This window comes from Strongylocentrotus purpuratus, unplaced genomic scaffold, assembly GCF_000002235.5.
Source record: "Strongylocentrotus purpuratus isolate Spur 01 unplaced genomic scaffold, Spur_5.0 spur5_scaffold_14, whole genome shotgun sequence".
In the NCBI taxonomy this organism is placed as follows: domain Eukaryota; kingdom Metazoa; phylum Echinodermata; class Echinoidea; order Camarodonta; family Strongylocentrotidae; genus Strongylocentrotus; species Strongylocentrotus purpuratus.
Window position 1 is genome coordinate 17,570,060 of NW_022145599.1, and position 63,435 is coordinate 17,633,494.

At 37.9% G+C, this 63,435-nt stretch overlaps 1 protein-coding gene across 2 annotated transcripts; it reads left to right on the forward strand.

Annotated features, from left to right (window-relative positions):
- Nucleotides 1-19,146: 19,146 nt before the first annotated feature.
- LOC576509 (netrin-1) lies at nt 19,147-52,177 on the forward strand. Of its 2 annotated transcripts, XM_030984342.1 has the most exons (6): nt 19,147-19,331; nt 33,129-33,278; nt 34,907-34,915; nt 40,327-40,395; nt 45,539-45,613; nt 48,814-52,177. In XM_030984342.1, the coding sequence occupies exons 1-6, from the start codon at nt 19,184-19,186 to the stop codon at nt 49,134-49,136; spliced, it is 774 nt and encodes a 257-aa protein (XP_030840202.1). In that variant the 5' UTR covers nt 19,147-19,183; the 3' UTR covers nt 49,137-52,177. The 2 variants fall into 2 exon arrangements, with proteins under 2 accessions (XP_030840202.1, XP_030840203.1); XM_030984343.1 differs by lacking the exon at nt 34,907-34,915.
- Nucleotides 52,178-63,435: the final 11,258 nt, after the last annotated feature.

Below are 63,435 nucleotides of genomic sequence, written 5' to 3' on the forward strand. Positions count from 1 at the left end.
GGTGTCCTCTATTGTACAAATACAAAGGGGAATCCATAAGGGCTATTAGTTTCAGAATGTATCAATAGAATGAGGGAGGCAAACAAGACATCCGCAAATTTTGTCTGACTAGTTTCATCAAACAATAGCCTGTCACATTATTTGGTGTTTACACACAAAACCAGTCATCCACCCTCTACCCAGCTGCAAATGATTTTCTCTGACAGTCCTTGGTGTAACATTAAACGTTCGTTCACCTTTAATCGAGAAATATCTCTAATGCCATTACGTCCTCTGTTCATTATATCAATAACAATTGCTTTCACTTAACTACTCATCATCTCAATATGTCCTTCTAATATATCGTTTCAATATGTAGACAACGTGATTGTGTCACCCATAAGTATAAATACATTCTGCAAATGCCTCTTTCCCTTTCATACTGTTTCCTCAACTGTTTACAAGATGACTCTTGTACAGGAACTTACACGATTTCTTCTTTAAAAGTAAGAGTTACGCGTCTTGCATAAATCAAACAATTATCTACAGACAGCAACAGTCTAAATTGAAATATAAACCCAAAAAGGTATTTACTCTTTCAATCGTGAATGGTGAAGAATCTAACAATCCTAAAATACAAATGTAAATCTTGGGAATTCATGAATGTCTATCCTTGACCAAATTATTGGTACACCAGACATACACATTGGTATTAAATCAAATGAAGTCCATAAATAGAAGAAATGCAACCGCGACAAGTCTATTTTTGTAGTAGCACTGTTAGCCTGGTTAGTATATGGGAGGCACTCGAATGACTTTCATTTCTGAAGTCTCGTTCGTATTCATGCACTATTTCCAAAGCGTCAAGTCTCGCTCCCTTTCCTAATCAAATTTTCGAAGAACATGCATACTTTCTCCCAGCATGTATCGTGATTTAGCGAATGAAGCGAATCGACTGAGAATTTGTTTGGCTTTTTAAAACCACTGCTCGCCGTGCGATAAACATGGAGGTGCGAACATTCACATTGGGGAGGCAAGCTCTGAAAAGTCGCACTTATGCCTTGCAAAGATAGCCCAATTTCATTTTAAATCCAGTCTTGTCAACGAATTTTGAGCGATGCTGAACCTCACATGTTAACGCTGACCTTACATAGAAAATGACCAAACAAAATTACCCACTGTTCCACATATTCCACCAATGTAGGAGTGATTGTCAGATTAGAAACCGTGCAGATTATTTTTGTAAAGTTTAAAATTGGTATGGGAAAGTATTTAAAAGTAACGTATATTATTAGGATATTGCAGTTTTAAACAGAACTCTACATGTATTATGAACCGCACATCCGTACGCTTACAAATGTAGCGATGTGTTTTGATAAATAGTACCACTTCAGTGGTATGCCCCCACTAATAAGGCTGTCCTCAGCAAACATAAATTGATATTAACCATACATCCGTTATTAAAGCGACACCCCCATTTTTCCCTTCAACCACTTAAAGACACTTCCCAGTCCCAAATTCGACTGCCCCTTGTATAAAGACCGCCAATTTAAAAGTCAACACTTGGTCGATAATCTTGTTTTTATACAGACTGTAGAGTTAAAAAAGTGACTATTAAGGACGTTCGATTGCCCCCTTGTTTATGTTGCTACAATCCAGCAATTAAAGAAAAACACCAAATCTTGACCTGTCCTGTTTTGGGGGACATTAGTGTCCGCAGAAGTGACCAAACAGGACATTAGACTAAGCCTTTCTACAGTTCGCCATCTGACATTCGACAGACTTGGTCAATAATCTTTTCCTTTGGACAGTAGTGTCCAAATACTGACCAAACAGGATATCTGACTGCCCCTTATTTCAATCGGTCACTCAATAGTCCACTCATGGTCAATCCTGTCTTAGGACAGCATTATGTGTCCGCAAAGGAATCAAATACAGGACGTCAAAGGCACCGTACATAACACGTCCATGGCCGACGGAACCCTCGCGGTCTGGGCGGCCAGCCACGCCGGGTCATCGCCGGGTCGAACAAAGTCTCCTGTCTTAACAAACCTAATTTCTGGCGGACATCCGAGGTTATAACCGTACAATAGTTGCAAATTTCCACCCATAATAGCCCCCATCAGCAGGGGCAGGGCCATCGCTGGCTTTAGCAATGTCTTCTTTAAAATTGGAACGCCGCGGGTTGGCTACGTCTTTCTGCGAATCCGAACCTCACACGAGTTTAGTTTGGGCGCCATCTTGAATAATTGGTAATAACCTTCACAGTGGGTGGACTATGTGTGTCTGTTTAACCCGTGACATTGAAGTAACCACTTAGGCTAAGATAATTTCGTCCCAGGTCCTAGATCATATTTTCTGAGCAAACATTTTGTATTCAAAGAATATACATGTATTTTTTGACCGATCTCGTATATTATAGTCGCTTTATAGATAAAGTATGAGGGTTTTTTTGACACTCTCAAATCAAATATTCTTTTGTTTCGTTGTTCATTTTATTTTGGAAAGAAAAAACTTTTTGTAAAATCGTACGTGCATTGTACTCTCCGTTCAGTACTGGAAAGCATGGATCTTTTTCGATTGTTCATGTATTTATTAATCGTCACGTGTGAAACAGATTGCTGTATTTTCGACATTAATTCTTGGAAATTCTTATGCCTGTTGTATCTCTCTCTCTATCTCTCTCTCTCTTCTCAGAACTCTTATGTTCGCGATCAAAGTTGACCTAGTAATTATCAGAATCCCAAAGACACTCTCCCAAATATTGCTTGATTAAAAAAGGGGAAAACTGTTCCACATTTCCGCACAAAATTCAGAACCTCTACCTATTTTCCTAGAAATGAATATCATTATCGTCTGACCATTGTTTCGTCATCACAACCCAGACGCGTTCGATATTTAAATCAGAGAGGCGGCGAGAGGACGTTAATGAACTGTGTATAGGTCGGACTCTAAGCCCGATGGCGCCCCGATGTTATGATTCGGACACTCGGTTGAACGAACAGACAATCATCTTCGAGACATCTTCTGTACGGAGCACCCACAAATGTACTTTGAGGCATAAAATCGCATGTTTTCGGTCTGTTAATTCAATGCGAAAAATGGCGTTTACTCATTTTCTTAATTTCATAACCGCTGCGTCCTACCGATGTCGCATCTGGACGGCAGAGTGTTTGCAATAATTGAATTAATTTTCATATTCTCATTAAACAGAACGAAAACTAAAACTAAGCGATGTTTAGATCTTGTACGTATCTTTTTTTCACCAAAGCAGTTTCTATCATTGGGTATGGCAGGGTAAAAGGGGAATAATCATCCTTACTTCAAGGTGACATGACCAAAGAGCGAAGGGAGTTAACTCATTATACTTTCAGACTGAGATAACGCCGTTATGTTGGCTGTCTGGCTCTTAACAGAAGAAATTTTCATCGATTTCTCACACTTATTCCAGTTGATTGAGCTGATAACCATGATAAGAAGGTCATTTATCCCGAATACTGTCTTCCGAAGATATGGACGTAGATGAAAGCAATAATTTGGCTCCCAAAATGTAGGTTTTGTAAGGAGGAGTAGGATGAGTAAGGGTAGTATCATTTATTATTTCATATCACTGCTAAATGATAGCAAGACATCGAAATTACGTTGCGCAAGTTGAATAGCATATCTTCGCATGTTATCGTATGAAACGCCCATATCATGAAATGTGTGTCGCTCCATGATGAAATGTTCTTAACCGTAATATCAAACGATCATGACTCGAAAATTGGTTGTTAGCCCAATGTCGCCGTTTTTCGTTTCAGTAACGAATCAGATAAATTGAGTATGATTACACTGCTTATCTTTCGATAGACTGTGTGGCCTGCTTCAGAAATGACTTGTACGTGAACCCGCAAGAGCTAGAAAAGGTCTGAAACATATTTTCTCTGAATTATATACAGCTGAATGTTTCATATTCTTTAACCTGTATGTTTCTCTTTAGTCATGAATCAATAATACATTGCTTTAGCAGCAATTTATGGTTTCTTTGAAATGTCTTCCTCCCCCCCCCCCCCCCCCGAGAATGTCATTCAGAAGCTCATCTTTTTGTATAAACGTGTACATTTAATTTCAACATTTTGAATTGAGGGTCGCGGTTAAAAGATTTTTCGTAGGAGAAATGAAAGTGGTAAAGACGCAGACAGAACGAGGAGAATATGTAGACATGATTGGAGTCAAGTTTGGAGGGTGTTTTGCTTCTAAATTGGGCACCCTCTAACCCAGTCACGAGTTCCAAATTACTGATCTCTGATACTTCCCCGAAAAACTTGCCCATTCTCTCTCTCTCTCTCTCTCTCTCTCTCTCTCTATCTCACACTCTCTATCTCTTCCTCTATCCCCTCTTTCTTTTCTCTATTCTCTCTTCCATCCTCTCTTTTGACACCCATGTCGCCCATTTTCGATTGCTCCTGGCGTCTCTCGTACCCCTCAGTTCAATATTTTCACAGTCGCTTTGGTCAGTGCTCGCAGGCATAATCTTCACCCTTGCAACCAAAATATTTCCATCCTCAATTTCACTCTCCTGTCCCGAGGTTTGAGTTTTTAACAGAATGTAATAGTTTTAGAAGGGTTCATTAACCAGAGTTTCTGAACTGTCATTTTGTGGCGAGAGCTCTCACAAATACTTAGTATTTTTAATATCTTCTATTACTACTAGCAGCTAGGCTCAATATTATTATTGGCATGTCTTCATGCAGGCCTACACGACAACTGTTACAAATGCCTCATGGTTTCCATACACATTCTGAGCTTATGTCTATTCTATATTACCTGATCTACTAGTAGGTGATTGCGGATCAAATATTAATAGTTATGTCCCGTTATCGATTTGCAGTAATTGTCATCACTATCCTCTGTTTAATTATCACAACTTATTGGTACTATTTCACAAGGTGACAAGAAATCAATGAAATGAAACATTAAAATAATAGTTTAGGACGAAATATTATTTCAAAGAATGCGCGACCGTATATTTGAAATATAGAATAAATTAATAAATAGCATTTTTCGTAGTACACCATGATATAGTCTTTTGTCATGAGTTACTAAACTACGCCTCTAAAAAGTATTCAAAATGTGTCTTCCAGTCCACTGAAGCCTATTAAATTGACTGAATAGTTTCGTCAAAAGTAAACCCATTTTTACTTAAGAAATTCAAGTGCAGTCTTGAAAAGCTTGTAAAACAACGACGCCATCTTTACTTTGTCTTGGCATTCGGCACGCACCTTCTCTACGGGTTCACCATATCATGTTCCGTAAAATCATATCACATACCTAAATATTAACGCAAGACCTCCATGGGTTTATTAATCAAGATCTAGGCCTTAGTCTTTCCGTAGGAGGGGTTCCACATCCTCACCAAGTGGGAGTTGAAAACAGGTGCCAGCAATTACCACTGCAAATGACTGCTGAAAGATGTGGAACGTTATATCCAACGTTCCTTTAGTAGGTTCATGGTTGGATGCCGTTAAACCACTACAAGAAAGCTCTATGGGTGGGACTGTAACCGTGAACCATTTATGTCTGTGTCGGTTTTGTTTATAGAATGATGCATACAACAACCAAAAGACGCAATAATTGTTAACCTTACCCTTCATTATAAACGTACACATCCATACACCAGGGCTGCTGTATGTTTTATGGAATATTGCCTAGCCTCATTGCTAGTAGCATTTTGTTACGCCTTTCATGTTTCCGAAAATATGCATTTCATGATGATGTTCCTGAATGGTTTCTGATGATATGAGAGAATATTCAGAAGGGTAACGCATATCATATGCTTGCGACATTTATATATGGAATGGCCTTATCACCATTATCCTTGAACTTTTTGCCAGTTTGTGTTCTGAAAACCAACTTTACTGTAGGTCCTCAATCATAATGTTCATCACCAAACATGATGCTTGAACCATCGACCTTTGTGGTAGGGTCTATGCTTGGACCAGTGAGATGCTTGGACCATGGACCTACTAAGAAGGTCCATGCTTGGGCCAAGCAGGGAGATGTGACTATAAAGTCACATTTCCCTGGATCAAGGAATATGTACCATAATAACGAATTCAGCTAGCTCCTACTACAGACTGAACGCATTCGACTGAAGACGAACTGCAATGCTGTTGGGACCCATCTCACATGCTAATGGCATTGATCCAGAGGCGCTGGCTCGCTGCAGGCTGACAAAATAATCCTCGTTTCACACCCGCGTAAAAGAACTGAAATGGATCTGAAATCGGGACTGTTAAAATCATCATCCATTTGGCCATGGCGTTCAAAGCACGGCAGACGACCAGATCTCGTTACCGCCAAAACTATTCCGTGTTTTGACAGGTACCATTTGCATTTGACCCTAGCCCAGAAAGTCCAATCAACTTGAAAACTGCAGTTGAAATATCCTTGCATGTCTTGCTGACGTTAATTCGGGCCATGTACGTAAGCGAACCCTAGCTGCATTTTATATTTTCAGATTTTGGGGATCAGGTATAAACCGTATATGATATGCTTGTAACTTGAGCAAAGGTTTCGCAGCTGAATTATCTAGTTTACCAGGAGGGTGTTTCACAAAGATCCTAAGTTGAACTTATCTCTAAGTTGGACTTAAACATTATGGAAAGCCATTAGCATCTTTGAAGGTATTTTGTAAAAGTTATTTTGAAAGGCATAAAATGTTGATTCAAATCATTCATATTTTCTATTATCAAGGAGACTTCATGTTCTGAATGTGGAATTCATAAAAAGTCTAAAATACTTGAATTTCTGCTTTTGAGTATATTTCATTTTAAGGCTCCAATGGCTGTCCATACATTTTAAGTCTAACTTAGTGTTAAGTTCTACTTAGGATCTTTGTGAAACACCCCCTGGAGTTATTACAGCAATGGTTCTAAAGATCTGACTGAAGGCGTTTGGACCGAGATGGTTGATGTCAAAATAAAAACCTTCAGTTCAAAATAATTTTGATCAACGTGAAATATTTCATTCATACGTGACTTTCACCCATTGTAGTCTTGAAGTTCATTGACAAATAGATTGGTTAATCTGAACGGGTTAAGGTGCAAACAGTTGTTCCCCTGTTGGATTATAGAGGTGACATGATCTTGTATCCCTACGATTTTTCTTTCTACGTTGCAAGATGCTATTCAAAGCGATCTTTCGTTTGGTCTAGCTAGTAGAGAATTAGAGGAAACTTTCCTGTAGTCCAACGAATATATTTTCATGGTAGCAGGACTTCTGTCAACATTTCGTTACCACTCATGGATAGGATGCATATCGAAATACATGTTTAACGTTATTTCGACATAGCAAACTGCTTCGTAAACTTGAAGGGAATCTTCTTTAGCAAGCCCACGGCATGGCCTTCCGAATTTCCTCTCCCCTAGAATGCCGTGACGAAACATTTCCTTTCCCTCTGCTTCTATTTCTGGTTTCCAAGAGAAATCACATCCTCTCCTTCGCTTGTTGCATGGGACGGGACGTGATTTCCATCATCTTAACCCAACGTGCCAAGGGGCACCAAGTATCGATGTCTCGAAAAACGTTCCCCTTGCGACCCCTTAAAGATACCATAGAGAAAATATTTGCTCGTTCTCTGTTTTTACTTCAAATGCGAAAAGAGTGAAAAAGATGATGTGTTGTTTGCGTTCACCTTGTATCGCTAGTGACCTGAATATCACCCGTTCCATCGAATTCTTTTTCCAGAACTCCTAGAAAAGAAGGGTCAGAAAAGTGGGTCTATCGTAGAGTCTTCACATACTTGTCTCTGTTCGCGATATTAACCATGGTAACTAAGTGATTAAATCTGCATGTATTAATAGGAAATTAGTGTTTATGTGTTTGTGTATTATCACGTTAAAATTATATCTTTGTATGAACTAGAAATAACAGAACAGAAAAACGAACCGATAAATCCAAATGAAATGCGGTCTTACGAAATACACTGTAGCTGTTCAGCTGTTCAAATCTGTGAGACTGGGTTTCAAGAACAGAACCACAAGGGGACAACGTGCCAATAATTTAGGCAGGATACTGTTTTATGTCCACCCACTACCTGACAAATTACGACATCTAAACTGACAAGGCCGTCTGTCATCGATTTACATCGTTAGTCGTATACATCATGTTAATGATCAACACAAGCGTCTTCTGTAAAGGCGAAAGGTGTTGTACAAAATGTCCAAACATACAAAGGTATGTTATTCCTCAAACTTTTATCGGTATCACTGCCCTGGTCTACCCGGTGTACCCGCCGTGAGATGAGGTTCCTTCTGTTTGTTTTCCGTTCTCCGGTATCACCATCCCATCAGTGGCATAGCGGTGTCATTCCAGAAGGGGGGTCCTTGTTGTTTAAGGAAATGTGAATATGACCACCGATTGGGGCGGGGTTTAGAGAGAGTTGTAGGATCTGTATTTCATCATTTTCATGTTCTTTCCCCCCTCCACCCTTTCTTTTTCTCACCCCATATTTCGGTATTCATTTGCGGGAGGGGTTACACGCCCATACGCCCCAGTGTCCCCTGGCTACGCCGCTGCATAGTAGGCATCTGCCAAGGTTTACGAGCAAATTAGTCAGAGGGATGCCTCGTATATCACGGGGTTTTATCGCAATATGCGATACACCTGAAACCCGACCGGACGGGAAACTCCTGATAAAAATGTAGACCGCCCACCTGTGCTACATGGGTGTGAAGAAAATACGAAGTTGAAAACATTTATGATAAACACATAAAAAGGTTCAACAGGGTTGAAAGGGGAACAACCGGACTTCTTTTTGTCATTGCCATTTTTAAGCAATTTACTTTCAAGGTCCGAATGTGTTGTAGAGGTGTTAAAGGAACGCGCTGCATAGCTGGGAGGGAGAAAATGATGTCTTAGGGGGAAAGTAACACCTCCCCCACCTTCCTGAACACCAACTATCAGTGTCTATTATAACCAAATTGGTGGCATTCTGAAGAAGCAACGACCAATCAAATCATTGGTTAGTAAATGTCCTGTATGAACCAGTCATTGACTGATTTAGTCCATTCCTTTAGCATGTTTAGATCTATCTAGAGAGTACTACTTCCTTCACAGTAATACTTTCCAAAAGCAGTGTTCCCTTCACTAGATGCCCTTTGGTTCCGATCCTTATCGGGGTTTGGTTTGAGATTTTCATCGGACCGATGGGACATAAGACCAATGAACCGTCGGACCAATGGGACTCGGGACAAAGTGGCCATGGGACCAAAGGAACGGCATACCAGGAAGATGACATCCCTGGTCATACCAATATGCCGTAGGAGCAGGGAGACGATCCCTGGTAGGAGCAAAGGGACGTGGGACTATACATGACTTTTTGTTGCGACTGCCTCAGAATTAAACGTATTCATTTATCGCAATGACACCAAGTTATACAGTAGATAATGCCAGTAGCTACTGCTTGTTTTTATTTTACCCTCCTTATCTTCTTCTGTCTTCTTTCATTCTTTTCCAAGACATAGAATCGTGTCTATATATACCTAGTCTGTCATTTGCGTGGGCATATCCACTATGAGTGTTTTCGGAAGCGATGGCTTAATTGCATGTGAAGTCGTATTACGAGATACTAAACGCCGCTGAGTCGGGCTGGGAAATCAAGAAATTGGGTTGGAAATAAGTTCAAATTTTCTCCCAAAAGATGTGAGACGGTTCTCCAAATGGATCGAAATGAGGAGTAACTCGAGAGGTCAAAAACCTTCTAGAAATAGACGCTTTGACGCAGAGCAGAACCACGATTTGGGTTTTACATTTCGACATGTCTATCTGAGCTCATTTCTTTAGTTGCAGTTGAAGAACATAAATCGAAGGATGGTATATGGATTTGATCACACTTACGAATGCCATTAGTGCGTGCGCAAGTGATTAATTCCACTCAATGTTTGGGACCGTTTAGATTTACCGTTTGTACGTTTGAACTCTCGTCTGCAGCGTCCAAGACTTCGACGCAGCCCTGCGTCAGCAAATGGCGCATATGTCAACATTATCATTTTAGATGTTCATTAGTGATCATGAAGTCAATCAACAATCATCAACAAAGCGACCCTTCATGCTCCTGTTTTTTGGTTAATTTTATTCACGTGGATAAAAGTAAAAAAAGTAAATTTATGGAATTTTGAGAGATTCAAAAATATGTTATTGCCCCTATATCATTGTATATAATGGAATGGTATGTGTGTCAAATACTTCCGTTCATTGAGGATGAGAAATGCGCCCACAACCATGCTGGACATACACGAGAAGAATTCAGTTCACCGCGTTCATGTTCAAATCATGTTTTTCTTTGAAAAGCGATTACCGAGTAACATAGATACTTTACGGGGACACCTACGGGCATTCATGAAATACTTATCCGTCTACCTGAGGTAGTTGTTATGATCGTGCACACCTTAACTAAGGAATACGGCGCGAGATAATTTACCAAGGGAATTTCATCGATATTTTCTTGATGAGAGTTTGATTGACTCGCGTGTTCATGTATCCATCCTGGGAAATACTCTGCCCTAGTTGTGCTATTACTGACAACAAGGTTCAGACACTATGAATATGACTGACAAAGGAAGCGGACAAAATATACAGTTCCTCAGGTAGATAAAGGAACATCCCTTCACTGCTATTATGTAAAAATGTGTCACATGCATATTCACCTGTTCTACACATTTTTACATAATAGCAGTGAAGGGATGTTCCCTTGTCTACCTGAGGAACTGTATTTTGTCCGCTTTCTTTGTCAGTCATATTCATAGTGAGAATACGATTCGGTTTGTTCGTTCCTCGAACATTGCCCGATAATATATTCCTTTGTCTGTATCCATTGCAGAACATTTTTTATGGTTCATGTGTGGTGTGAATAGAGACCATCCCGACATAGCAGCGTGGGTTCACAAAATAAAAGACAATTAAATGATTTGCTAACGCTCGGTTATGTGAAATCAGTCGTTAAGATTGTAATAGTCAGTTTCGCAGAAAAAGATGAAAAGAAGTACACACATACCAATAATTTCACTGAAATTACGATGGTTTAAGCAGTTCCGATCTCAGATCAAGTTAGTGCGTTTCACTGTATGCTAATCTTCATCGAACTAATAGTTTGATAGACCTATTTATGCATTAGTAGACTTTAAATCAAAGTTTGCTGTAAAGGTAAAACAAAATGCGTTATGAGTTTTTTTTTTCTTTCTAACTCATGTGATTAAAAACATATGGTTTTGCTGTCCCATGTAAAAGGACTGTTCCTGAAGTGATCGCATATTCACAATAGGACAATGAAAATGTATAAAACAGTATTAAACAGCACCACGGCATCATGGAAATTCAGCTATCCTACAACCTCTCTCGATGGTGTTTTGTCATAGAAGCCACGAGATTGTCACTAATGTTCCAAACCAAACAGATCGATAGGGATTCCGTTCACACCCGGTTGTTTATTGACAGCAGGACCCTTTCTTCCAATTAACGCCCGTGTTCAATCAGTATGATGCGCACTTAAAAATCTACAAGCTCCTTCTGGCCCCCAGTACAAGGTGTCTCAAAACAATTCCATGTAAATGAGGCTTGTGATTAACATAAAATAATGCACTTCCATTGTAATCATGATGATATGTAAGTCAATCGAATACTAACCAAATCGAGTCAACACCAAGTTGGATTATAAACAAGTCTGTCAAATGGACATTCTTAGATATTATAAAAGGCATTCGATAGTAGAAGTGATATTTGTCATAAATTGAATGAGATTTATTATTAACGTCTCTCTCCGAGACAGGATTATATGATCTTGAGTGTATTTAATATTTTCTCCCGTACATCTTTCACACGATACATCATAAGTCATATTCTGTATTTACAGGCAATACTCATATGCACTCAGCGGGGTTTTCCCCTTAACATTTTTTTCATGACCCACTCTGTAGTTGACTGAGAAAAGGCCAACCGGTTTGTTCAACACAAACCTATCAATTGCATGGTAAACCTACCACTCACCCGACACATTCGAAGGATAACACTGAAAGAGCCGTGTACCCCAAGAGAGGTTCCACACTTTCCCCCTTTTGTTCTACACCTCCTCAAATTTTAAGAAGTGGGATCTTGCCTCTTCTTCTTCTTTCTACGTGTTGATCAAACATTTGCTCCGTGACGTCATACATTATCTCTCTCACTGCATCGCTGCTGTTGTTAATGCCATTTCGTTATAGGATTTGGGCGGTTACCTTTGATGGGTGTTTACTTTGCACCCCCTTCTTTCCTTCCTGGTAATGTTGTTGGTGTTTAGCTTTAATTACGATCGCAAAGACTTTCGAAAAATCAACGAAAAGCAATTTCAAAATTGTCAATAGCCTTGTGCGTCACCTCTGGAAAAATGCGAACATCACAATGACCCATTACATAACCCGAACCTTATTTCGATAGTCAATGCAGAATGATATTGAAACGTCACAAATCAACAAACAGACAACAAGGTCACTTTACTGCCTAGTTTAGTTTTACCAAAATTTGGCTTCTATCCTAGCCTCATAACATACCTGATAACTACGATCCATTTTATAATTCGTAAGATCTAGTTTACATTCATTCTAAGAATGATTTGATATTGCTCTAAAAGCCAATCGATGTGCTTGTCTCCATTCTAATTTCCCATAAACAATACCAATATGAAAGCTAAGCACGATTCACTCGAACATGACATAAAAGAAAATCACCCTTTTTATGAAGCACTCCAACAAAGTTATCAAGAAAAGCCACATATGCACTTACACAAAGTTTTTAAAAACGTAAAAACTTTCGATAGCGACGTGACGTGGTGTTCAGGAGACGCAAAAATAAAAGGGCTCATATATCAGATGGCACCATAAAAGCGATCGACCTACATGTGTCTGTTTTCTTTTAATCACATTTTGCTGAAAAGCCTGTTTGTTGTCGAGAATAAATGGATGGTTATGGAGGAATGGTAATATGATTCTTTTGACGAAACTAGGGAATCCATTTTCAGATTATTGAGTTTTGTCGCTCGTGATGCAATGAAAATAGAATGCGAGGGAGGAACGCCGCGCTTTATCTGTTTTCGCGCCGAGATTTTCAGAACCTGTTTTATTTACCTAGATTTAGTCAATTGTGTAGGGGAGAGTTTCATTAAAAATCGTTTTGTTATGAAAACACATAACAACTGGGGGAGTATAAAAGACTACATGTACAACAGCACGACGAGGTCTCGTATTCACAATGTCTGATCAGACAAAATAAATCGATTAAAGTTTCAACAATAGTTTTGAGCACGTGTTTATAAATGATAGACACTTTCAAATGAAAAATTCCCTTCCCTCTCTGTGATATTAGGTGAAATTTTCTACTCTCAAACGATTCCAATAACCCGCATTTCTTTCGTTAAAATTTCCGAGACATCACGTTTAGTTGTTCTTTGACCTACTTTACGATAAGTTCTTTAGAAAACTTTAGATATTATTTTGAGTAGAAGATATTTACTTTTACTAGAAACTTTATTCAAGACATATTCAAAGCAAGTGTAGTGCATTATGATCCATTTTAGAAATTGTTACATAAAGAGGGATATCAGTTTAGGAAAACTCACAAGAACGGGAGGGTTTTCACCTTTTTCTTGAGGTAAAGGCCATGCAGAAGGGCAGAACTTCCTATTTAACACAATACTACTGCACCCTTGGCTTACTACGTTCAATGGACAGGCAAAATGTGCCCATTTTGGCAGCTTATGCGAATTTTTCGACATGTCGGAGCCTGGCTGAATGAATATGCAGTCCCGCTCGGAAGCTTTGGCGTCATGCTCCATTCATGGAGTGTGTTTGGCCCACAGCGGGGCTTCACGATTTCTCACGCCTCTCCGTGCGAGTTTTTCAGGGCCCCCGTGTCCCTTCGTCTGATGTTTTATCACACCATTTATCTTTCCATTATTTACTTTTTCCAATTTTCCTTTTTTTTTCATTCATACGATTTCGTCACCACGTCGCATATGCTGCACACTGACAAAAGTTGCTCATTTGACGTAGCATACACGATTGATCCTCATACAGTACGTGTTGTACAGGCTGTAGTGTGCTAGGCTTATGTAGGGCCCACATTCTTAAACCATGGACCTACTTGCCTAAACCATTATCGCATTGATCAAGCTTGGGGCAGAAATTATTTATTTCATTTAGAAAATATGCTTCTTATCTATTATCAAAAGTTATGATCTAATAACAGTTGTGACTTTAGAGCCCCCCCCCCCCCCCCCCCCCCCGTCATCTGACAAGGTTAATTTTGAGTCAGAATCTTTGTAGAGCTGTTTTTTCTTTCAAAAGAACTTCCTCTAACCATGGACCTACCACGCTCCAACAATCTATATCTTGAAACAATGAATGAAGCATGATTAGCAGACCATAAGCTGACACAAATTTTCATTCATTTTCAATAATAGACGACTTTCTTTGTCTCATAATCTAGTTAAATTTTAGCCCCTCGAATTCACCCGTCCTTCAGAACGGCTTCAAGCTGCGTGACAACAAACCGCAAGCCGTGCTTCTTAGTTTTCAAACCTTGCTAAAGTCACAATTTTCACATCATGTGGAATTAAAATCAATGCTTCCTTTTTACTTTTCCACTCTAATGGTTATTCTGTCTTGTTAATATTGCGGTTAGGTAGAAAACCCTGCTTGCTGGCGCTTACTTGATTCCCCCAAAACCCATGTTATATTCAAACTTTGCTTTCTTCGCAGAGATGAGATCTTAATCCCATCAAGTTCTGTTTCGTCTTATAAATTTAGGTGGAACGCTCTAATACTAAATAATAGCAAAAGCTTATCCATATTGGGGCCCCACCATTTCTGTATTTATCATTTTAAACATGTTCTGTGTAATATAGTTTGCTTCAAATTTGTAGATGTTCTTTCCAAAGTCTACGTAAATTTCAGCGACGAAATCTTCATGTAATCCAGAATGTACAAAGCTATTTCTCTTCCCCGTAAGAAAGGTTTTAATATTCTGCAACTTGCTCAACAATCTGATTTGCTCTTGTTTCTCAGGATATACAAAGCCGTTTTTCCTCCCCATAAGTGTCTGCTAATCGTATTAAATATTTATCCACTTTGATATGCAAACAGAAATATGGACAGGTTCTTTTGTCCTTTTGAGAATGAAAAGACTTGAATTGTCAGATTTGCGATCATTCTACCAATACGTTGAGTCAATATTTGATTTGTTGCTCTCCGCGTTGAATCCATGACCTTCGGTTATTCTTCCAAAAATAAGAGTTTTTGAAAAGAAAAATTCCACCCGTATCTACTCAATATGGTGAACCTGGGCTCACATCGCCAATATTTACTTGCCGCATTATGTAAAGATGATGGGACTGTGAAAAGAAAAATATCCGCTTTTAAACACAAAATGTGTGTTTGTATGAAAATCGCAAACTCTATGCAAGTATTGTTGTTAATGCTATCACAATCAGTAATGAATTGTCCTGTACCATGAGTGTTCGGTACATGTAAGTGTTGATACAAATGTACATTTGTGCGGTTATGATATATCAAATTTGTCTCCCCTTGTTCTAAAATACGGCGAGGTCCATGTAACTTATAACAGGGGATTGATTTATTGGTTTAAAAGGTTTCTCAAGATATTGTGGTCTCAAAATTGCCCACACATTTTGGATGGTGGTATATTCTTTATATTCTTATTCTATTTCCCAGATACCTTTTGAGCCCGCTCCTGTCCACCCCCCCCCCCCCCCGATCTCCCATTAGAGTGAAGAAACTTTGTATCCAAACTATCTTGATGACCCTTCTCATTGTGATTAGTGGAGCTTTCAGTAGAGTATGCCATTATATCTTACTTGGAAATATTTTTCAATACAAAGTCATGGTTAAATTTTCTTTTTCTCCACCAAACTTCACGTAACTTTCCCGCAAAGATGTGGTTATTGGCCGAAGCCATAATTACCACTAACTCTGCAGTAATCTAGATCATAGGTTTATAGATATCGTTACTTTATGACATTTCTAGCTTATGAATTTGGGCCAAGACTGATCTATAAAAAGTTCAAAGCGAGTCTCCATCTGGTACGTCATTTGACATTTCAAATTCAAGTCATCATAATATCTAGAAAACTTTCGAACTCGTTTCTATTATTTCAAACTCTACCGCAGAACGAAAATATGGGAAAACCGTGCTGGTAATTAAATTAGAATATGATTAATGAGGTTCGCGTGGTCATATTTGGAAATGTAGAACTGCCCAACACTTTTGCTCATCTCCTGCTTTTGTCGTTATAGATGCTCAACTTTCATCAAAATTCCATCAGCGCTGTTTACCAGCGCCTTTTCCTAACTGTAACCGCGGGTTTGTGGAGTCCCTCTGTGGTAGACTGGAAGGAGATTACATTAGCAGAAACAGTTACTCACTAAATACACAATTATTTGTTATAGTATGAAGCTCGTATATATATAGATTATACACCTGTTTATGAATATTCATATTTTGTTTTGAATTTTGAATTGAACAGTATAGACTATTAAACTATAGTCTTGACATAACGCTTCTCGATCAAAAGCGTCTAGTCTGCACAGTAGTACATTTGAAATAAGGTAGTTGTCTACCCTTATTTTTGCGTGGAATCAATCCCTACTATAAAGCTTACAAATGGTTTGATTTTTGCATTGCGATTGTAAAAATGAAATTTTTAAATGGTTTAAGGACCTCGACCCATCAAGAATAGAAAAGATAAAACGATCCAGCCCCCACCCCGACAAAAAATGTGAAATTATCAACATCCGCATAACATGACATAGTGTAGCATTTGAACAATTTTATTTGGATGCTTAAAATATCTCTTGGGGGGGGGGGTTGTCGAGGGAATGTGGGAACCGGATAGAGCGATATAATGTATACGAGGTGACGATTTAACGATATTTTCAAGCTGTTAAATACCTTTCTGACCAAAATCATAAATTATGTTGAAACTCTAAAGCAACGGTGATCGCCTCTTCAACGGGTCTATACACCAACAAGAAGGGATTTGGTTTCAGCATGGTTTCAGTACGTGACGATGGCCCTGGAAAGGCGAGAGATTTGGAAGTCCTGTGGTTGATATAACGTGCCTAAAATATGCATCTCATGGTCATCAAATTGGACGATTATTTATCCGCCGTCAAAAGAGCCACCTTAAATCTTTCAGCCAGACAAATAACCGAATTGACCACAAACACAGCGAGTCATGATTGAATTACCAACACGTGCGAACTAATTCTTTATTGGCATTCCTTCGTTCTTTTGATCTTTCATAAAGAAGAAAAAATGAATAATGCGCAGCCACACAAATGAAATTAACCGTGCCCAAAGTTTCCACAGTGACTTGCAACAAGGAATCGAATTTGTCGGACCGAGCGGAAACTTTTGTCGCGAAGGATCGATACACACCTAAATGATTATCGTTTCGTTTTCCGACTCCGTCGCGCTATGATTATTCAAATTAAATTTAATTATGAAGTAAACGTATTCTTAGAGACCAACCCTGCCTACTAATGTAGGCTGTCAATAAACATTATGCTTCGCGTACAAATGGACGCAGACGACTGTTTGCGGTTGGGATATTTTGTTGTACTTCTAGTTTCGCGCGCGTTTCTTCTCTTCCGCGTTTCACACCTAGATGTGGGTTCAGCTGGGTAGACAGCACTCATTGAATAGTGTTATTTTTACCCTTTCCTACAATTTTGTTTCCAATTCCTCAACAATTATGTATCACGTGACTAGGTCGCAGGGAGTTCATGCAGCGAAGGAACGTGTTTGATTGAACAATTGGTCAATCGGCGATAAGGAAAATGGGGAAAAACTGTGTATTTAAATTAGCTTTGGACAAATTCTATATTTAGAAACTTAGATATCGAATTTAAAGTCAGGTTTATTCCAGGAACCATTTAAAATTGTTGAAATTAGATTATGTCTCCTGGCAAACGCGTAATCGGGCATCATCATTTGAATACATACATTTGTAAATCCAAAGCAATCAAATCAAATTAACTTATTTTGTTTTAATTCGATGAATCAATTTTCATTTTGAATAACACATGGGCCTTCATCAAACTTTTGACACAATATTGTGTGAATCGTTGTGAATATTATTACACTATTCTTATTTTCCTGTATGGTGGTGACAGTTATTGGCGAATTATCGCATTATGTAAAGATAATCATGATCAACACGTATAGTACCCACTGAAACACGTCATTAAAGTTGATAAATGTTTAGCTCACAACTCTAAGGGCACGTCTTATTTATGATTCTGTAACTCATCATCAGATATACCAATATGTAGTTTAACAAAATATATAAGATACATTTAAATGGCGAGAATGAAGGCGCATGCCAGAGTGTAAACTATCAAATTAAAATCGTTTGACCATGTTTGTCATCCCTGTAGTCCCACAGCTTCATATTCATGTGTTGATAGGTTTTGAAATATTTGGATCGCCTTGGCACGTTATTCTAGATTTTTGACAAGCTGACACACTTTGGGGCAATCCTAAACAGGTCAATGCCACTTTTCGTGGTAGAATAGCCCAAAGGATTATTAGACATGGTCAAATTTAATCAATGTTTTTCTTTTTAGGTTAAATTAAGTCCGTTTCGTCGAACCAAATGGATTAATTGGGTTAAACCGTGGTCAGTGCGATGCCCCGGGGATTGTTTACTTCAGTCTCTTATAATCACCTCGTCATATTTCATATTTAAAAGAGAACTGTGACAAAACATATACAATACGTATATTTCTATGGAAACCAATGTAGCAAATTTACAAGTAATTGGATAGTCCTATTTCAAATAGGGCCTGCCAAAATTACAATAGAACCCAAGCAGCGTCACTCCATGACGAAAATGAGCACTAAACACGATCACAAACTTACGACTTTGGAGAAATAAACTCAAGTCCAAATCAAACCTGATGTCCTGTTAAGATTACATAAATAATATAACACGTCATTACAATGTTCGCACAATTCAAGAGGTGTAGGACAAGGCTATTGAAATCTCGAAAGTCTCGAAACTTCAAAGAGATCATCGTAATTAATCATTTTCTTATATTTTACTCATAAATTGTCATTTTGTCTTCTTACAGCATGCAACTGCAACCTGCACGCACGCAAATGCCGGTTTAACATGGAGCTGTACAAACTCTCGGGGAGAAAGAGCGGTGGGGTCTGCCTCAAGTGTCGCCACAACACGGACGGGAGGTACTGCCACTACTGCAAGGAGGGGTACTACCGGGATCAGTCTAAACCTATCACGCACAGGAAAGTTTGCAAAGGTGAGATATAATTGAGTAATTGAAAAATATTTAAAGGTACGTTGTAACATTGAGGATGTTAGACATTTCTGCACAGCGCAATAATATGCTCGGATTCCACTCTCTGTTCTATTGGTATTAAAAAAAAACGCTTGACGTAGAAAATATAAAACTAGTTCATGAACTGCAAAATAACACTTCGGATACTATTATCGTGATATTCAAAGTTGGATTTGCCTTCGCATAATAAAGACTGTCTTATATAGGCCCATTTTCGTGTGGCATAAAATGGCATGGACAGTGGTTGCTAGGCGTGGCTGCCTAGAAACAAGTACTCCGACATGGGATACGTGATTTTTTATTCAATTTCTACTTAATTGTTACTATTGAGGGGTACATTCGTCATGAGACTTGTTTTATATTAAACCTTTCAAACATTCCTCAAATAGATTTAACATTTATTTAATCCTATATGTTTATCTTATGTACATTGTAATTCAACATCTACCGTAGACGAAAACATTTTTTAAACAAGACTATTTCGCTTCAATAATGAAGCGTTATCATTTTATTGAATTATGACCACGAATGAATATGAACACGGGCAATGGTCCGTACTTGGCATCGGTCGTGCACAATACAGGCGCATCAGTAAATATACAAAGCCCATTTACACTTGCAACATGGCCAATACAGTCAATACAGAGCGAAACATGGGAGGAATGGTATCCATTCTCCGCTGCACTATTGCGGCCGTGTAACACGGCGGTAAATGAGCTTGTCACGTCTCCGCCGCCACTGAGAAGTGACAAGCACCATCCTTCTTGGCTGTCGAGCCCTGATCCGGGGATTCTTTATGAGTTTGGTGAGGGTTAATAGAGTTCAAGCATCTCCGACCTTGACACAAAGACGAGCCAAGGGGGTAAAAATCAGGTTAGACCATCAATTCGAAACAGAACCAATCCAAAAACCCTCCAACTTAAATATTGCGGTCTAAAGAAAACTGGAACAGAAGCCTGGTTCAAGTCTATTTAAGACAGAATTTCGACTCTGTTACAATTTACTCCTGCTCGAACTATCGTGACGTCGACATTTTTGTTCAAAGGCAAAGGTCACGAAACCCCTCCCCTTCCCCACTTACACCCTTTTCCTTTAACCCTATATCGTTCCAACTCTATAGAAATGCAAATTATCATTAATAAAATATTGACTCGCCGTCCCCTTTTTTGTATAGCTACACTTTCTGTCTAATTGTCATCAATTGTTTTTCTTTTTTCCAAATAAATCTGTCTCCCTCTTTAATCGTAACCGCTCTATCAGATGATATCGTACAGCTAAATTAAAAATACCTTGCGAGAGTGTTACCCTGAATGCAAATTTTTGATCGTTCAAAATATAGTTGTTGACCTTAATATTGATACTTTTATCTTGTTCTAAAAGAGATCAATTTTACGACATTGAACTTGAGGATCATTTCACACTTTTCTATTAACTCACGGTTATCACTATACTAGAGCGCCCCCCCCCTCCTACCCCAAACCCTATTTCTATCTTTCTCTCTCTCTCTCTCTCTCTCTCTCTCTCTTTCCCTTTCTCTCCTATCTGTGTCACGTCACTGCGCTGTCCACACCCCTCAGCCGATATTAAGGTCATTGTTTCTGGCTACTGTTTTGCATCATCCGACGTGCCGAAAGGTTTAATTTACTCGTATAAGATATACTCTCGATCCAATTTTCTCAGCCAAGGTTTCCAAATTATACTTTTCCCGTTCGCTGAATTGAATAACTCTCACTTTGTTTTATCTGGAACCGAGTTAACCACGAGGTATTTGGGAAATAAATACGACCATATTTTCGTTTCTCTATCGGGGGATGTTGAGCTTACGATGCAAACTATTATTTGAACAGACTTATGGGTATATGGGTATAAAGAAAAGTCAACATATTCTTATAACTTAAGCTCTCATTTTCTTTCTTAACTTCGACTTGACTTGCATATCAAGGTTTTTGTTAGAGAAGAATTCGAGTTTTGTTCCTGAGATTAAAATTATTGTGAAAACCTGTCTGGAAGCAAGTAGGAAAGGTTGATTTTGAAGTTAATAGAAATGTGAGGTTTCAGAATCATCAAATTGATAAAAATTATTGCTGAAAGTCGCATGTACTGCACACAGAAATCTGCCTGTGGGACTACACTAATATGTGGCATGAATGTTTGACCCATACTTTTCAACTAATGACAGTCAAATTTAAAATATGAGGGCGTTTGAAAATCAATGCATGTCAGGGTACACTTCTACTATGACTTTCTCCGAAACTGGCATCAAAATAATGAAATAGCTCACAAATTATTTTACCCCTCTACCAAAAAATCATTCTTCTCTTTAAATGCGCCTTTGAGTGGGTGTACATGATGTATGTAGCACTCTTCGTAAGTTTGTTCTATATCATTGGCATGTAACCTTCTGGCTGTGTTGGATGGAGATGAAGGCTACCTCAGGGTACGCCTCAACCAGTCTCGTCTCACATAAACACTTGATTCGATCGATCACACGGTTCACACCCACCACTTTATTTTCAATTGGGTATTTAGGAGCCCCCCCCCCCCCCGCCCTCCCCTCCTCCCCCTCCCCCGTCCCATGTTCGTCGGCGGCCACACACATCTCAACATCATGTACCGCCCATGAGATTCATTATTTGTTTTGCTGTAATTTTATGCGCGTTGATATTTATTAAGAAAAACGAACATGCCTTTCCCTCTATCTATTGTTATCTTCCACTCTGTCAATTGACGTCTATAAATTATTAATATTTGTTTTGTTTCATGCTGTTCAAAGAGAGAGTCATACTCGCATTATGTTGCCTCATATTTATAGACATGACACTCGACTGCATTCGAAGTCATGTTGCGTCATGCAGCATTGTCATTGGGCAAATAGTTGCATATAACACCATTTTGAAGAAGAGTGAAAAAAAATTAACCGCCATTTTAGCTGTTCATATACGTCTCACCTTTATTTGGTGCTCTAGATATTATGATAACTTTGGAAACACCCACCTTGCTTTTTATAAATATATTCCAATACTGGTGTTCTTTGATGCAGCAGTCAAGCCTTCTCAAGCCGGTTTTCCACCGCTTGCACAAAGTCCCCCCCCCCCCCCCTCCCCTTCGAGAAAATTTATCGTTTTTTTTCTCGTCGTCTCGTCTCTACAGCAAACAGTCGCTCACACCCATGCTCTTCAAGTCCAATGCCTTCCCTAAGTGCCTCCACTCATGTTTAATTGACAAATATTATCAGTAACCCGATTGTTTGAGGAGCCGGGTCCAGTCATCAGACTTGAGCTTGACATGTTAAGAGTGACAGGCTTCTTGGCAATGGTGATGCAAGGGGACTGCCATGTCGCGTCCATGGCGTTTGGCTTGCCAAACGATCAAGAGGTCGTGGGGGGGGGGGTTCCAGGTGATATTCCAGGTGACACCCCCCCCCCTCCTCCCATCTCATTATTTGTTAAGCCTGATCTGCGAATCGAAAATATTGATGATACTTTTTTATTCATTGGGAGAGAGAGCGTTGGATCGGCTTTTCTTATTGTTCAGCTAATTCGATCTGAGAACACCGCCCCCCCCGTCCTACGCCCTCGTTCAAAAGTGTCTTGCGACGCCCTGACTGGGAGACGTGTCCCTCAAAGTCATGAAAGCAAATCTAAACCATGTTGTCAGGTATCACCAGTCTATTTGGGTATTTCTTTAAATGGAAAAATAGCAAAATGAGCTCAATATGACCGCAAAAGCCACCAGAAATAAACAGTTTAGGGGCACTTTCAAGAAAAGAAAACGAATAAACTGAAGCATAATATCCCAGAGGGCTAAATCTGGTCTATTAGACATTTCTAGAGTCAGTTACACAATATCATTCGAATGATTTTTTTTTTCCTACCTTATTCCTTCAATATACGAGCTTCAAATTCGTAAAGATAATAACATTAATAAAAGAAACGCGCTCAAATACTAGAAATCATATTTATGTCACATTTTATTGTCATTTCGTCAATAATTATAGTAATGTCGAGATAATATCCCGTAATTCTGAGACGGTGACGAACACGACTGATTACACACTGCATTGCAAATGCATTAGTTATTGTTTCATAGAGAATGTTCATTGACTGTCTGCTTTGAGCGTTTTGTGGTAGAGACTTGCTTTAAAGGGCACATGGTCACGATCATAGGTCATTCAGACGTCGAGCTGTTCGCCATTTTCAAAAACTCAGCTCCAACCATCTGCAAGACTCATTGACACGTTTTGCGGACACGAGCCGACAAATGTCACGTCGACCACAAAAACTAATGTTCAATCATTTAGCTGTTCATGCTTTCATTATGGTGTTCAATGATGCATTGGGGTAAAGGGCTTGTTCAGGATGCCTTCAAATTACCCTCATGACAATTGGACATTGTTGGAATAACGCCCGTGACCTATACGTACAGACGTTCTTGTCACCTTTCATTTTCTAATTCTATGTTTCTTCCTTTTTAAACACCCTGTGCTGCCAAAGACATTTTTCATTGTGTTCTTGAACGATAATTTGCTGTCCCTATTTCCCCTATCTTGCTCTCTAAATGTGTCTCTCCATCTCTCTCTCTCTCTCTCTCTCTATCTATCTATCTTTCTTTCTATCTCCCATTCTTCCATGTCGTCGTCCTCTTCTCTTTCCATTTACATCTTCAAGCACTCTCTCTCTCTCTCTCTCTCACTCTCTCTCTTTCTATCTCTCGATAACCGTCTATCGTCAATTTATAAAAGACATTATATCTATACCACCACGACATCTTATTGTATATATCATTCATATCATTTACATTTCTTCATGTAAGTAATGAATGTTGTAACAATAACAATCGCCCTTGCTCATTCTGTCAATCCTTTAAAACAAAACAAAAATTACTTTCTTTTTACTTTTGCATTAGATTTAATCCATATAGTCTGATAACTTTAATAGTGATACTTTTGAAAATGTCGAGGAAACGTGAAAGTGTAATATCGAGGATGCATTACCTTCATGAAAAAATAACACACTACCAGACTGTGTCTGACATATGTTATCCATGTCAAACGCCACAGGCTTATCAAACAATAACGAATCTCGAAACTCAAGAAATTGTCATTTCCCGCAACGAGGGGAGAGAACGGACAAGCCTGTACAAACTTTGGATTTACAACAGGCCCCCAGAAGGCCTAACCCTCGATAGAAAAAAAAAATAACACAATATCATTTTCCCGCCAAAAATAAACGTCTGACTCGCTCTGGACGGACTAGACGATAGACATGATAAAGGAAATTAGACAACGAGAAGTAGTGAATCACGGCAAAGAGTGATTCCATCTCTAGGCGAGTTTACCCCGTGTATCGGGGATCATAGACTGTCCTCATATCTTCCCCTAAGTGTGTGCTGAAACTGTCAGGGAAAGGGGTGAACCCGTATTAAAGAACGCGAAGACATTCTAATAGACCTTTTATAAACAGTGACATGTCAAGAAGCACTTTTTTCTCATACACTGTACATGTAATTATAAACCGGATTATAAAGCATGATCAAGAAATGGCGTGGTGTAACAAAATAGCTCCCCCTTTATCTTCATTCTACCAAAAAAAATGAAATCCCGTTTTACTCCATACCCTAAATTATTTGATATTTAAACAAGAAAAAGAAATTTAAAGAACCACTAGCAATTTCTATTGAAAAAGCTTTGGCTTCGTTCAAATACACTTTCAAAGAGATTAAGGGGTTAGGGGAATAAAGAACAAAGTTCGCAAGTCGACGGACGGTCGTACAAGTCTCTCCATTGCAGCAGGGTTCTTGAAATCGGTAAACATCCAGATTTACAGGTAAATTCGCCCTTTCCGTAAAGCTTTATCGTACAACACAGCATATTTGGTTGGGGAACACGTGGAATACATCTTGCATCATTGAAACCTGAAGGATTCCCACCTGCCTTAGCTTCCATGACCTCACCAAACATGAGGTTCATGACCATAGATCGACCCAGAAAATCTTTGTTTTCCTCGAAATATGGTCTTAAGACAGAGAACAAAATACACGTGTGTGGTTTTTTCTTTTCAGCTTGTTATGAGGCGTGCATCGTAAATTCTGCAGCGTCTTTGACTGTTGTGTGACTGTAACATCATCGCTTAATTTAATCTTCCTTTAGTTTCATAGCTTCTAGGGATATATTGGTTAATGGAGCTTAGAGATAACTGAAGTTACAATTCGTTTGGGAGCAAATTGTCATGTGCGTACATATTATGCTGGCATTTAGACTGTACATACGTTTCACCTGTCAATGAGATACAGATACAAATTATGAAACAGTCTAGATCTAATAATGATACCTTTTACCAAGATAAGAGAAAACGAACTTTGAAAATTGATTTCAGTATCGATCTCAATGATAGCTCATTGATAGGACTCTCTCAGCGCTATAACCAAATTAATATCTGTATCACAAATACACGTATGTAAAAAGTTTGTACAAAAATTATGAAAAAAACATTACTGCAGTAGTGCAGTTAGATCAAAATGACATTGATATTTCCCGTTGATAATCTAATATTGAGGGAAGCAATTTCCTCGATGGAATTGCTGGAAATAGGTTTAATTTGATGTTGTTGTTCAATACGTCATATACATTAACTGTTTACTGAAGATAAGAAATTGTATTGCGCAAATTCAAATTAAAACATAAGGAATTCATAAAGAAGGTAGACGTAGAGTGAATATAACAAGTTTGAAACGATAATGATTTATACCTCAGCCTTAGAATAGAAAGAATAAATGTTGCCTAGTCAAAAGAGATGGCTGGAGATAAGATGCTGGATATGTATGTTGGAATGCACATCAATGACAAAATGTAGTCTCTTAAAAAGGATAAATCCCTAATATAACTTGCTCGTGAAAATAAGCAAACTATATTGTCATACTGCATTTATCATTACGGGATTAGTTTTTAAATTTTGCATATCTAGCATGTCTACCTTGGCATTCTTTCATTAGCCAATCTATTTCTCAGTGACATTTCATACTGCTACATACTCGTCCATTCAACATGTAAATATAAACATATGACATATCTCGCTTCATACAAACGATTTCGTATTCATTAGTACAGAATACAGATACATCATATTTTAGCACTACGGGTGAGGGTTTCACAAGGTCTTTCAAAGGAAGGCACATATCATTCTTGAATACATATCCTCATTTTTAGCAGAACCACAAGTTTGTTCAGGTCCCTTCGGGATACTGCAATTCCCGATCGGGGTATTCTCACATCACACCGCTGGCCATTCAGCCATACTTTTACATGCTTAACCCAATATGTTTTGTAAGCGGGGATGATAATAGAATCGCAATATATCGAAAGAAATAAAAAGATTTGTATCCAATCTCCTTACTGTATCATTCATAATCGTGCCAATTTACGGGGTCATAGCCCCAACAAATACAGCACAAAAGTGCGAGAACTTTGAGGTTTCTGTGACAGTACAAATAGGGGGCCTCATTCTTGCGCCCATGATAGCGAGAGAAAAAAGATAGAAAGAGATTTAAATCGGTGATAAGATTCAAAGCAAACTCACAGCCATTTAGCGCTTGTTAGGTTTCTATAAAAGTACATTTGCTCAAACACGTCGAACCGTTTCCCACTCTTTCTTTCATCATTTCTCCTTCTTTTCTACTCAATATGAAAATCCGAGATCTCTTATTCGCTAGGTGCCTCGAGGGAAAACTATCGAGTAGCAAAATAATTATTTATGAGATTCTTTCTTTGAAAATGGAGGAGAATAATTTTTCTTTAAACCCACCCTGCGGTGAGATTTTTTTGTGACAAGGCTGAGCCCAGGAAATTGCCGTCATGTAACTCTTAGCAATGCATTAATAACTCGACAGATGCATTTTTGTTGTTTACACATATTTGTTATTTGGAATGTTTGTTATTTCATACGCGTATTATTCATGTGGGTTTTTCTTAGTATTTAGTAAAAGGGATATTACAGATGCGAAGTGTGTTCACCGACTATTGGTTTTGTAGGATTTCATTACCAACAATTAATTGTATTATTAAATCCATCTTCAATGACACTTCGTTTTTAGATAAACAACGCGCAATTTGTTACATGTCAATAAATTATACATGACATTTTTACAATTATGCAAACTAGGTATTATTGCTATCCATTTTCTTCCCTTTCTCTCTCTCTCTCTCTCTCTCTTTCTCTCTCTCTCTCTCTCTCTCTCTCTCTCTCTCTCTCTCTCTCTCTCTATCTCTCTCTTTCTCTGTCCCCGTGAGCACCAATATTGCCATTCGTAAGGCTTTGGATGCTTTTAAATGTTGATGAGACACTTCCATTTGATGACAAATTCGTCTGATAACTCATTGCACTCTTGACACTTAGTTCCGTTTTGCAGGGATTCTAGAGTACTGTCTGATAGATGGCAAAAAGTTCTGGAACCGCAAAAGGAGGCCTCCCATCTCCCCTAAGATAATCCACATTCTACCATCAGCCAATGGCCCCTTCACTGTTCACTCTTCCAATCTTAAGACAACCATGGAATCAATGTTGCCCTACCCCCCCCCCCCCCCCCATCCTACGTTGCACCCCTCACTCCTTGATAGACTCCTACTTCAAATATCCTTTGGCGACCTTAAGTTGTGCGGCTAACCGCGCGTATTTAAGAAATCCCCGAGCCTGCCACTGTGACACGCGCTTGTCACATTCTGCGACCAGAAGTGCACTTTTGGTTAGAACTTGAGACAGCTTCGAACTCACTGCTTGATATGAAGATAAGAAGACTGATGCTGGCTATTTCATTCAATTAACAAACACCAATAAACATCATTCACACTAAGAAATAAAGGTACAATTCTGCTACAAAAGCAGCATCCTCTGCCAAATACACGTAGGTGGATGCAAATCTGCACCCCCATAGCACCTTTATTAATTTCTAAGTGTGTTATTTTAATCACAGTTTCACTTTCACGTATAGGAATTAAAATACACTTGTCAAGTGTTGCATCCCTGTATGTCATGGAGAATTCACTTTCGTGATACATCCCGCATCAGCATTCATGACAATAGATGAATCAATAATTTCTATGATTTACTCGATTTTACGAAATGTACTGAAGCAGAAGACTCTCACCGAGAGCTCTGGTGGACTCATCAAGTTGCTCACTTATGATTAACAAATAACTTGTTTTAAGGAGTAAGTGGGTATATACTATACCTTCAATTGTTCAACTATCAAGACTGAGGGGCCTCTAAAATTCTACACCAAAAAAAGAGACTGGATACCCCCATCCATGCCCCCCCCCCCGCCTCCGCCCCTCATCTTCTCATCACCTCGACCTCTCTCTCACTCCGACCCAACGAGATTCAAATATTGTCTTAGCGTCGGAGGAATGCTCGCATCACTCAGCGGATTAACAGCTTGGTGAACTTGAAAAGTACAGGAGGGGTCCCAGCGAGATTCTGAGACCCTCTTGTTGGTTGGTAACGGACACTGTTTTGCTTACATCTCAGATAGCATTTCGACTGGAATCATTTGGTAGTGCCGATTCCTTGGCCCGCATAGACTGTCTCCCAGACGCGTCTAAACAATACGATGGTTGCATTGAGAGAGACTTGGTGTATACACATTTAAATACGAATCGGACGAGTCAAGTGGTGTCTCACATGACTATGTATTCCTTTTGTCATGGAAATAGCGTACACTGCTGGAGCAAATAGCATCAATCAAAGATAACTTTAGCTGAGTAATATGAATTCCTCTGTAAATGTGTCTTCAAATAATCATTATTGGTGGATTAACACCTACAACCGGCATCAAACTTTAAAGTGCTTGACTAATAAGTAGTGCGCTACCATCTAAAATGGATGTATTTCTATGGTTTTAATCATCAACTGTATCTCATTGCAATCTTTGTTTAATTCTTAGCTCTTCACCTAGTGTTTACTCAAAAGATGGCAGCACTTAAAGCATTCGAATAGACTGATCTTCGATTTTAATGGATACAAACGTACATGTTATCTTCAAGAGACGAACGTAACATCTTTCAACTTCTATTTCCAATTTCTTTCCCAAAGATAGCAAAGTACCGGTCTGTAATGCTCCTTTCAACAACCTTTCATCATTGTTAGCTTGTACAAAACCAATTTGCTCAGTTGATAACCGTCTCCGTTTTTTCGCCACAAAATAGAGAGAAATTGAATTCATTGAAAAGAATTGAACCAACTTACCCCGGGCAATGAACGATACTGGGGTGATAACAAAAAAATGGGTTCCTTTTAGAAACTAATAGCTGTGAGAAAAGGCGATTAGGTACGCATTGAAAATGTAACTGAATATACGGACAAAAAGAACCACGGCCGTGCGGTGCTAACCTTAGCCCTATGGTAGCTGCGAAGGCTCACATAGGTGGAAAGCAAGCGCAAGGACGAATTATTAGAGGGAGTTGTGTGATCTCAGAAGAAAAAAACTTTTGAAGAGAAATGGAAGAGAAGAAAACTGAACGTTGAAATGATGAAGAAAAGTCAGATTTGTAATGTAGAAAAAAAAGAACCCTTTCAAAAAGCTAAAAACTGACAAAGAGAGACAGGATGAGAGAACTATGCCAAAAGGCATATACTGCATCATATTTTACACCGCAATGGAGAAGAGTACTAAAACCAATGTCCACGTAGTTTGATTTATTCATAGGCTTTTAATATAAGTTAATGAGATGAATATCTAAACAAGATGTAAAGTTATACCCTACTCAAATTCGAACATTTTGTCGGGAGGAAAGGGTTGTGTAATTTTCTTCTTTTTTTTTTGCGGAACACGAGTCCTTTTTTTCATAAATTGCTTATAAATTTCATAACGTACATATTTGACAAGAAACCCTGCTATCGCACCGGATCCCCATTGACTTTCTCTTTTATAGTGTACATCCCTGACCGACCATCCCTCCCCCACATTCTCTCATACAAAAATGCACACAATTATAGTATTCGTGCGGAGACCTGTAGACGACCCCTGAAGGGAGGTTTTTTTCATACCACTATTTAGGCTAAACCAGAGCTGGAGGGGTATTCTTTAGCCCCTATCCACCACCACGATCCTCATAGCCAATACCACTCGGGGCGGGGGGGGGGGTGTGGACTATGCAAGATGACATGTCCGAGACTATCCAAAACACAGACAGAGTTCCTCACGACCCTCTAAAATGTGGTCGTTAGAGCCAACGTTACATTGTACTTATTTAAAGCCCCCTTTCGAAAACGGTCGCTCTATTTTTCTTTCTTTCTTTTTTTCTTTTTAAAGTGTCTGTCCCTTCACCAATAGCCCGAGGGTGAAGCGATTAAACACCTTTGGAATGTTTTCTTTTCTCGCCATCTACCGTCAATTCTTTCGTTGGTTTTTAACTATCAACTTTTTTCCACAAAAATATCTTTTTGCCTGTAAATGTTATAAAAGGTCGCCATTCATTCTACCTGGATAGATGCACAGTGTATGAATTCCGATCCACAAATCGTTTGCCCTTCACCACTGTTGTATCGAAAAGACCAGCCACACATTTAAAAATCAAACGTAGAATATCGTTATATCTATTTCTTTTTTCTCTCTCTCTTTCTCTCTCTCTCTATTTCTCTCTCTCTCTCTCTCTCACCGTCTCTCTTACTCCGTCCCTCTCATATTCCTTCTATTACTGTCATTAAAATTTCTCTATCTGCTCTAGGGTCTATCTATGTTTAGAATGTTTAGAGACCTGAAAGATGCAAGTAATCTCTGACATTTTCTGGAAATCGTTGAAGGAATTAATAAAAATATATGTCTGGTAATTGAATTTGATTTTATAGGCCTAGATGCTAATGTTATGCATTCTGTTTGATGGCTTTTTATAGTCTTTTTTTTTACTGTATGGAATATGAAATAGAATAAAAATATTCAATCTTACCGAGATCTATTGTTTCTAATCACTTAGTGATGTTTCTCCTTGCTGATAATTATGCTTTAAAATGTTGTAGCCTATTGATTTTTCATATGTCACACCGGGTTATCAACCGAAAAATCAACAAAACGTTTTCATCAAATCATTAATTGGTCGTATTTTAACCTGGTGTATATAAATATATATTTAACAGCTTAACTTATCATAAAATATTTATAAAAACATGTTGCTTGTTAGATATCAATAACGTGTTAACAAAATGTCTATGCTACAGTTTGCCACATTATATAAAGAAAAAGCATAATACTCAAGTGTAGCTTTGCAATATCGTTTTATTTACAAGCTATTGCTACTTCACTATGCTATTCACTCTGGAATCCTTTATATCACTCACTCATTCTTGTAAAATTTCACGCAATTCTTTGTTATTTATTATGTATATTGTTCGCACCGCTTTCTAAAGGGATATTTCCATATGCCATAGAGGTCAATAAAGGACTTTTTAATAAGGGAAGCAGAATTCATGATGAACCTAGACAGTTGTAATATTCATTACAAACTCATTTTGAAGATAATTTACACTGGTTGCTTATTAACAAGCATTTATGCTTTCTTAGCAGTTAGGTTTAAAAAACCAACCAACTAATAAAGCGCAATCACCCAATATACAGGTAGATTAAAAATGACCTTTGTTGACCATGGCATTTGGCAAATGTATCCCTCTAAAAAATAAATTATTGTATATATTTTCACGTGCTTCACACGGCTCTCTTTCACGCTTAAAGCTATCTCCGATGCACCCGAAGACTTGACAACTTTCCCGAGTCTGCTCTCTGATGCTTCTCAAGGTGACGATCTGCCCCCCTCCACCAACTGATAAGCCCCCCTCCACCACCCCTTGACATGGAGTTTTGGTGTCCCCGTCCCCCTTTAGAGATTCAGTTGATTCCAGTACCCCTCACCGGTTTTATCTTAATGTCGTCGTCGTGTTTTCTTGTCTGCACAGGTGTAAAATATTATTAGATTTTAGGATGTTTGAGGATAAACATGTTGGATGAGCATGAATAAGTGTTGTAGACGTATACCATTTTGCACAGCAGCTCTACAGGCATGCTGTCATTACATTTTATACTGCTTGATATGTAACATTTGTTCAAAGATGACGTTTCATTTGTTCATGTTACCTATTTGTCTACCTCTGTAATATCTTTCTCTACAACCTTACTTGCATGGAGTTTTGTGTGTGTGTGTGTGTGTGTGTGTCTTTTATTTTCTCCGTAAATTGACCTTTATTCATTTAACATTAATCTAACCCTTCCCATTCACTCTAACAGCTTGGAGAACCAAATCAGATGTGAAGTTTTAACTACCTTTATCTTGCATCATTGTTCCATGTCGTTTTTCTATCTCACAGTTTGATCTTTTTCCAGCACGACAATGTCTTAAGTGTTTTCTTTTATTGGTTTCATTTTATTTCGTCAGACATTGTAACTTTGCAATCTTATATGATATGATTTAATGAAGTGAATTGTAAAAACTGGTATTCGTATCTTTCGTATAGTTTGTCAGCATCCTTTGTCGACATCGTTCTGTGGTTCAATAATTACTAGTCGTTTGTGTAATCGTAGCATGGTGTGTGAAAATATTTAATTAAATTATAAAACCTGCACGGATGATTTAAGTAAATACAACAAGCGGTCTATCCTTTTTTTTGTCGATTTTGATTTAGAGTCTTGATTTTAAATATCAAATCCATTTTACTTGCACGCACAACATGAATATCAATGATCTATTAATAACACTTCAATTTATCTCCTGCCCCTATACAGCTTGCGACTGCCACCCCATCGGGTCCCTGGGCAGCATCTGCAACCAGACCACCGGCCAGTGTCCTTGCAAGGATGGCGTGACCGGTCTGACATGCAACAGGTGTTCGTTGGGTTACCAGCAGAGCCGCTCTCCCGTTGCACCGTGTATAAGTGAGTACAGAAATGGCGCCTCGAAAGTGGCGCCAATTCTTAAAGTGGTGCGCATGTATCTAAAGGGTGACATTGTTTAGAGTTGAAATTTAAGCGCATCAGACGTGTTCAGGTGACATCCTATCTGGTTTCTCGAAAATATACCTCGGTTGAGAACAAACAATTTGGCGCTTTTTATTCGTAAAAACCACCATGATTGTTGGATTTGTAAATAAAGCCCATAATTGTTTATTAAGAATAAAACAAAAAAAGGAGATGAAGATAAAAAAATCTTCGAAGCATATTTTCTAAACGGTTTCATTCTAATATGTGTCAAAAGCAATGGAATATATTTAAGATTGTGTTGCGGGCCATGAATTGTCCCTGCATTTCATCCATTGCTTATTTTGTTTATCCGACTGAAGAGAAAAAAGGACCTCATTTCATCCTCATTTCTCAAGGATGATCTTTTCGAGAAACTCAACAGTCCATTTCATACATCTGCACAGTCAGTAATCATTACACTGATCATTACTTGCACTTGTTTCCTATGGCATGTTTAATTGATGCATTTAAATAAAACTTTTTTGATTTATGAGTTTGCTTCTATTAAATGTAACAAAAATAAAATTTTGAAGTTATGTCACCGGACATTTCAAAAGATCTTACAAAAATGCTTTGGAAAATGGAGACCTCTAACATGGGTTCATGTTTCATTAATATTAATTTATAACGATAACATTCCTACTGGTAATGATATATCTAATCATTTACTGCTCTGAAATAAAGCTGGCTTGGGGTTATGTATTAAATTACAACGTGAACTACGCCATTTAAAAAAGTTCTGGTTTTCATTTGAAATGTATAAAAGATTGAAAAGAGCGTGAACGCCGATACTTTACTCAAATGTTAACTCAGTTGTTAAGATCAGAGAGTGTCACCTCCCTGTTAAGATTTAGTATTATAAAATTACTTTATAAGATGGGATATGGATTTTGAATGCGAATTACTACAAAATTTATGTGACATTATCTCTGAACTATGATCCTGGATAATAACGTAATATGTTTAATGACGTGTATCCATGGTATCAGAACTAAAAGTTTTGGTCTGTAATTATTTGAAAGTCTCAATAGGCTGAGGATTTTATCCTGCTATAACTTAAACAAGATAGATAGATGGAAAGATAAAGACATTAAGAATCTTTGGTGTGTTAATTGGACCGTCATGATTGCTTTTTCGTTATTCATTAAAAAAAGATCATAATGAATTAATATTGTTACTTTTTTTATCATTATCATTATTATTATTATTATTATTATTATTGTTATTATTATTGTTATCATTATTGAAAGAAAAACACTGCACTGCTCCTATTTCCACCTCACTGCACTTTTAGTTTCATGCCATTATCATTTTTGTTGTTAATATTTGGTTTTGACTTTCATTCCCTTACAACCTCATTCACACTCTGGTTGGTTTGCAGGTGCGACTAATTTTAGGATTTTAATTTTCCTCTTTTATTAATTTATTTGATTTCATGACCGTTGATTATTTTATCTTCTTTCATCTCCCATGCATTGATCATCATCATCATCATCATCTTCATCCAAATCATCATCACTCATGGGTCTCGGTTCGTGTTATAGGGATCAAAGGTAATTATCATCTTGCACTTGCACTCATGTTAAATTTTCATCCACAACTTCATGAGAAGTAGCTGGTTTTATTTTTAATTTATCTAAATTTTATTCTAACCCAATCGTAAAGACTTTCGGGAAATCAACCTGAGAGCTATTCCTACATCCTACTTTTGTTGAAATATAAGAAGAAATCATGTTCGGATTGTGCAATACATTTTTGTATTGTCCGCACATTTCAAAAGGTCCCATATACGACCTTGCACGTGGATATTTAGAAGTGTCGTAGTCGAGTGGTTTAAGCACTTGACTTGAAATTCAAAGGACGTGGTTCGATCCCCGATACGGCACTAAATTCCTTTGGCAAGGAATTAATCTTCATTTGCCACACTCGACCCAGGTGAGGTAAATGGGTACCTGGCAGGAACTAATTCTTTGAAATGCTGGAGCGCTGTAATTGCATCTAGGCTAAAGCCAGGGTGATCATTAATGCGCCTCGGAAAAGAATTTCTAGATAGACGGCGCTATAGAAATGCCTATAATTATTATTATTATTATTATTATTTAAAATACCTTTGGATGAGTTTTCGAAAGTCTTTGCCATGTGATTTGTATTGTTGATTCAATTCTGGTAAGGTGAGTTGCCACTTAAGTGTTTTTCAGTTATGTGGTTCTTGATTTACATTCGTTTAGTAATGATTGATTGGTTTAGTGAATGGATGGCTGATCTATTGAATGGATGAATGATGCTGTACAATTCGGACGTGATTGGTGTATTCTTTGCTTGAGTGAGTTGACTGTTTGAGTATGAATTGACTGTCAATCGAGGGGAAAAGATGTTCTCTGAAGAAAATAATCATTCCGCCAGCAGCAGAGTAATTTTCAGAGAACGCCCTTCAGTTGTAACACGAAAACAAAAATGTGGTCTGTAAGACTTAAAATTTGATGATTGCTCTCTCTCTCTCTCTCTCTCTCTCTCTCAGCTGTTCTTTCAAAGGCAGGTCCACACACCAGAGTATTATTCAGTTCTTTCTCAATCTCTCTCTATCTCCATCCTTCCTCTTCATTACGTCATATTGTCTGTTACCTTCCATAAGCATGATAACTTGATAAGTGTTGCAGTGCCTTTTATCGATATGCTAAAGCCATAAGGGCGTTACCTCCTATCTGTATAGAGTTCGAAAGATATATATGTTTACAAATTTGTCAGTGACTATTCTACCGCGCACAAAACTTATATTGCGGGCTCTGCCCTTGCATGGCGAAACTTTTCAAAACGCTGGCCCAAAGTTTCAAAACGGTGGTATCACATTTAGAATGCCATCGTATCAAGGTGTGCTTACTAGATACAAGCGATAGGACAACCTCAGACATGTATCATGCAGTGTCATATTTAGTCTCGACCGACAATGATCGGTGCTCCAATTTCCCATCCGTCCTCCCTCTCCCGGGTCCCACCGCTGCCACCGATGCTAATCTCTCCGTACTCGCACTGAAAGATTCGACACCTCCAAGAATTAAGATGAGGAAAAAGGGAATACAAAGGGTTTAAATGGAAATAAGAAAGAACTGAAAGGGTACCAGCCATTTGGGGGTAGTTGTATAGCGGCAATCTTTTAAGGTAACGTGAACCTTAGGCAGGTGTTGAAAGAGACGGTTTAACATCGATAGGAGACAGCTAAAATGCGTCGTATTTATTCAAGCATTAGCATGGCTATTTTTCTCTCTCTTTTACCTCGTTCTTCATGAACCGTTACGGAAATAAAGAATAGAAAAAAGGGGATGGATCAGAGAAGGGATGAAAAGGAGGATAAGGGAAGAGGTGAGAAATCCGAGAGACTTAAAGATTTATTTAAAAAGAGCAATAAATGGATCCATTTGGCTAGCACTATCCCTAAATGTTTGGGCCGTTTAATGCTATTATGGGTCTAAGATTGGTCTGAATGCGAAATCGTTCAACTCTTTATTGACAGATATTTACAGAGTTTTTATTTTTGTTAACCATAACAGACATGCCTCTGTCCAAAGGCTTCTGCAAAAGATTATCATTTAAAATAAGTGCAGAACATTTGCGATGCATGTTAATCCTGAAAGATTCTGATGGGTTTGTAATTGTATGGTTTAGTGTCATTTATTTCAATGGTTACTTTAGATTATAAATGTAGTGCCATTTCATCGCCCATTAGGTAATCGTTGCTCTTTAGAGATGGGCAGGAAGCAGTATTGTGTTGAGCTAAAATTAGGTTGGCCCTTAGACCTTCTCAGTAGTATTGAAAATTAGTGTAAATGCATACGAATTGAGTCAGTAGGAATCGCATTTGATAATCAAAAATGACCTGCATATTAATATTCTCTATCAGGCTTGGTTCGAATTTCGATACTTTGTCAAGGGGCAAAATATAATTGATTAAGTTAAGTTTTAAAGAGTTGAAGAAATGTTATGGCAACTTTAAACTGAAACATAGTCACCAACTTCGTCACTGTCCATTTCTTGTACAGAGTAAATGCAACATTTTACAACAGACGACCGCTTCCCCCACCCCCTCTATCCCTATGTCCAATTTAGTTCTAATAAAAATTGTATGATTTCGCGGTTTCTGATTCTAACTCCCTTTCGATACAACCACTAAATAATCTCTCTTCATTTGACACCTTCTTTCCGAATTGAAAGTGGTGTTGGATTTTCAGACAACAGAGTGTCGAATACAAGCTCCATAAATTACGACTTCAGCCATTTTTAGTGCACACCCGTCCAGAAATAGACCTATGGCATGCACACATAGTTTGCAGGGAGAAAGTCTCGATATGCCCTTTTCTTTCTTGCTATTTTTTTTTCACAGTGGTACTTCTAATACAGGTTGTAACTCATGCAGGTAAATGCAAGAGGTTTTCTCATTCTTGTCGTCGGCTTATTTTCTCCGGTATAAAACGTCATCCTGCGAGAAAACAGATCTATCTTTTGTGAGACACAAAGAAGTAAGAAAGCAGCGCCCCAAGGTTCTTATTGCGAAGGCTTCTTATAAATATTGAAAATGTGTCCCCAGATTCAGCGCATATGTCAGAGTCTATTCTCTGTCCAGTGGGTCGTAGGAGGATGGAGAGAGGGAAAGACAGAGAGAGAGGGAGGAGGAAGAAGGGAGGTAGAGTGAGTGGGGAAGAAAGTGTGAAATAGAGAAAGAGGAAAGGTAAGAAAGAGAGGGAGACGGCATGAGGAGCAAGGAGTGAATTGGAAAAGGAAAAAGGGTCTAGGGAAAGAGTATGTGAGGGGGTCGATGGGGAAGGGAGGAAAATGAATGGAGGAAGGGGACTCAAGATAGGGGAGGGAGCTGGGGCACGGAGGGAGTAAAGAGAAGGGAGTGAGGGTGCAAGGAGAGACCAGAGAGAAATAGAAAGATAATTTAAATGTATACAATTGAGGAAATAAAGTTAGAGGGGGGCGAGAGCGATGAGAAACTCAAAAGAACGTAATATGCTCAGATAAATAACAATTTAAAGTTACTGAAAAGGGAACATGATGGACACATCGATGATTCAAATTGTGAAAATAAGTTCCACCCCGTTTCTTCTTTTGTTTAACTTAACATAAAAGGTTAAATGTAGGCCTACACGCTACCCTGAGATCATGGAATTTCATCGTTTTCACATACACATGTATCAGTTCACCAACCCTCCCTTTTTCCTGACAACCATAGCTCCGCCCTTGTACATAGGCAGAATGAACCCGGTGGCAAAGAGAAATGTCTGTAGGGGTAACAAGAGAGAGGAGACCAAAAGAAAGTGAGGTGAAGAGGAAAGAAAGACGGCAGAGTAGGGAAGAAAGAGAGGGGAGAAACAACTCTTTCAAAAGATGAAAGGTCACAATTATCTTTCAAAAGGTAACATTCCAATGTTGCAAAAATGTAATCGAGTTTTTGCGGGGTCTCCCGGCACCCGGTATTTTGTCCATTGGAGAGCGATTGTGGCCCGTGAAAGCATTCCCGATAAACATCTTAATTGCATTTTGATTGAAAATGTAGAAAGAACATTAAATTCGGGGTGATGTTTATCGGTAGCATGGTAGTGTATAGTTTGTCACCCGGTTTACAATTTTGGCCTCCGTATATGTAAAGGAGAATCGGACAAATATATATACAAAGTTTGCAGGCTCGGACTGTCGAATTGCCTTTGTAAGCCTGGAATACCCTGGTCGTATACTGCACTAACACTACCATAGCTTTGCCTGACCCGACTCGACTATCATGACTCTTGTGAAATCAATCTAGCCTTGAGACAAGTCTCTGGATTTGTGAATATAGACGAGATCATTTTAAATGTCGTTCTCGCAATAACACAGCAGGTTTCTGGGGGTTTACACGGTTAGCATTTACTTTGAAAATTTATTCGGTATTCACATTTTATAAGAGTTGATGATTATATAATTACAGCAAAAATATATCCCGATCATTTTACAATGAATTCCATGGAGTTCTCATGAACATATATCTTGTAACGGTTTCCTGGTTAAGTTTTAATTAAAGCCCCTAGCTTTTTGTTACCTTGTCGGCATGTATCGAATTGCGTTTTGGTCGATGATGAATATTCAAAAAAGAGGCTAGGGGCAAGTATATCAAACAAAAAGAAAAATCAGGGCCCCATGAATAAAAAGAGACCTCGGAAAAACAACTTCTTGAAAAGGATTGCATAAAATTACTAAACACGAGAGCCAAGTCTAATTTAAGTTTAACGAAAATTGATCCAAATTGCCCATTGACCGTGTTCGTTAATACAGTAATAAAGTCGGCTACACAGTTAACTAAACACTTGGCTATGGAATCCCTTCTGAAAACCCCTTTTTTGGATAAAGGCTTGGGATAAATAAAGCGGCTCCAGGGGCCGAAGCACCCCTATTTGTTGGATTGGCGCCAGTTCATGTACCCTACGCCCTATAGCAGGTTGCATACAATGCTCCTTATGAGCACCTATCGAAATAGTTCAGCTTCTCCAGATTCCGACAGAGTTCGTGGTGGTTGTTGTAATTGTTGTTGCTGTTGTGGTTGTGGTTGTTGTTGGTGTTGATGTTTTTGTTGTTGTTGTTGATATTATCGTTTGTTTGAATTTTACTTTTATTAACTCTTTTGCAAATTAACTTTTGGCGATGAAAATATAGATATCATTATCCGTTCATTTCAATCACTGACCTTGTTATTTCTTGCATTTGACCGTGTCATAATCATTTCGGACAATTGTACACCGCCCCCCCCCCCTCCCCCTCCCCTCCCCCTCCCCCTCTCTCTCTCTCTCTCTCTCTCTCTCTCTCTCTTCCTCCCTCCCCTCCCCTCTCTCTTTTTTTTTTTTTTACCTCATTCTCTCTGTATCACTACCAGCAATTCTGACATTGGTAACGGTGTTATGTATTTTCATTTTTTTTCTCTTCTTATTATCGTTTACAGAACATCCTCGAATCACGAGCCAACCTCAAGAACAGCGAGACGAAGCTGCTGCAAGTTCACAAACCACAGGTAGGCAACCTCCCCTCCATATTATAAATGATACAATGCCTCATCCACAGAGGTTTCAACACCTTGAACCAACCTCACTTATTCCTTTAAAATGTACAACGAGCTCCAAGCTAATTAGTATACTGTCTATTTATATTTGAAATCGACAAAATACAGAGTAAATGTCAGAAATGGTATAATGAAATTACCCTTGAGTTGATTTCTTGAAAGTCTATGCGATCATGTTCAGACTACATTAAGTGGATTAAAAGAGCCTTAATCATATTAATTAGACCAACAAAATATTTTCTTCAACACTTTCTACTGAATGCGATTATACTGTACAATACATTCCGATTGACTTCAGCATGTTTATATATCATAATGGAAATTGGTATCAATAACTGTTGTCAATGAAATGATAGACGAAATATTAGTAATAGCAATATGACAAATCTAATGAGATCATTCTGATTTGGTTTCTATGTTTCTATAAAGCGAGCCAGACTTTATATCGCGTCGCAGATTTCAAATTATTCTCATAGACATGAACATGATGAAGTATCTGCACTATACTTTTCACACGGGTCCCTTTATATTATGCTAATAGCCCACTCGAAATATCAATAGACTGAGGAAGTTTGGGGCCATTACCGATATTAAGCGGGAAGGGACGTGCCATCAATATTTACTAGCAAAAGACACGAAAACGTGATTCTTGCCCGAAACTAGAGATAACAAAACTCCATGACTAACAAACGAGGGGAACTTCTTTTTGCGATTTGCAAGTGTTTCAACAAAGCGAAGGGTTTTTGTGAAACTGCAGTTTTCAAGAAGACCATTGAAGATTCTTAGAGCCTTCTTTTCAGCGGTGTATGTTTTCTAGTGATAAACAAATACAGAGTCTATAGACGTGATCTTGTAACGTGAGAACGTTTCCTGGTTTTCGAAAGTTACTCCAGGATTTTATTGGTAGAAGAATTAGAATGGATTACAGAGATGTTGTAAGTGATAGATGGGCCGGAACAACACAAGTCTAAACATCTTGCAAGTTCCTGGATCACGACATTAATTATTTCTGTCCAATCTGCCTTCGGTTGGCATTCCTTCGATTACCTCCGCTAAAAGCTATTCGCTATTCTAACTGGTGTACGTATAGAGCTGGGCTCGATTGAAAAGTTAGATATCAGTTATCTTCTCCAAAAAGGACAGTTCTAATCGCTCCAATGACCTGCCGTGTTGCGTATTGTTATTTTGCATCCTATAGTTCCAAGCCTTAAAATCTTCTTTTTTTCGGTCTGTTTCTGAACCTTCTCTTTCTATCTTTTTTTCCATTTGACTTATTTTCCATATCTTTCGTTAATCTATTTTTTAAAACAATATTTTACTGCGTTTGTTAAAGGCCGCCTGTTTTTTTTTTTGTAAAATCTTTTCTCACTATTCTCTTTCGATCTTTATTCATATTATATTTCGTGTGAGTCAACCACTCTCTCTCTCTCTCTCTCTCTCTCTCTCTCTCTCTCTCTCTCTCTCTCTCTCTCTCCTTATATATATATATATATATATATATATATATATATATATATATATATATATATATATGTCTGTCTGTCTGTTGTAAGAGTGCATGGTAGCATTGGCAGCTTACTAGAAATAAAGCCCACATTCCTAGATGAACTACGATATTCTCTCCTTGCGAATAAAAATAAATAATCATGGAAAAATAATATATTTTCTTATTTATTTGGATGCTCTCCATCTAACACTTGGCATTCCATTGGCGCGTCCATTCACCTCTCATGTCTGTGCTTCCAGTCAATGTCAATAAACACACAACGACGACGAAACAGTGAGGGCGACGCTCGACCTCAGTATCGTCGAAAACTAGCGAGGAACAGAAGGTTTTATCGAGAGGGAGCGATCAAATCGCGTTTAAAGGAGGGCAGAAATTGATTTATTGACTTTCCAAGATTTTCCACCGAGTGGGAGAGATAGACGGAGGCGCTAACAGCGGATCGTGCATTGCCGATGTCGAACAAACATGGCCGACGGCTGTCGACCCGTTGTTATAAAAACTTACAACAAAATAGTTTACATGTGGGACTGAACTTGGCTTGGCTGGTTGAGGGATGCGGCAGAGGGTCGCCAGTCCAACCAATTTGCAGCGACCTCTTTGCTGACCCCTTCACACGAGTCGTGTCAGAAATGAGATATGGGGCTTCCCAAAGAAAAATTTGAGATGCTATCTTTAATAACGCAAAGAAGAAAAGAGTTTCGGTAAAGCTACTAAAGAGACCAACAGGTTGTGTACTTTCATAATGCGAGAAACATTTTCCACTGCCCAAAATATTTCACTTTACATTCTGAGAAACGTTTAGAACCTTAATAGAATGAAACGGTATATATATTTATATTTATACGTATAGGCCTATACATAAATATATATACAACATCTAGGGATTGATCCCTTCGATATTTTCTATATTCTTTTTCAATCGCCTTTAACTGATCCCCATGTGTGATGCATGTATTCCTTTAAATAATTTAATAATAATTGAATCAAGCAATTTTCTTAAAAATCAGTTTGTTCATTTCATTAATTATCATCATAATCTTCGGGTCTTTCGTCTCAGTTACATTATCTTGTTCTTATATCAAAATAAGTGGTATTTGGTAATTGGTTGTCTTGACAGAATCAGTTTGGAACCAAGCAAAGAAATTGGATGAGAAGTGTTGAGGGGGTTTGGGTCTTTCACAGAAATCCTAAGCCTTTTTTGTTAAAATGTCGACATGTTTTTATCCCATCCCTGTAAAGTAAGAACATTCATCAGGACAATACGGTCGTATTCGATTCGTCAAGAGGCTCCATTTAATTGGCCCTCGTCCACGCACCCCGAATATTTTCAGCTTTTGTCGGAAATCCATGATTATTAATTTGTTGGCATTGCCACAGATTTTGAAGGTTAATGAAAATTTCACGGAAATACACTAATTTCTTCCATTTCACAACGTCACTCTCTTTCTATTTTCTATCTTTTTTTATCTCTCTCTCTCTCTCTCTTTCTCTCTCGCCTTTTTTCTCTTTTTCTCTAAATATCTGTCTGTCTTTTTATCTATCTATCTTTCTAACTATCTACCTGTCTTTCTACTTGTATGTCCATCGGCATGTATAAGTATCTATCATAGCCAGGATTTCATTTTAGGGGGGCGGTAGTGAGCACGCGAAGCGTGCGAATCACTTAAAAGAGCGCGCGAAGCGCGCTCCCTAGGGAGGTGGGTGCAGGGAGGGGGGAGTTTCCCCGCGCGAAGCGCGGAAGCTTTGAAAGAAGACGATTCGTTGTACCTTTCTCGACTCATAATCCTTGTCTGAATTCAGTCCCTCCCCTCTCTCGCGCGAAGCTTTGACATTTCATTAAATTATTAGAGAAAGAAGACGAGTCGTTGTACCTCTCTCGACTCTTAATCCTTATCTGTATTCAGTCCCTCCCCTCTCTCACGCGAAGCTTTGACGTTTCATTAAATTATTAGAGAAAGAAGACGATTCGTTGTACCTTTCTCGACTCTTAATCCTTGTCTGAATTCTGTTTCCCCCCCCCCCCCTCTCGCGCGAAGCTTTGACGTTTCATTAAATTATTAGAGAAAGAAGACGATTCGTTGTACCTTTCCCGACTCATATTTCTTAATTTGAACTCAGTTTCCCCCTTCCCGCGCGAAGCGCGGAAGCTTTGACGATTCATTGTACCGTTCTCGACTCCTTTTCCCTTTTTCTTCCTACGTCCTCTTTCTTTTTTTCCTTCTCTTTCTCTCTCTTTTTTTTTTTTGGCCGGCGTTTTGGGGGGGCGACCGCCCCCACCGCCCCCCTGGCTACGCGGATGGTATCTATCCGTATATTTTATCTATCTATCCCTCATTGTTTCATTCTCTTCTTTTTTTTTCTTTTCCCCCTTCTCTCTTACTTATTGTCTTTATGTCTCTGATACTATCACCAACTTTCTTCGTCATAATTATGCATAGCAATTACGTTGGGATCTCTCTCTCTCTCTCTCTCTCTCTCTCTCTCTCTCTCTCTTCCTCTCTTACTCTATCTTTCCCTTTAATAGCCTTGAAAATCGCCGCTCATACCTCTTCATTCACTTCTGATCTTAAGTCAAGATTATCTTTCGCATTTCTAAAAATAAGATATTCAGCGCGGAGACAAGAATTACATCGCCAACAGTTATACCATTATTTGTATTCCAAGTTCAGTTTGTGATGTGCAGTCACGGCCACAGACTTTTGTCTATAGGACATTCCCGACTTACAATTCAACTCGAGTGCTTGCTGATCAAATCGCGCTTAGACAAATGTTTGAATTTTTCATTCATCAAAAAATGTCCCTCAAATTCTTTGGTTGGTATAAGAGGCACGCAAAGGCGTGGTTTATTATTCACCGTCAGTTATGAATGTTAGCTTTAAACGTGTAAAAACGAAACATTAATATCATCATCGTCATCATCATCAGCGTTGATGAAAGTGAAACTAGAGTTATCAGGAGTACAGGTACTGTTGGTAAAATGATCGACACCGTTTTAATTTTATGCAGTTGAAAATTGGTCATTTATTGTTCAGTGTCCCTTCGACCGGTCTCACGATGAAATATAAGGTGTGCCTGATGATGGAATTTCAGTCTAGAGACTGAGATAATTGTTGTAATGTCATAATAGCTGCAGTTTACGGAATTAAATTATTGATTAAGGCCGAATACAACATTTAGTTTTAGCAAATAATCTTGTTCAAAACGATAATCATGAGTTTAAACAAGCAGGCTACGTGAATCATCAATAAGAAATATTAAAAAGGTCCACATTGTTGTTCGCATCAGGCAAATTAAAAAAAGGACACCCTATCCCATATATATATATGTCGTATTCTTTATACCTTGATATTTAACTTGCTAAACTTGATTCTACCCTGGATATGTTTTTCAAATGTTATTGGATGTTTTATCCTAAAAGTTTGAATTGTACATTTTGTGTAAATACATCCATTGATTCTAAAATATGAGTGTGAATGAATTTAAAATGTGTAATTTATTATATTGAGAAACTAAATATTAATATGCCTATACACGTATCATCACTTCTGACATCATTGTAATTCATTGCTCTCATTTTTCTTCCCTCAGATGGCGACTGTCCAAGAAATTGCGCGGGTTCAACGAGAAAAATTAGTCAAAACAAATACTGCAAAAAAGATTACGGTGAGTGTAATAATACTTCATAATGATATAGGCCTAGTACCCTTAAATAGGTAATACAATTTGATGCCTAGAGATCAATTGGGTACAAGATGACTTTGCCCTGCGGAAAACTCCTATAATTTGCATCCGATTTGAGGTGATATGACACACTCCAAAGATGTCACGAGTTGCCATGGCAACGCCAAACTTTGAACTTGTAGAAAGAAGGGTGGCGGCGTCATATAGACCTATACACGCTAGACAAAAGAGTAAGAATGTGTGATGGTTTTGCAATCTATCATGCTAAAGATAGAGTAAATTTCTAATAATTTCTATTTTATTTGATAATTCAGAGCATGCCAGTGAGAAGCTATTTTGGGGAAAGGGTCTCTGTTTTAATCACCAAATCACCAAACAAATATAAGCAACCAAAAGAAAAATCACACCCAACTATCCTTCCCCTTTCTGACGGGCCAATACGAATAGTATTCTTATGAAAAACTTTCCACAGCTAAAAACAATTCAGAGACTAAAAACATCTGGGATAGTAGCGACATAACTTTGCCATCTCAACGTAATCATTGGGATGGAGATTTTGCTAGGGGTTATCGTCATCATTACTGACGTAACAGAAGTATGGACATTTTTTCTATTTTACAAATAAAGAAATACTCGGAGCACGTCAAGGGAAAGAGAAATTGAGGCATCATATTTTGGGGCGTACATTAATGTTACGACATTATTTAGACATATTTTGTCAATCGTTCATATTAAAAACAAAACAAAATCAATTATTTTATTTGAACTCCGCCCATTCATCGAACCATCATTCTTATATACTTAAACGAATACGGACCAAAGCATTTGAGCGAGTTTCGCTTGCGCTGAATGACTCTATTTTGTCAGAGATTCTGTGGGCATGGGAGACTTCATGCTTGGAAGGGAATATGGGGAGTGACAGCTGAATGAGAACGGTATCAAATATTTCCCTTCTGTTGTGATAGCCTGGGCCTAACCCTCGAGAATATCGAGTAACAATTCTCAAATCAGACAGCTTTCTTTTCAGAAACTATTTCAGCGAGTGGTGGGAGTTTTGTATGTAGTGCCACTAATTCCGCCATTGTGCTTCCCCCCCCCCCCCCCCTCCCGACCGCTACTACGGTGTAGTATCTCTCATATTAAACCCCTCTCGCTACCCCACCCCTCATCCCACCCCACCCCAAAGCCTTCTTCAATTCGCCTTTTCTTATAAGATTTTGTGTTGGCTGGTCCGTTTTATATTTTGTCCTCTCTTTTTCTAGTACCTTTTGTTTTGTTTTCTTTGCAAAAGTCCCTAATGACATAATTATATTTTTTATTCATTTGTTGCTCTCTAAAGTATTTTATCTTCTTGTTTGTTCAATTTATCAAATCGAAATTTCGATTTCATTTATTATTTTTATGGTGGTTTTTGTTTAGTGTTTTTCCATCTTCAAAATAATTTCAAACATTTATCATAAAAAATGTATGTACTTTCCTTTTGCACATTTTGTTTTCCTTTCCTGTCCAACTTTTTTTATTTCTAAATAATTCCTTTAAATATTACATTCTATTTGTTGTCAGGTCAGTGACCCCACTAAAGAATATTGACCGAAATTTTTGCTTGTACACGAGATGAATTTCAAGCTCTACGACAACATCCACATTTTGGTGGAAATTACATGCCGTTTTCTTATATTGAAATGGCTATTTACAAAAATTAAGAAAATGAGAAGGGAGAGAAAGAATCATTTTGTATCAAGAATATAGTCTTACACTTTGAAACTAAAAACTTCTTCGGTAGAAGATTTAATAAGGGATGAACAAATATACTATTTTGGAACCCACACACAAAAATAATCCACACCCACATAATTCAAGAACTCTTAAAGTCGGTGTGGTTTCGATATAAGTTCAAATTTAAATTTACTTATTCACCCAGGCTTATAATTTGTATTCCTTAAACATTGCCTCTGGCAGTGAATAATATCATCTTCTTCTCGGCACTCGGGATGTTGTTTTTCTTTGGTTTCTGGGTGCTTGGCTGTGACCATGATAGTCTCAAATTTGAGGATTTCAAGAGTGAGATATTTGAAAATGGTTTCGCATTCTTAGAAATTTGACCTACTAGGATTGGGAATAAGTAGAGCGTAGAAGCAGATCGTGATTGACGAGGCTCCATTTTTTTTTAACGATTGAAAATGAATACATTTAAAATATTGCTGGTACTTTCTTTGTGTTTGAGGTTTATAATCAAATAAATTCTTATTCCGAATGGTTCTACATTCTTATTCCGAATGGTTCTGAATCGTGAATTGTATTGAATTTGAATTGTGAACTTAATTTAACCCGAATTATGAATTTAATCTTATTACTTAGTTTGAATTATAAATTGAATGTGATTTGATTTTGTTAATTGTATTTTAATTTGAATTACGAATTGAATGTGATCGGGATTTGAAATGGATTTGATCTGAATTACGAATTGAATTGGTCTAAATTTTTAATTGTATTTAATCTGAATTGCGAATGAATTTAATCCGAACTTAAACTGAATTTAACTACTTAGTCTGAATTTATGAATCGAATTTTAGTCTGCATGTTGAACTATCGCATTTGTTGTTACCTATGTCCAAGTTAAATGTTCTACTCTGTACCCATATGTATCTTATTGATGTTTATAATGTGTAATCTTGTACTGACATGCAAATGAAACAAATTTCCAATCATTGGACAATAAATTTGAATATGAATATGAAATATGAAATAATATTCTTTTGATGGGGTCTTTTCCACCGATATAGCTTTACTCTCCAGCTTTCATAATCTCCATAGCGGCTCCCTGATTCTCACCAATTCACATTGAAAAACTGAGCTTGCATTGAGCTTGATTTATAATATCTTTGAAGACATTCAGCCTAAATGTTCAAGTAATCCCTGAATAACAAATAACGTTTGACATGAAATTCATATTTCTGCCTTACATATTACACATCGCAGCTCTTGATATTACACAATCGCGAGTTCTTTTAATTTGCATTTCTACCGGTCAATTTTACATGCAAACGTGTTATCACAGACTATTCTACGTGGGAACGCCATCTGCTTGTTCCATTTCAAACTGAATTATATTAGAATTAAGAATGTGGCATATAATGGGCGTGTTCTCACTCATTTTTAATATGATTTTTTTTCTTCTATAGTTCTCCACGCGCACGTGTTATCGCGAGAGATGGAGGACGAGTGGGTCAAATTTACGGTCAACATCGTCACCGTATACAAGCGGGGCGAGCAACGCATCCGACGGGGAAACACCTTCCTCTACGTCCGGCAGCGGGACCTGACCTGCAAATGCCCCAAGATACGGCTCCGACATCGCTACCTGATCCTCGGGGACGAGGACGACTCGTCGTCGAAACGGGACGGCATCGTCGTCGACAACAAGAGCATCGTCCTAAAATGGAGGGACGAGTGGGATATGAGGATGCGGAAATTCCAACGGGAACAGAGACGGGATGAGTGCTAGGTCAGGCATGGGTGTTGTACTCTTTTAAAAGATGAGGATGCGACAGACTGAGACTCAAACCACAACTGGTTTTTAATGTTGTCTATAATTCAATCCAAGAGGAAAACGGAACGGATGACGTCATTGAAACGGTACTTGATTTTATGAGCCGTGATGGACATGAAGACCGAATGGAGATGTGGTGATTCGGGGCTCGATCCGAGTGACTATTGGAGTTTCGGACAGATTCAGCCGATAAATGATCATCAAAGGACAGGGTCTACGATCGTGGCTGTTCTTTTAAAGCCCGACAAGCCATCAGCAAATTGAACACACATCTGAGAAAGAAAGATTAAAGGGGTTATGTGACGGAGATGAATCACTTATCATGACTTGCGTAACATATATTTTCGATCGGGACATATCAAAGCCAAAGTGTTTGTAATCAGTTAAATTACTACATGTTATTGATCAAAAGTGAAAGTTGTTGGTGTTTGGATATTTGATGAGATTTCGCTGACATCCCACTGCACTTATTTAAAACTGCCCTACATGTATATCTCACTCGTCATTGGTGTCAATGTTTTATGGGCATTGTATTTTCGGCATGAAAAAAGCTTCCATTGGTGTTTGCTAGTGCCAAGAAAAAGGCAACATTGGACACCAAAAGGTAGTTGGTTCTTGGTATCGAAGGTGTTAATTTATTTAATTCTCTCAATTTACGATGAATGTCTGAAGATGTATCATATATGTTGGTGCCAGTTTAAGAAAAGCACGTGTTCTAATGAATGGTAACGATTCAGATACTGTGTTTGGTTAGTGTTAACTTGATGGATGTAAATGATTCGAATTGCCAAGAAACTATTTCCAGGAATTATAACACCTAAGTCATTTTGATTATCTGAAAATTACTACAATCATGCCTGGTTCTCACACTCGGAGCTTGACTTTTACGTTTCTTTACAACATCATTGCCAGATCAATTTCCAAATTAAAAAACACGATTCAGAATATGCCGTGCTGTTGCCATGTCTTTAGAGATTTGGCGCCACTTTACGGTCGTGAAGAGTGGTGGATAGCCACAGACGAAGAGACACTGCGTGCATGTGTATGTGGTTAACGCTTGTCAGCAAACCGATGAGAAGGGGTTGGGCACCATTTCGTACCGATTCGCTGTATGAAGTCCCATCAAGATGTAAATGTAGTCACGTGATCTAAGGCTGAATATTTCGTGCCATATTATTGTGTATTATCCGTCTTCTGTTGTTATTTATATTTCACAATGTACATAAACAAATAGGTATCTTTTCTTGTGGATGCTAACAACGTCATGATGTTTGATAGGCCTATCTATAGTCATCTTAGTAAAACGCTCTTTTTTACGTTCAGTGATTATTTCAAGAGAAAAAGACTATTTTTGTTATTTAAATGTTTCTTAAGCGTAATTTATCCATATGTGCGTTGGTAAACGAATATACACGAATAAACCGTTATCGAAAAATATCATTTATTTTTTCCATAATTATTGTATTTTAAACAGTTTTCAACAGTTGTTGAATTAAATGGTACCTTTATTGATGTAAATTTCTTTCTATACTATTTGAATTGTTATTGAATGTTAGTAGTCTACAATCCCACCCAACTTTATTTTCTCTCCCCAAACAACCTGAATTTTTATATTTCCAGCCTCGCTTTGTGTTTAGGGTATCGATATTACCTATATAGTTTGTGTTTTGCTTTAAATAATGATATTTTTGAGGGAAATGTCTCTCTTTTTATTGTATTCTAATTGCTAAACGAATAATGATGTATTCTCTATGGTATATGTAAATATTTTATTTAATGATATGACATTAGGAGGCTAAATGATGAATTGTATAAAGTGCTTGTACTCACATTGATGCTATATATTGACAGTAATTACTATAAAATAACAAAATGGCGACACTTTTACGGCGTATGATTATGTGCACAGCAGTATGATATTGAAAAGAGATATTTGCACCAAATATATCAACTGAATTAGAAAACCCCTTACAATCAAATGCACATTTCAATTATATCCCACAAATGATTAGAATATTTAGTATTGAATTGGAAGCCAAAGTTTAATGCTATCAAACTTAACCTAAAGCTTATGTAACTAGTCATAGCCTATTGGAATAACTTAGAGTAGATCTTGCTTAGGACCACTAAACGCTGAACGTGATGAAATATGTCTGTGGATAAGAAGACTAAAAGTCGTTTTTAGACATCGGAATTAAGCAAAGAATTTCTTGCAAAAAACAACAATTAGTTTTGGATAATAATCAAAATTTAGGGTAGTCATATCGACATGCATTTGAATCATTGTAATCACAGTAAAAACGGGTAACCAAGAAGAAATGGAAATAATGTACCAGTTGTGCACAAGGCGTCACTCGCTAGCGTAGTACTGCGTCATTTGTTGACGTAGTATTGCGTCAGCGATTGCTGCGATCTTTGATGTGCCATGTGCTCAACGTGAGAGATGAATCATACAAAGAGTGAATGCAAACGAACAGTGCAAACACATTGCATTGAATTGTTGACTTATGCACTTTTTGGCTTTATAGGCTTGATTAATTAGCGCGAGTAGTGGCGCAACTGAAATGACACATCGGGCGCAACGGGTATTATGGTTTCCAAATCAAGAAAAAGCATTGCGCCAACCATTTAAACGTGACTTAATTATGAATGTGATGAAATTACAAGGTGCAGAAAAAAGGCGTTACTCAAGCTTCAAAGGAAAACACGGTTGACCTACATGGGGGTATACCATTATGTATATGGCAGTATTTGGGGGTAAATATCGTAAATTTATTGATTACGTCACAAAGCTTTAAATCATACTATCATGCTGTCGCCAGTGAGGTGAATATATTTGTATAGCTGGAGATCGTTGCCATGTGAAACCGAAAGCATTCATGTATTCGTGAAATTAAAAAAACAGAATGTGGCCAAATTTGCACTAAATTTGTGATGACTATCAATGTCTTGTGTAATATATATAAAAAATTGACATCTTTTGTATAAAAAAGAAATCTGTTTGTAAGCGTTCCTCATTTGCATTCAGTCATGTGTCATTCTACTCACAATTTCTACCTATGAAATAACTAGTTTTAGAGAGCAGCTTTGAGTACCTATACTAACTCGCCCAGCTACCAAGCTCGCTAACATTCATATTCATATTCATATTCTGGGTCATCATAGAGTGTGCCGAATATCTCGAGAAAATAAATCCACGTGATTCTCCATAAAGGCCTATTATTCATTCCATTTTCAGACAAAGAGAACTTACAGTTAACACCTAGAATATTCATACCCCTTGTAAATTTTATTTTATTTTGATTTTATTTTGATTTTTTATTTGTTTTCGTTATTCGTAACTCAAGAATGAAAGGTGAATTTAATATGCCATAGTCTCAAGAAACATAAACGGGGACAAATCAAATTTTTAACATGCATAAACTATCGCAAAATTTGGTAAGGGTATCAATAATGTATAACATAATTCAGGAATATGAGCAAATAAACAAGAAAAAGATAATATACCGTAAACTGCTGAGTGATACAAAATATCAAGGGAAACTAATTTCCTACCACGAACTCCTTATGAGTAACTGTTGGATTTGATAATCTACTTATAAAGCATCAAAATCGGATATAATAAATATTCATTTGACTGATTTGAATCGCAAAACAAATTATCGAATTTACTCATTTTACCACCCAGAATGTTATCCCTTTTGGGGTCATCCACTCTTTATTATAGTGGCACATGGTGGCGTAGTTATGGGGGCATGTGATGCTCGTGCCCCCTCCCCCTTCCCCGAATCGAATGGCGAAAAGGGGGAAGGGTGGCGAAGGAAGGGGGGGCAGTGTTCACAGGGGAAATTTAAAAGAATATGATACGACTCTCATCAAGACACCCCCTTAATCAATTACCTTGTTAATTAAAATACTCTTTCAAACTAGCAGGACCGGTGCCCCCGTTAATACCGGCTCCCTTTAACCTATGGAGACCGCGCTACGCCACTCGGGTGAGGGGGCACATTAAGGATGATGACAATTCAGCGAATTATCCAATTATCCGACACAGCCCCGCGTTGACATGAATGTATGGGCGGGTTAATTTTCTGGGAAATGAGCCTCTTGTTGTGATAGCTCTTAAAGCCCATGGTTCAACATCACCCCCATGGAAATATATCTGTTGCCGTGTATCTGATCGATGTCAGGAAATGGGATGTAACAGCCTAGTGCCCAGATTGCTGGCCGAGATCGCGATGTGTCGAACACTCATTCCCCCGGAGACGAGGTTAACTTCGTGTCATCTTGACTTCAAGAAAGTGCAATCTTCGTTCTTTAATCTTCTGTCTCTTCTTCAATTTTGTCCTGTTTTTCAAGTTTATTCACCTTTCAACAACAAAATATTATCATTCACCTCATTTCTAGATCTACTCTAACTGTCAACATTGAAAAATATTCGCCGTCATTTTGGGGGGTCAATTCTTAATTTTTCTTTACTTCTTAAATTTTGTAATCCTTTTTTTTTAAAACAAAATAATACATCGTACAATATATACAATCGTGAGCACAATTAGGTCTACTATACGGTTTCATTTCTATTAATCTTCTGATAAAATTAGCCCTTTATTCCATGTTCTCACTTTTCTCTCACTCACTCTCATTCTCTCTGCATATTTCATAAAACCCTTCCAATATTATTGTCACCCCCCCCCCCCCACTCTCTCTCTCTCTCTCTCTCTCTCTCTCTCTCCTAAGTTTTCTCCAATTTCTGTTCGTTTTAGTAGCGAATTCCGACGGTCAGTTCTGTTTTCTTGTATTCTTTAGACGAATGAATAGTTTACAGAATGCCACAAAAGTACTGATAAGATTGAAAATCTTTCAATTTTTCTACTATTCCTATTTGTATAATGTCAATTCAATGGCACAGACCATGGGCACCAATCCGATGGAGGGGGCAGCCCTGTTGTGAGGCGTAATTGGACTTTATGCGCCCCCCCCCCCCCCCCCGATGATCCCCTTGAGAATGGACTGACGCCTCTGAAAAAGCTAGTCCTTTTTTTTGTGGACTTGTAGAGCCGAAACTCTTTCACAAAAATTACGTGAATCTAGTCTGGGGCAAAATAGGTACAACTGTCAGAATCATACACTCACGTAACAAGAACCAGATGCAAGCATTCCAGCACGACATGCGTATTAACAAGCGATATGAAATACCCATATCTCCCTTCTATCCTCCAAAGAGGTGGGATAGAGGGGGAGAGAGAGAGGGGAAGGGTGGGATAGAGTTAGAGAGAGAGAGAGAGAGAAAGTTTGAGAGGTGTGCGTGCGTGCATTATGTACATGAGTGCGTGCGTGTGTGTGCGTGTAAGCGGGAGAGAGAGGGATAGGGAGGAGAAAGTGTGTGTGTGTGTGTGTGTGTGAGAGAGAGAGAGAGAGAGAGAGAGAGAGAGATAAAGAGAGAGAAGGAGAGAGAGAGAGAGAGAGAGAGAGAGAGAAAGATAATCTTGACGCGTTTTAACCTTTTCCCCAATCTATCTTCCAACTACTCCGAGGATAATCAGACGAAACTCGAGCCCAAACGAACGGATACTTTTTAAAGGGTAACCTTCTTTTTTTTCGCTTGCAGACCTGGCTAGAAATAAGAAAAAGAGGGTTTACCTGGAAAAAGAAAGGTAATCCTAGATTCATCAAGCTGTCATTTGGACGGGGGCTTCATTTCAAGAAGACGTATTTCCATTAGCCTAATCACAAGCTTTGGGTTTAATGGCTAGCGGGATATTCTTCCGGATTTGATGTAGCTTATATTTTTTCCTCATGAATATATTTGAAACGAATGATGGGACTGGTATTCTTGTCCTAAGATTTGTTTGGATACGTCGGGAAGTGTTTGTAAAGAGGACCGAGTTCAAAAATTCACTTAATGTCTCAGGGTTTTCCACACAAACCGACAGAGCATTATTAAAGCAACGTGACAACGATAAACATAATACTCGTTCAATACATTCATCAGTGTGAAAGCTGAAACACTGGAGAAGAATCAAGAATGACGCCTTTCTTATCACAAATCACAAGCATTCTTATCTATATGTTTTACATGACAATGTACAGTCGACAAACCCAATAACTACCAAAAAAAATTATGACCAAAGTAAATAAATGTTAAGCAACTATAGCCTAAAAGTGCAACATCCCACCTGGAATAGCTATGTCCGTCGTTCTTACTTATACTCTGTATAATTATGTATGTCTGTTGTCACCTCTGCCTCCTTTTTCACCTTCTCTCGCTCTCTCTCTCTCTCTCTCTCTCTCTCTCTCTCTCTCTCTCTCTCTCTCCTCTCTTTCTCTCTCCCATCCCTTCCCTCCCTTGCTCTTCATTTTCTATCTCTCTCTCTCTCTCTCTCTGTCACTCTCTCTAACTTTCTGTCAAAAAAGTGCCTTCGTCGTCATCATGATGATCAGCGTCGTTTTTCGGAAAAATGATGATGGCGCTAGAACATTTGAATAAGTGTGTGTGTGGGGGAGGGGCGGGGCTCCTTGAAGAATTCTTGAAGAGAAATTAGCAACAAGCAAATAAAAGGTACTCGGATGATACAAAGCATTCAAAAAGGTGCAATTCACACTTGCCGACGACAGTTAGGAAGCCTATGGATCGCCAACAAAATTGCAGTGACGCCAACAATGGCCAATATAAAGTCCCAATTTCTTTCGACACAACATAGGCATAAGCCTCTCTATAAGTCCACTGCTACCAGAGCACCGGCAATACTTGTATCCCATTTGTATTCTCAGATAAAAATGTTAGTATTTTGCTTACTAACATAAACTCTAGAGTGTCTCCTAAACGCCATAATCGTGGCCTTACGAGGTTGTCGCACCGTTCCGCTTACGGACTGGGTCTCGACAACCCTTTAAGAAAGAGGTCCGGGGGTTAAGTAGCTCCAAAACGCGGATAAAAACGTGTTTGGCAAAAACGGAAACCTGGTATTACCCTCGTCGTCTTGCGGAATCTCGGTAGCCTGGAAGATTTCAGATTTCTCATGCCTATCGAATATCATCTCACTTCAGTCGGGTTTATCGGAAGCTCCACGACTGTTCTACTTAATCCTCTAATTGCCGAAATCTTAGTATTGGGAAGGGATGGCTTCCGCGGTTTGTATGTTATCAGTACCGGAGACATCGTAGGCGTAATGTCGTATAAGCCCAAATGAGTATACGACTGTGTAGTTTCCAAAACTTTCCAAGTAAGTTGTGTTTGGAAGATGTTTTAAATTAGTTTCATTAATTTTCGAGATGTTATTGTGGAGATGAAAAGGGACAACTCTTAATATTCGTCGCAGAGGTGGTGTGCTAACATGGCGAAGGGACTCAAATTTCTTGCCGAGTTTCCTTCTTGGAGCGGAGTTAGGAATGAGGAGGTATATGCCCGCGTATCTAAGCAATACTTTTACAGTAACATTTTTAAAGTTTCTGATAAACTTTTTGGAGAATATAATGTCATCAAACCCTTTTCAATTTGTTTGCTTTGCAATATCTGCCAAAAATGAAACTCCAAAATTTTGATATGGAAACGATGAAACGAAGTCCAAAGACCTGTTTCTGTTGTTGTTTTTTAGTCATAAAGTCAATTTATTCAAGAGCCAAATATTTCAAACATGGTCAACTGAATGTTTTAAGACGAGGATTTTTATAATAGGTACACGTACTATGTTGTACTACATGTACTTCAAACTAATTTTAACGTCCGGAAAATACACTTATCTATATTTAGTGCCTGGATTTATTCTGGAATTTCAATTCATACGAACGATCAAAGGTCCGACCCCTCAATAACATTATCCCTATTGAGGAAGTCGGACTAAACGTTGGCTCCTTGAGGAGTGTGAGGGGTAATCACTGGACTTCTAAAGATTGACCTTCAAATCTTAAGGTGTCACCGGTTCTCTCTTTCCCTTCTTCTTCTTCTTGTTTTTGTTGTTCTTCTTGTGGTTCTTCTTCTTCGTCTTCTTGTTTTTTATTCATTTTTCTTTCGTGTTTCCTTTTTATTCTTCTTTCTCTCCTTTTTTCTGCTTCTCCTTGTCTTTCTTCTTCTCTTCCTTCTCCTTTTACTTTTCCTCTTCCCTTTCTTCGTCTCCATTGTCCTATTTTCTTCTTTCTTCTACCCTCACCCCTCTTCCTCTCCTACTCATTTCCTTACTATACGCTCTCTTCGAATGCATTACATCTTCCCTTTCCCCTTATTCTCTTTTCGTTTCGTTAACTCTTCTTTACCCCCCCCCCTTATTTTTGTTCTCCATATAGAAAGAGACGAGGGGAAAAAGAGAAAAAAAGAGGAAGAATGAGGGCGAGTGGTTGGAGGTGGAATATGAATTCGGACAGGAGATATACACGTACATGTACATAAAGAAAGCAGAGAATCGGGCCAAGAAAACGCTAACAGGGAAACATTGCGAGATAATGAATAAAGCCCATAATGTTTATACACATTCTCTTGAATAATGAACAAATGTCAACACTGGAACGAGGGAAGAAACAAAATCAGGCGACAGAAAATCAATGACAGCACCTTACACCAAAGAAGCGAGTTCTGCATAGAAAAATAAATTAAAGGTATTACAAAGTGTTGGTAAAAATATTGAATTCATCCAAAACTCTTTGATCGTATAAAAAGATGTTATAGGAATATTTGTAACCAATCTCCACTGCTGAAATACCGTGTTTTTTTTGGTGTGAATTAAACAGTAATTAATAAATCAATTATTAGTTCTAAGCTGCCAGTATATAGAACCAGAACCGATATTTCTCACGTCAACTTTCATTAGCTCAGGTAAAGGACATCACTTTCAATAGGCATTATCTTCACAATCTTGCTCTTTTCCCCCAAGTTAATACCGAATTCCTTCAGAACCAAACATCCAGAATCATAAAGTTGGACGAGAAAACACAAATTTAATCATCCATTTCTATACGATATTTCCGGTTTTGCTAGCATATGACTATAATTTCCACATCAAAAATATATTTTCATACATATACATGCATTTTCAAAGTGATTTTTTTTTCACCATTTCGCCATCAAACCGTTGTCACACGCGTCAGCTTTGGCGTCAGTGAGGATTTGGCGGGAAAACTTGACAAGAAATTAACGAATGTCGTCTGGTCAGTACGGATATTACGCATAATGAACATGAACTGGTTACGATAGCAATTACTCGTCCGCTGCTCGCAAACAAATTATCACAGATTGCAACAAATTATCATCAGTGTGTAATATTTCTCATTTGGGTTCAAGGTCCCGCAAAGAGGAACCAGGAAATAGGAGTTATAGTGAAAGGATGAAAGGATTCGTTGAAGATGGTTATCATTGCTACTGTATGCCTACCGGCTTTACATGTTTTTTTTCCTCACACACATCTGTAATGGCGAGCGATTTGTGTTTGTTTTGCTGGGTTTTTGTTTCCCCTTCCTTCTATTTCTCAACATTTTATGTTTTCTTTAACCTTTTCTTCATCATCTTTTTCCTTTCACTTTTGTTTTCAAATTTTCTTATGAATCGCATTACAGTTGTTGTATTTCTTTAAGAAGAAACGACCAGCAGTATTTTTTTCCCCTTCAATTAAGAACCAATATCTCAATATTCGATTTTACTTTTACTTCAGAAGGGGGCATTGTATTCGAGTAATCAATGGATTCTATTAATAATGATTAAACATTTACTTGTTAGATGAAATAAACAAAAACAACAGACATATTATTTAAAATCACATCAACCCTTTTGGATACCATACAAACTATCATAAGCATTGCTTTGGAGTAAAGTTTAAAAAGTAATTTGTGGAACACTCTCACATTCAAACAAATACTATAGTAGAGTTTATTTTACTATAAATGAATATTAATCATTTTATTCAAATAAATCCAAATATACATGTGATATAAATGTGCAAAATAAAGGAATCAAAGTTTTATTTACAAGTTACGAATCATAGCAAATAAAAGGCAACGTGAGCAACAATAAGAAGTTAACTGTCTTTGTTAATGTGAAAATACATATGTCTTGACTATTACTTTCTTTATTACTATTTTATTATCATTATCACTTTATAATACATGTACATACCTATAACCTTAAGCTTATAATCTATTTTCTAACTTAGCAATTTTCAAACTGTGTATCTGATTCAATATCAAACATCCTACAGACATGGACTGATCGGTTAAGATTGCACTATAGACAAAAATATAACTTTAAATATTCAGAAGAGATATTGAATAAATAATTTATAAAGATAAATCATTAGAAACAATTCATATTCAACAAAGACTGATATAAATGTCCCATTACATGTCCCCATAAGCAAAGTATGAATACTATGAAATACCTACAGGGTGAGATTTTTACAGGATAATTTCATTTCAAAGAATGATTTTTGCAGCTTGAATACATAGGACTACGTAACAATATTTATGACCTGCTACACCAAAACCCAACGCTTCTCGGCAAATTCCATCGTGCTGTAGGAGCCTCCGAAGAGTCGGAACACAACATTTTAACTTCAGGGATCAACATAAGATAAGTAGGTGTGACAAAAGTTGATTACAGCAATCCACTGCATGTCCCAAATGTCAACCAAAGCAGATAAAGGGTTAAAAGTCAGTGCCCTCTCTCAACTTCAAAGCAGCAAACTTTTTCATCAAAACAAGTTCAAAGACAAGTGGAACAACTCACATTCGATATGAATAATTGGGTGTGTTTATTAACTTTTGCTACTCAGAAACAGCGTTTCTAAAACTTTCTATACATACATATCGAAACACAGTATACAAACTAGATTTGCGGGATGTCTGGGAAGGTCAGAAATATAAACGCATTTCAAAACAGCTTTGCGTTTATCATCTCTCAGAAACGTGATTCTGGCTCTATGTCACATTCCAAACGCACATTTTTTTTAAATATAACATATCTAAAGACGTATGAAAACATGCTTGCGTTCATCAACATGTAAATTTGCCTGAAACACGTTTGAAAACGCTGATTATAGGCTAGAAAAGAGTTGATAAACGCACCCGAATTGCGAGGATTGTGTCCACTCTCCAAATTAATTTTCAATATATATTCATGAGAGCAAGGATCCGGATTATAAACATCATCTTGGAGGCAAATGAGAACAGAGGGTTTTTATCCCCACCTGTCTTTAGTTCTAATTATAAATGGGATCATCTGAGATGATTGATCGATTCACTGACATTTCAAAGTTTTTCTTTTCTTTTCTTTCTCCTAGAGGAGGACACAAAGTTAGTTTGTTTTTCTGTGTTTGTGACCGTAATTTTTGAAAGGAACGGGTGTACACTAACTATTTTAAAAGGAAACATTACAAATTTATGTGTACATTTTTCATGTAAATTATTTGTGCAACAGGTCGGATAGATTTCATGATTGCATGAATATTTCCATCTTTCACTGGAATTTTGTTTTTCTTCATTTTTTAAATCAATACACATGTATATCACTGTACTCTTCACTCCTGCTCATTCCTAACTAGATTTCTTTAATTTTCTTCAAGAAATTGGGTCCAATAATCTCAGAAAAATGTATGGGTTTTCACAAGTTTCTCAAAAAACTGCATGGACTGGGATAAGTTTTTCATTTAAAATGAGGCCACTGCTCTACAATGATACTGCCTATCCTTTATTCTTGCTTCACTCCTTGAATTCTCTGCAGTTTCAAGCTATCACCAACTTGTCTCTGATGATGAGTCCATTGACAATCATTCTTGAAGCACTGTATCCCATCCACATTCGGTTCTTGGTGTTTTTATGTGATATGAAAACTTTGATTGCATATACATGTATGTATGTATGTACAGTGAAACCTGTCTAAAAAGACCATCCAAGGGAGACAAGAAAAGTGGTCTTTATAGGCAGGTGGTCTTTGTGTACAGGTTCCTTTAGTACATGTTTCCAATGAGGAACCATTTTCGAGGGAAACAAAAAATGTGGTCTCTGTAGACAGGTGATCTTTCTTTGCAGGTGGTCGCTTTAGCACGTTTGACTGTACATGACTGCTGAGAGCGAGAAGGCTGTTAGCCCCTAACAGAACTTACGCCTTTATGACTCCCAGTAAATGATAGTCAGTAGATGATAAACACAGAGAAGTATCAGTCCATGGTTATCCATGCAAGCGATCATGACATCCTTGTATTCCATCAATCCAGCCACAGTTCTTCATGTTTGTGAGGTATCAGCAAAATTGTGATCCAATATACACATGTATATATATATATATATATATATATATATATATATTACTTACTCATTGTATTCCATCCACCTGTTTCTCTCATGTTTGCTAATAACGTTTATTCGTGTACAGAAATTGTGACCACATATTGACCACTAAATTCCATCTATTGAGGGTTATCCATGTTTTCAGATCATCAGAAACATCATTGTATTCCATCCACCCGTTGTTCCCATGTTTGCTAATAATGTTTATTCATGTACTCAAACTGTGACCGCATATTGTATGTTCATACACATATCAACCACTGAATTTTATCAAATGAGAGTTATCCAAGTTTTTAGGAGATCACCAGTAACATCATTGTATTCCATCCATCCGTCGTTCGTGCATGTGACATACATATACATGTACATGTATATGCAAACTGTGATCACACACATACATACACATATCACTCATTGGATTCCATCCTGTGTAAGTTCTCCATTACTGAGATGATCACATCATTGTTTTCTATCTAACACTATTTAGTCCATGATTCCAAGAGGTGATAGTGTAAATCTTTGCATTCCAATCTGTCAAAGTTGTTCATGTTTTCTTGTACGGTATGCATGCGATGATCACGATGGCCAGTAGAAGCACGAGCATGATGATGAAGAAAGCTGAAAAGGAAGACAAAAATGATAATCTTGTTACAAAAATTAATTAATAATTATGTACTCATGATTTTTAAAATATTATAATAAAATATTGCCATGGTAAGAAATATTTTGAACATTTATGACCATGGAACATGATGTTCTTCAAATCAAAGTCAAAGAGTTCTGGAGTGTCACAGTCTTTGTGTTGACTTTAAATTCACTGGTCAAAGTTCTACTGCAAATTCAATATGTGTCCATCAAAATCAAGTCCAACAACAATAACAAATAAAATCAAGGGTGGAGTTCTCACTTGATTATGGCTGAGCATAAATCCAACTTAAACTCAGATTCATTTTCCATAAAGAGACTTTCAGATAGGAATATGAATCGAAATTAAGATTTTTATATAAAAGACTGCACATAGCCTTAGTTCTGAGTTACCTCAAAAAGTTACCCTAATGGCAAATGCATTGAGTAGTCTAAAAGCAAGTCACTTATACTTCCATTTAGAATGGAATTTCAATATCTAAACTTGAAAAAAAATATCTTTAAAAGTAACATTTAAAGATGATATTTTGAAAATGGGATACAAGCATTGAACCCAAAGAAACAGAGCAAAACATTCTTTTTTTGTGTTGAGTTCCCCATAAATCATTTAATGTAATACCAGCCATTGAGTTTGATGTAGATACTTACAACAATCCTTAGCCTTCTCGCCGATCTTGCGTATGTGTTTGGTCTCTCGTATTAGCCTCTGATCAGTCTTGCCAACATGAGTGTTGATATCCTCAATGATTTCTGCATTAAAATAAGGGTAAAGAAAGATGACCATGATTAAATGTCCAAGTTTCTTTAAAATAACAAGAATGCACAGACCTTGGGGGGGGGGGGGGGGAATGAACTCAAGGGTAATTTCAATATCCTAAGCGTATTTCCCATAGAAATCATGTTTGCATTATGTAACAAATCATCTCAATGTTCAAATATTTCAATAGATGTTGATTTATAGCGATTGCATTAAGAGTGAAATAGCTGTAACTTTTATATAGAGAAAGAAAGTAACAGAGAACCAGAAACAAGCATGGAAATGTAGTAACTGGTAATTTAAAACAAATTAACAAATGCACAATTCGAACTGTCGATATTATTGCTAATTATAGTTTCCACTGTACTTCAGGCTAAAAAGGGCTCATGGGATATGTGCAAACGTATATTGTAAATCATAACATGGCAACATAAATCACAAAGGTTGCTGTCGAAAGGCCAAAAGCCAACACTCTTTCGGAATCTTCTGCTCAGAGCGAGGACGACATTAAATCCTATTATTCAACACAAACTTCAACCTTTTTAGCTCTCAACAGAAGAAATGATAAATTTTAGCGCAGGAATT

Coding starts and splice junctions, on each gene's coding strand:
- LOC576509 (XM_030984342.1), top strand. CDS start 19,184: ATGGAGCTGTACAAACTCTCGGGGAGAAAGAGCGGTGGGGTCTGCCTC. Junction 19,332..33,128: donor GCACAGGAAAGTTTGCAAAG/GTGAGATATAAT, acceptor GCCCCTATACAG/CTTGCGACTGCCACCCCATC. Junction 45,614..48,813: donor ATACTGCAAAAAAGATTACG/GTGAGTGTAATA, acceptor TTTCTTCTATAG/TTCTCCACGCGCACGTGTTA.